Genomic DNA, 50,951 nt, shown 5'->3' with positions numbered 1-50,951 from the left:
GTTCATCTTGCTTTCTCTTCCTCCCTATTTTTCCATCCCCTCCCTCCCACGTGCTCCTAGCCGGCCTCTACTTCTTTACTCACTCACCCGCCCCCCGCTTTCTCTGCCTCTACTACCCACTTAACTCCCCTCCCCATGCCCTGAATAAACTCTATTCTATACTACACCATCCTGTGGCTGGTTCCTCAGGGGAAGGGATGCCTCAGCATGGGCCTGCAGAAGCACCCCCTTCCCCACACCTCACCACACCTCCATAGAACCTACCCCCCCCCCTCTTTTTATAAGCACATTAATGAGGAATTAGCAGAGAGCAGGAGCTGAAGATCTGTGTGGTGGAGACTAAGAAAGCGAGGAGACCCAGCAGGAACAGAGCCTTGCTAAGAGGCAAGAGGGGAACAAGGGGTCTAATAGAGTACACACCAGCCTTTGGGTGACCACTTAATACCCACAACTAGAGGGAACTCCTCCCACCAAAGATGAGGCTATAAGATCCTTGGAGGATGGGGAAAGCTCAGAGGTAAGAGTAGCAGCTAGAGGGGTGTAGGGGTGCCATTTCATCCCAGCTACTGCAAGCTGAGGATGGCTGTGTGCACACACAGGCCATACCTGCGGTGAAACTCAAAGGAGACAGCTAAAGGCCAAAGTCCTCTTCAGGGAGAAATAGGACCATGATGGTAGATATGCCACGAGGAGCCCAGTGCCCCTGGGAAGTGTTGCCAACACCCGGCTCCCAAGTCTTTCAGGGAGTTTCACAGGCCTATCCTCAGTTCTGCAAGCTTCTGTGCTCTTCCACCGCCTCTGGTTCGCCAAGACCCCAATGCTCACCCCTCGCTTGCACACCTCTCACCCTACACCAGGAGGGATGCTCTGACAGCATTTCCACTTTTCCTGCTACCTGACAAGGAGGCCTCAGCAGTCAGAAACCTCTCCCTTCCTCCTGAGTACCAAACGGAGCAGTGTCCCCACACCCACAGCCTCTTCACTTATGCAGTGAACACTGCCAATGGATGTTACTCAGAGCTCTGCAGAGAAGCAATTGGACGCACATCTAGCTGTCCCCTTATATGCTCAGGGAATGGGTCCCCAGGTCCTCTGTGAATGCCTGAAACCACAGACACTGTGTTTGTTCCTAAACATAGCCTTATGATAACACTTAACTCATAAGTTAGACATAGTGAGAGACTAGCAGCAAGTAAAGTAAATTGGAACAAATGTTTAAAATGTTGTGTTTAAAGTTGTGTGAGTGTGGCCGGTTCACCGCTCAGGATACCTGATCACACTGTGTGTGCAGTAATGGGTGTGTAAGATGCACACCATGGATGTGCTAGACAAAGGCCTAAGGGTGTAAAAATGCCATAATGATCACTAGTCTGTGAACTAAAAGCAAATAACAATAATAGTTTAAGATTCTTGCAGACTTATTGTTGGGACTCTGTCAACCCCACCCCTCAGTTACCTGGCATCAGCCAGCTGTGCTCCGCCCCAATGACCTGACACTATAGAAGGGGCTGCTTGCCCCTCCTCTCTTTCTTGCTCCCTTGTCTCCTCCCCCAGCCGTTTTCTGCCCCTAACTTCCCCCCTCTCTCTCCACGTGCTCATGGCCAACCTCTACTCCTTTATTCCTCTTCTTTCTCTCTCTCTCTCTCTCTCTCTCTCTCTCTCTCTCTCTGCCTCTACAATCCTCTTAACTCTCCCATGACCTGAATAAACTCTATTCTGTACTATACCGTCCTGTGGCTGGTCCCTCAGGGGGAAGGGATCCCCAACATGGGTTCCCCAGAGGCACCCTCCTCCTCACCTCCAGGACTTGCTGCACCTCCATGGGCCATAGCCCCCCCCCCCACACACACCTCTTCATCCTTTTCCTAACTTTGGTGCCAAAACACAGGACACCATCTTTTAACAACATTGGTGCCCAGTGTGAGATTAGATTTCCTCACGACCGGATATCTCTTTTTCCTTTCACATATTACATGCCTAAACAGGAGAAGAGATTATAAGAATGTAGTTATCTCCAAAATAAAGTGTAGACTAAATGCAATTGCACTTCTCTTTTTCAATTGGGCAATGCCATTTTTAATTTCATACAACCATTTCATATACAAGAACCCCCCCCCAAAAAAAAGACTTTTAAAGGAAAAGTCCGTGTAATTAAAACAATGCATTCCATTCTGCGTGTGATGGGAAGGGAGGGCAGGTATGGGAGGGCTGTGGGTGAATGAGAACCACTGGGGTACATGATGGAAGATTCCCAAAAAGTAATAAAAATATTATGTTACATAAAAAGGAGACTTTAGCTCTCTGCTTCATGACTGAGAGTGTAAAATTGCTTTAAGCTCCCGTTCCTGTGACTTCTCCACCACAACGGACGACAGGACATCTGTAAGCTGCTAGCAAAGCAAGCCCTTCCTCCCTTACTTCACTTTTGTCAGGGTATTTTACCATAGCTAAGTGACAGCAACAGTCCCTTTGATAATCATGTTACATATTAGGTTACTCGTCTAGAATAAATAAAGCTAGGCCAGTCCCTCATCCTGCCCCCATCCCACCACACACACACACACACACACACACACACACACACACATACTCACACACAGAGTCAGATGCAAATATTTCACTGTGGTTAGATATACAGATTAAAAAAAAAAACAAAACACAGTAGGGGCTAAATAAAAATATATTTGAGCTGAAGAAAGAAATTCTCCAACAGGACAGGAAACAGAGACTAAAGAAAAAATAAACACATTTACTTGTATAAAAATTTGAGAAAACCTCCATATCCAATGGAAAAAACAAATAATAGCTTGGGGAGGGCTAAAGATATGGCTTGGGGATTAAAAGCACTTATCGCTTTTCCTAATTCAAGTTTGGATCACAGAACTCATGTCAAGCACCCGGTAACCACCCAGAAATCCAGCTCCAGGTCCCCTGACACCCTCCGGCACCTCTGTAGGTACACGACACACACCCAAGCACAGTAGACAAGTCGATAAAGATTACAAGTAAGTTTTAAAAGGAAGAAAACTTAGAACACACAAAAGATTACTTTGTTTGCTTATTCAAAAACTCTTAACATTGATGGAAAATCCCAAAGAACTTGTTGAAATAAATGGACATCCAAGAAACAGGAAATGCCTCTTGTCTGTCTGTTTCACTGTCTCTCTATGACCGCGCCTGCGCTGTCAGCAGCTAATCCGGATCAACGGGCGAAGGCCTGAGGATTTGAAAGAAAGACATGACTCGGTCATTCATGGTACATGCTTCATGCCGTTTACTCCCCGAATCCAGCTCAAGATATCAGGTACAAAGGCAGTATGGGAATTCCCCAGCCGTGGGGCAGAAGAAAGCACCCCCTGGGTCGAACCTGTGACCCCCCCGCAGCATAAACAGGAGCAAGGAATGAGCTTGTCACTAGGCCAATTTAAAACCCAAAGCAGGGAGTGTTGTTTTCCTAATGTCTAGGCACACAACAAGCAGGCAGTTCGGCTAACCCCTGGTGGGGGAGGGGCATCGCTCCCAACATCTTGTCTCTGTCTCTCTGTGTGTCTCTGTCTCTGACTCTGTCTCTCTGACTTTCTGTGCTCCCCCCTTCTCTCCCTCCTCTGACTTCTCCTCCCATGAGGCAGGACCTCATTCAAATGTCCTGAACTTGCCCGCCGCACCAGTGGGGGGTGGGGTGTCATCTGAGCAGAGGTTCCGGAAGGACAGTCGAAGTTCTTTCTGCCTTTACAGAACTGGAAGCTCACGGGTAGCAAACCGAGAAGAGACCTCAGGCCGAGGAGGGGCGGGAGGTGAACCAGTCTCCACCTGCCAGCCGCTTTATCAGGGGCACAAGTGAGCCTCTAAATCGGAAGGTGAGTGCTCATGTGAGGTGGCCCTCAAGGATTCTAACACCACATCTCCCACCACGGTTTATTCCTACTGAGACCAGCGACTCAAGGGGTGGCAGCAGACAGCACGCATGCTCAGGACTTCCCACCAAAGTGATGAAGGCTCCCAGCTGTTCAGCCAAGGCCAAGAGGACCTTGGTATCACAGATGGAATCTGTGAGGAAGGGCGGGAGCTTACTTCCGGTCCATTCAATGACAAGGGCCCAAGGCAATGGTGGAGAGCTTCTTGACGCAATTGTGACAAAGCTCAGTGTCCTCATGCAGAATTCATCTCTGAGCATCACAGAGGGCGAGAGCAAATCATTGCCACTGGCAGCTGCCATCTTGGCTCCTTGGCATTTCTTTTTAAAAAGGAGAGAAACAGGATAGCAATATTTTTTTAAAATTATTCATTCGTTTGTAAATACACATAATGTACTAGAAGCATGAAATTCAGAAAGAAGCTGACAGTAAGACAGACGGGAGATTGGTTACTGACTAAGTGTTCATCTTTTCCCTTAAGTCTCTGAGGGAATGTGGAGCTAGCAATGTCTGTGTCTTTGTGTCCCCAAGTCTACCCCACAGGTCAGCTTACATCAGTGTGAGGAACACAGTATTGTATAACATCATACAAAACTGAGCAGAGACAGGGCCCATGAAATCATAAATAGGAAGTGTTTGCTACTGTTCCACCTGGTCATGTTTGGGGTGGGGGAGAGAGTGGGGTATTGACATCCTACGTGAGAAGGAGGTTGAAGGAAACATGGGTAAGATCAGATTTGAGTTGGGTTTTCAGCTGTTTTAAGATCAGTTGTTTGAAGAGTTGGCTTGCAGAAGAAAGGACACTATATCGCATATTGTCTTAGGAATAAGACACAGGAGGCTGTCGTATGGAGGCAAATCCAGAATGAGCAGATACCTGCTAGGTCTTCTGGGTCCCCTCCCCCCATGATCTCTGAACACCACACACTGGATATAGAGATCAAGCAAATTGTGTTTCCAAAGTGTGGCTTCTACTTGGATACATGTGTATGTGTGTATTTATGTATGCATGTATACATGACATATTATTAATAAATTACATATAAAATAATATAAGATATAATATGTATATGTGGTGTTTTGAATATGCTTGGACCAGGTATATGAGTGGCACTAATAGGAGGTATGGCTTTGTTAGAGTAGGTGTGGCCTTGTTGGAAGAAATGTGTCATTGTGAGGGTGGGCTTTGAGACCCTCTTCCTAGCTGTCTGGAATACAGTCTTTTCTCCTGGCTACCTTGGATCAAGATGTAGAACTCTCAGCTCCTTCTCCAACATCAGGTCTTCCTAGATACTGCCATGCTTCCTGCCTTGATGGTAATGGACTGAACCTCTGAATCTGTAAGCCAGCCCCAACTAAATGCTGTCCTTAAAAGAGTCGCCTTGGTCATGGTGTCTCTTCACAGCATTAAAACCCTAAATAAGACAGTATATATTAACTATATATCTATTTAGATGCTGTGACAGATTAAACCATTCTCTCTGATGGGAAGAACTCAGCCACTGGTAATTTTAATATAACTTAACTACATTTCTTAGACAGGAACTTATATCTCTCAGGCTGGCCTCAAACTTGTTATATAGCAAAAGATGATCTTGAAATCTGGATATTCTTGCCTTTGCCTCCTGAGAGCTGGGTTTTAGGCATGTGCCATCACAACTGGATTATATGGTTCTGGGAATTGTACCAAGATTCTCATGCATGCTAGGTAACTGTACTGGCTGGTTCTGTGTCAACTTGACACAAACTGGAGTTATCACAGAGAAAGGAGCCTAAGTTGAGGAAATGCCTCCATGAGATCCAGCTGTAAGGCATTTTCTCAACTAGTGATCAAGGGAGGAGAGCTCAGCCCGTTGCGGGTGGTGCCATCCCTAGGCTGGTAGACCTGGTTCTATAAGGAAGCAGGCTGAGTAAACCAGGGGAGTGACCCAATAAGTAACATCCCTCCATGGCCTCTGCATCAGCTCCTGCTTGGGTTCCAGTTCTGACTTCCTCTGGTGATGAACAGCAATGTGGAAGTATAAGCTGAAAAAACCCTTTCCTCCCCAACTTGCTTCTTGGTCATGATGTTTGTGCAAGAATAGAAACCCTGACTAAGACAGTAAGCCTACCAACTAAGCTATGTCCCTGGACCTCATTGGTAATATTTAGAGTTATCAAGAGATCCCTTTGGTTAACCATTGACAGAAAGCACAGATATGAAGTAATAATTGGGGTCTGAGTGATTGTAGAAGAAATCTTGATTTGAAGCAGATTGTGGGTCAGTTTTTTTCAAGGCTCATAGCTTAACATTTAGAGATAAAGGCTGTGGTAAAGGCTGTGACTGAGAAGTTTCAAAATGAAATTCAGAATGTGTAGCCTGTCTGCAGCATGAGAAAAGCTAAAGATAGTTTAAGGAACAGCATCTTTCTCCAGGCATTTGGTAAGCAATTCAGGATTGAGTAGCCACTGCCCTTCCTCCTGGGAAATCCCAGATGAAGAAGGACCAACAGATGAAGCATTTCTGGACCTCACAGATGCCCAAGAAAAAAAGCTAAGGAAACTTTCTCAATCCTTGGTGGATTCAATTATTTATGATTGTATTATTCATGGTTTTGTCATGCAATTGACTTAAATAGGTACTGCCTAAAGACCAGTTCTTAGTGTGGGTCACCCCCGCTCGTGTCCATCTCTGCTTTGTTTTGTTGGTAAGGGAAGCTGCCTGACTGCATGCTGAGCTCAGAGCTGGCTAATGGCAGGGCTGTGAGGTGTAAAGGAAGGGCACCAAGTAGACACTCAGATGCAAAGACCTTTGGGCAGCCAGAGATGCTGAGCAAAGCTTAAAGAAAAAAAAAAATCACCACAAAGCTCTTTACCTACTTCAGCACTATTCCCCCACGACCACAGAGGAAAGAAGCCAAGCCGAAGCCCTCAGTCACAGCTGCCCCTGTCCTGTGACTCAGCACCTCCCTCCAGGCTAATGTGGAACATTCAGGATAAGGAAGCGGGTGGTCCTATTCTATTCTGCATAGTCAGGTCACTCCTGGCACTAGCAAACTCAAAGCTGGGTTCAGGGATTTCAAGAGCGGCGAGGTCAGAAGGACAAAGCCTGGAAGAGTTTGCAGATGAAGACAAGCAAGGAGCTTCCAGTTCCAGGCCTCCAAGGGAGGCCGGCTGTGTTGGCTTCAACCATAAGATGGACTTCTGGATATATGGGATTTCTTCCTGTGGTTCTGAGGACAGACTTGGGATCAGGGCCAGCCCAGGGGGCTCCAGCAAAGATGGTTTTCTTAAAGAATTAATTGCTTGCAAGGGAGGTAGCCAGTCCTCAGGTTGGGAGCATCCAAAGTAAAAGCAGGAGAACTCTTGGCGGGGAAGATGACAGGTAAGTAGGAAGGGGATCTTGGGTGCCAGTCGGAGCAATTGTTTTCTGCAGTTTTCTAGGATCCTGAAAACCCCGGGCCGGGGAGATGAGGAGTTGGTAAGGCAGAGCATGAGGGTCTGAGCTGGATCCCTGGTACCTGTGCAAGACATGGCCCATACTCATCACCCCAGAGCTGGGAAGGTAAACACAGGATCAGGATCCTATGGATTTTGGGGCAGCTGGTGAGTTCCATGCCAGTGAGAGATCCTGCCTAAGGCACAAACAGTTGATGGCACCTGACGAGTGACACCTGAGGTTGTCCTGTGGTCTCACACATGCAAATGTATGCATTTGCACACACAGGCATGCACATTGACACACACACACATGAATTAAGAGGTGCATTCAAGATTTGTGTCAGTTTGCTCAAATGTCAGTTTGCTCGTGTGCTTGGGAATAGGAGAAAAGTGGCCATGTGTAACCGTGGCAGGGGTATCCTTATCTCCCTCTCCCCGGACCCCCTACTTCTGCCGACTAAAGCACATCTTCCTGCCTGATTTCCAAGTTTCATAGACATTGCTATTGTATCTGGTGCCTACTACACACAATGGGAGGGAGTTGCTGATCAAAAAAAAAAAAAAAAAAAAAAAAAAATTACAAGGACATCAGTGTCCATGGGAAATGTAGCTGTTACTGATAATTCTTTCTTACTTTCTGTTTTTTCTTTATAAAGAAAACAAAGAGAAGTTTCTGGGGCGGGAGGGGGGAGGTGGTTGGCGGTGGAGAAACATCCCTCCCGAGTTTCTGTTGACTCTGTTTTTCTGGTCGGTTATCTTCCCAAACTTGGCATTGAACCAGGTTAGGCCAAAGAAAGCCACAGAGAGGACTCTTGTCAGATTCATCTTTCCCAGACTGAAGAAACTAAGGCCCGAGGGCAGAGTGGTCTGTCCAAAGGCACTGTGTGCCTCAGGGCACAGCTGGGACTGAAGCCAGCCTTAGCCCACTTCTGAGCAAGCCTAGACATTTCCAGTTAAGATCAAATCATCATAGCCTCTGGGCCTTGGGCAAATGGAAATCTGGCCTTATGGCTGTTCCTTTATAGATGTGAAAGGGAAACTCAACCCTTGACCACACATTTCTCCTTCAAGCCAGTTTTTAAGGTCTGCCACCCAAGCTGTGTTGCCTACAATGGTTCCTTACCAGCTTGAGAGGAATGCCAAGTTATTGCTATGGCTCTTGATATATAAATGTTCCAGGTCCCAGAGTGAGAAGCTTGGCTTTTCCCCCAGGAAGTAGCATGGTGAAGACTTCTAGGTTGTTTCTCCTCTCCAGAGATGCCTGTAACAGATGTTCCTGCTCTTAGCAAAAAAACAGCTAGGGAGCGTCTCAGCACCTCTGGACAGACTCAGCTACTTAGTCAGCAGGGCTCCATGGAGATCTTCCACCTTAGGATTCTTGTTCAGAAACCAATGGGAATGCCAAATCTGTGACAAAGTAGTTTTTGTTTAAAAACTTGTATTAGTATATATTAATTATACATAATAAGTTTAATAATGGTATGTATATATAATTTTGGTTTAGTCACCTCCCTCCATTTCTCTCTTTTGTCCTCTTCTTCCTCCCATAATCTCTTCTCTCTCTTCTTCTCGTGAGTTTCTTTAGGGTTGCTCACAAGAGCATGGAGTGAAGGCTTATTTACAGGAACATGGACACCTCACCAATGACTATACCACTGACCAATGTATACTTGGAAGTAGGTGTGCGGTTCCTAGGTCCAGAGCTCACCCTGTTTGACTGGGTCCCAAGTGGATAAGAACCATGCTTAGTCCTCATGCATCTGAGACAAGGGGAGGCCTTCTGTGTTACTGGTGTATGATTCTCATTCTTAACCCCTTTCTGTTTCCCTCACCTGCCTGCCAAGGGACCAGCGTCCCAGTGCAGCATTTTGAGAGCCAAGTACTTCGCGTGTGCTCTTCCCTAGCACAATGCCAGTGACATCTTCAGTGTTTGCTGTTGCTCTCCCATTAAAATAGGAGCAAAGAAAAGGAGTGCAGTAATGGGTTAATGTGAAAGATGAATGTGCAATAGGGTGGGCTTGAACCTGTCTTGGGCTGGGAGCGGGCCAGAGTAGCATGTTGATTTCCCTTCCCTTGAGGCTCTTCTGCTGGGACCTGGCTGTTTGGAAGCTTGCTTGCAGAGAATAGAGCAGCCACCAATCTAGGTAGGGTCCAGCAACCAGCGTGGTCATTTATGATGCCCATGCGCCCCCTGGTGCCCCCCGCTGGGTGTTGCACCTCTCACCCCCCACCTCTAGGCTTCCAGAAAGCTCCTGGTGTATTCCCCGGCATTCTCTGGGCGTGAGTCACGCAGGTTTGCAGCCAGCCCCAAAGGGGGTGTACTTGAGCAGAGCCCTATAAATAGGGCGCTTCCCCAGTGCTCGCCACCCGCGTCACCAGGAGGAGCGCACTGCAGACGGGTGAGACAGATGCACCTTTCCTACCCCAGCACCAAAGCCACACCGGCAGGGATGGGAGGGCGAGGGTAGTAGCCAGGTAGAGAGCTGGCGCAGCCATAGGGAAGCGGGAGGTGGCCCCATCACCAGGCAGCCGAGCACGGGGTAGGGGGTGCACGCTGGATCAGACTCGGGAGTCTCCGTGTTCTTTAACCTGGATCGCAATTTCAAGGTTGTTCAATAGGCCACATTGCAAAGATCTTCCTTTTGCAAAAACGGGGGAAACTGAGGCTTGAAGCCTGTAGTGAGATGCGGGAGGCGCGGGGGCGCTTGTGGCTGAGAGCCGCGAGTAGGTGCGGATCTCTTTAGTGGCTGTTGTCTTAACCAGCGTGAGTCACTGCATTTGGACCGTCCTTCCAGCTCCTGGGACAGTGCATAATAAATAAGATGTTGTGTACGTAAGGACGTGCTGCAGTCATTCAGACCGAGCTGAATGCGTGCATTCAGTTCTTTAGAGAAATGCTCCACCAGCCCTGAGACGTCTGATCCCACCGGATCATTTTATAGATGGTAATCTTAGGTCTGGAGACGATTAGAGGCTCAGCCTCCAAACGTCAAACGTTATATGAATGAGAAACTGAAGCCCTTTGGCTTTTCAGAATTTCTGGACCCAGTTTTTAAAAACCGTGCCGGTGCTGTTTTTTTAAAGGGAGAAGTTAGGAATTCAAGAGTCTGTACAAGTTCCCTAACAGGAAGCTCATGGGAGGACAATTTAGTGATTGACCTTGTGAGAAAAACAAAACAAAATGCACATGGTAGTCAGTGGAATATTAGGCAGCAGCAAATATGTAACTTAAAAAAAAATATTTGTAAATGGGACCTATGAAGGTGTGGTTTATAAAAATGCACTGAAAAAAAAAAATGGAGAAAATATGCCACAAAGGAAGAGGCTGCGTTTTCTTACTAGATAAGGAGGTCCTTGGCCCTGGTGGGGCTGATGCACTCAGGGTAGTTGGCAGCCAGGCAATGATGACAGGAAGTGAGTCAGTGTAAAGGAAAGGCAGCGGGCTGAACAGCATTGTCCTCGGACCAACAGCATCGCTGCACCAGAAAGCATAGGAGACAAGCAGGTTCTGACCCCACTCAGTATCAGCAGCAGGCCTCGGGGGGCTTTATTCTTAGATTTACAGAATATAGGATTGTTTCTTTGAGGTCTGCATCAGGTCCATTTTACAGATAAAAAAACAGAGGCAGGGAGATGTGTGACTTTTGTTGTCAAGGAAAGAATATTAAAACGAGGTCTTGGAGGGCTGCATTCTTCCCCGGGGTGGCCACTGGCTTGCAGTGTGTCTTGGGAAGTCCAGCAGGTGTCTAGGTGTTGGCATTCTCATAGGAGTGCCGAGGCTGAGTGAGGAGTGACCCTCCCTTTCTCATCTGGGAACTTGGTGTCTCTCTAGGCCCCAGGTCTCCTTTGGCAGGCCCCAGGCTCCTTGCAGCTCATCTGGATACTCCCACTCAATGGTCTTCCTTACTGCCTGCTGCCTCTTCTGGGCATAGCACTGTCCTGGGATCAGAAGCCATTTCCAAGGCTGTTAAATGGCGTTTCCAAAAATGGTTACACTTGAGGCCTCTCCCACATACAGATAATTCTGTGGCTTTGTCTCTGATGTGACAAGGCATCTGTCCCTGCCTGGGGCATTTTGAGTCCCAGTGAGTACCTGTGAGATCTGAGATCAAGGTCTTCCTAGTGGGCCATGAACCAGGCTGTCCCAGCCACCCACCCATCCCTGGGATAGTGCCTGTCTCTTCTCTGCTCTGTGTGCATAATTACGCCTCAGTGAAGGCCTTGCCTATTAATGATCTGCCCAGCGTGCTGATGGGTCTGCCTAACTGAGAGCAGGTTTGGAGAGTGAGCCATTTCAGGAAGAGAGAGCGCTCCCCTTTCCCTGTTCCGGTAGCTATAGGAAGTTGGTGAGCCCAGATAAGCCATTCTGGGCAGGGTTGGAGATGCAAGGTGTGTGTGTGTGTGTGTGTGTGTGTGTGTGTGTGTGTTTATGCAACCAATCCAGCTTCTGGGAAAGGATCCATTGTGTAATACTGGGGCTTCGGCCTGTGTCCCCTGGCTCAGGGCAGCCGGCCCAGTGGTGGCAGGGCCACCTTGGCAGAGCATGCTGGTTCAGGCTTAGAGGGAACAGGCATGTGAAAGGGATTTGCTGGAGCCAATGGACTTGTCCTCCTGAAGGGGCTTTCCTGGGGGCTCACTGCTAATTTCCGGCTTTGTCCTTCCCTTTGCTAGTTCTGCCTTCTCTGTGGTCCTAAGCAGCCCCCCTCTTCCAATTTGGCTTTTACCCCACCACCGCCCCAATCCATACTTAGCCTGGCACAAGCCTCACCCAGAGATGGTGAGTTGGATTGAATTTCCTGTGCTGATGGAAGGGTGTGCATATTACCATGGACTCCTGAAAAGCACACTCAGATAGCCTTGGGCGGCCCAGGGCTGTGCTGAGAGTGGGGTGCAGTCTCATGGAAGGGCTAAGCGGGGGATGTTCTTATGGTTCAGAAAAGGCATCTTCAGTATTTGGCATGTTCAATATGCTTTGGAGACAAAGAAGTCTGGACACAGGAAGCTTATCTATCTGCCATGCCTAGGGCACTTATGGGAAGAAAGGGACTCAGCTTAGAGCTTGCCCCCCGCACCCCCCCACACCCCCCCTCCAGATAGCCTGGGTCCTCCCAGGGCTTCACTGCCCTCAGGGTCGTGTGTTCCAATCCCACCCACCTCCCTCTCAGGGAGCTGTAACAGGATGCAGAAAACCTGCACGCTGCCCAACGGCCATCATGGCATTCTGCTCTTCTTCCCAGGACTCCAGACTCCGAGGAGGCCACGCCATGAAGATTCTCCTGCTGTTTGTGGGACTGCTGCTGACCTGGGACAATGGCGTGGTCCTGGGAGAGCAGGAGGTCTCTGACAATGAGCTCCAAGGTAGACTAAGCTGCTGTCCCTCTGCTGTCCCTCTGGTGAATGTGTAGGGCCTGGGCAGGGCCACTCCTCAAAGCTCAGTCCCCGAGTGCTTATTTTCCTACTGAACCCTGGGTCTGTCCGTGTCCTCTGGCCTCTTGGAGTCTCTAAGCTCTAGCTCCTGTCTTGGTGTTTTTGTGGTCAAGTGCCTCCTAGACATTAGCCTCTGTCTCAAGCCTCTCTGTTGGCTACATGTTATTCCCCCACTCTCCCTGGTCCCCTCACCTGGTTCTTTTACTCTTCTCTCAAAGCTGTGCCCGGGCCCTCTGAAACTTAGTCAGTCTCCCCTTTGCGTGACACCCAGAGTTCTTACCAATGTGTCTCCATGCCTGGAGACCTGGCTCAACCGGTCTCCTCTCTGGGAAAGGACAGTGCAATTCAGCATAAGGTAGTCACCTAAGAGCATCCTCTCCCTCCCCATCTTCCAAGGCTTTTCCGGAAACCCTCCTCTCCTAACCTTTTGCTCATAGCTGACCGATTCCACAGGAGTCCTCGTTAAAAAGAATATGGTCTCTTTCTCTGACATGGATATGCACGGCAGAATAGTTGCTGTTGTCACGCTGTTAGCTTTCCATCACCTCATGGGATTGTTGGCTTCAGACACTTAAATTATGTTATTCACTTAGCCCACTTCAAGGGTAGACCACATTACCAATCACGAGCTCTGCTTGGACCATTGACCTCTAGGCTTGCTCATGCGGCTGCATCATTGAAACTCTTGCCCTTGGCTCAGCAGCGCCTCCCCACCCCCACCCCCATCTCTCTGGATGTGTTTGGCAGTGGCATCAGGTAGAACACAGCAGAAGTGTTGGAAATGGCACTTGACAGAGGATAAGTAAGTGGTACCTCGTCGTGACACGATATGTCATTGCCTTCATCACCCGGGGCCGTGTCTTGGCCACGGTCTCCATGGTGAACGCAGCTCTTCATTTATCTTCCTGTCTCCATGGGTGCCTGGTGCCATTTCGTTCATCCTCTGGTTGCCATCACCTGACAGTGTGCATTGTGGCTAAGAAGTACCAAGACCGGGTTAACCCGAGCTTCACAAGCATCCTCAGAATATCCCCCTGGGGCTGTTGGCTCCCAGGGTGGAATGGCAGGGTCAGTCATACATAGTATGGCTGCCCCTTTCTGCACCACTCAGAGTTCACCATGAGCCCTCGATGACACAAAGAGACAGGACTGAGACCATATGGGCTACCACAGGCTTGGGGTGGTAGCGATTGTATCTCAGCTTGACAGCCCCCAACACTCCCATCAGAATTTCTCACCATCCTGCCGGATCCTGGGCTGTTTCTCCAGCCACCCCCCGCCCCCACCTCACTGTACCTTCCTCTCTCTCACAGAACTGTCCAGTCAAGGGAGTAGGTATATTAACAAGGAGATTCAGAACGCCGTCCAGGGAGTAAAGCACTTAAAGACCCTCATAGAAAAAACCAACGCAGAGCGAAAGTCGCTGCTCGACAGTTTGGAGGAAGCCAAGAAGAAGAAAGAGGTAGGGCTAAGCCTAGACTGAGCCCTGGCTCTCCCTGCTGGAGGGGAGGAGGGGACGCGGTGGGCAGGTGCCTGGCTGGGTTGCCATGGTGTCTAGGGCAGTCCTTGCAGGGCTTCGCTAATGCTGGGCTAGGCTGAGGAACCAGGGAAAGCACATTCGCTTGTGGGAGCCTCAGGGCTGAGGTCTTGGATCTGGTTTCTTTGCAAGTCTGGCCCAGGGCCTGAAACCCAGATTCATTTCAATAGGTTTTTCTAACTCTTGCTGTGGGTAGGGCCTGGTGCAGGACTCAGGAGGGGGTCATGGCAGCCACTTCCCACCACTTTTCTGGATTCAAAATGGCTTTTAACATGACCGTGCTTATCTATTGAATCACCTTAAAGTTCATGTAAAAATCCTCGTAATCTATCCTTAGACACCCACACATCCCCCACTCAGCTCTGGGGGGGGGGTGGTGCAGGGGACAGTTTACAAAGCCCTTAGCAGGAGCCAGGCCCTCCAGAGACTGTGCTTGATCCTGCCCGTGATAAGGCTTAATTTATAAATTACAGTGAGGCGTGAGCCGCAACAAGGAAGTTAGAATGTTATACCACACAGAAGGTTATGCAGATGTGATTTCTCCCACTCTCAAAATATCTCAATCCCTCAGCCTCACCAATACTATTTTTAGACTGTGGTTGACCGTGGGTGGCTAAGAACTGATAACGGGGCTGTCCTGTGACCATCTGTTCAGCTTGCCTCTACATTTGAACATCTATGTTGACTCTGGTGCACACCCACATGCGAGCACACACACATACGCAGACCCATCCATCCACTTATTTCCCATGTCTGTATGTAGATGCACACCTTTGCCACAAATGAATGTCTCTCCGGGCAGAGAATTTAAATGTCCTCATTTTGGCCATCCCCAGAGCTAGTGCCTGGGTCAGGGGCATGGTAATGAGTTTAGTGGCCGATTTGACTTCTGGTTGGATAGCTTTGATCTGCACGTTAAGGGCCACAGTTCTAATAGAAAGATAAGACTGGCCTCTTTGGGGAGATGAGAAGAGACAGTCAGAGCAGTAACTTAGAGCAAACAGGGAAAACGTAGGGAATGGCTGGGCCTTGAAGAATGAGATCATGGTGGGGAGAGCAGGACGGGAATGGCAGGACGGATGGGCGAGAGAGAAGCTTGTGGGCTGCGGTAGCGCCTTGTGCACACAGATCAGGGAGAGCAGCTGGGTCTCCGTGCGGTTCACTTGACCTTGTCATCTCCCCGAAGGATGCTCTAGAGGACACCAAGGATTCTGAAATGAAGCTGAAGGCATTCCCGGAAGTGTGTAACGAGACCATGATGGCCCTCTGGGAGGAGTGCAAGCCCTGCCTGAAGCAGACCTGCATGAAGTTCTATGCACGCGTCTGCAGGAGTGGCTCGGGGCTGGTTGGCCGCCAGGTGAGAAAGGGACACGGCCTGGGTTCTGGATGGGGTGTGTGGAGAATCCAAGAAATGGGCTTCACTTCATATGCTGGGTACGGCTGCTCGGCTGCATGCTTTCCTCATGTCATGGTGGTGTCTGACAGGAGTACAGGTGTAGCCAACATCACAGGTATGCCTGGCAGGTAGCATCTCTAACAAGACATCGAACTAGCTGGGTAAAATGGCCTCGTGGTATGGTAGAATCCTCTGCTCAGATAGGAAAAGGGGACTAAGAGTATTTAGTCTATTTATATTCATTCTATCCCTACCTGTGAACGTCACTTGGTTGGGACTCAGTGAAACCCACTGTTTCCTGAAGGCTGAGCAGCTAAGTGGGAGCGGCTGGCTGTCCTCCCTGGCCAAAGATGAAGCTTGGAGCTCGTGTTCCTCCCAAGTTTCACTGTGAGAGGTGGATGCAGGGCCTGGCAGGGTATCCAGGAGGCAGAACAGTGGGAACTTTGCGTGGTCGTGGGGTGATGCAGGTTGGGGGGGGGGCCCAGTGCCTCACTGTACTTCTCTGGGCCCCAGCTAGAGGAGTTTTTGAACCAGAGCTCACCCTTCTACTTCTGGATGAACGGAGACCGCATCGACTCCCTGCTGGAGAGCGACCGGCAGCAGAGCCAAGCCCTCGATGCCATGCAGGACAGCTTTGCTCGGGCATCTGGCATCATAGACACGCTCTTCCAGGACCGGTTCTTCACCCATGAGCCCCAGGACCTCCACTATCTCCCCCACATCGGCTTCCCACACAAGAGGCCTCATTTCTTATATCCCAAGTCCCGCTTGGTCCGCAGCCTCATGCCTTTTCCCCACTACGGGCCTCTGAGCTTCCACAACATGTTCCAGCCATTCTTTGATATGATACACCAGGCTCAACAGGCCATGGATGCTCAGATCCACAGCCCAGCTCTCCAGTTACCGGACATGGATTTCTTAAGAGGTCAGAAAGCAATTGTTGTCTTCCCCAGAAGGAATGGGAATCTTCCCAGATGTCTAAGCTCTTCTAGGGCTCGGCATGTGCTGGTTTTTATGTTCCTAGCAGCCCCTGAGGCTGGTATTTTCTCCATTTGCAGGGTGAAGGAGCTAGGACTGGGGTAAAGGAATGCAGAAGGCAAACTGGGGCCCGGTTCAATTTTGCACTTGTAGAGATTGGAGCCCGTGTTCTTTACAGCCAGCTCAGGGTGTGGAGATTGGAGCCTGAGTTTTGTGCCTTAATGCCATGTCCTACATGGTGTGGTTTGCATTAGAAATGTAAGAAGGCCTGGCGCCCAATTCGCATCTCTTGTAGCTCCATTATCCAAGGATGGTTTATGTTGTCAGGGTACACTCATGCTTTCTGGGGCCTGATGGCCAGTTAGGGAGTACCACTAGCCAAGGAGAATGAAGAACAGCCACGATGCTAGGAGGCTCACAGCTGAGGGGATGTGCGAGATCTCCTCAGACGGAGATGGCGGGAAGGCAGGAAGTACCTGCTGAGAGCCATGGGGATATCCTCAGCGAGCCACAGGGAAATCCCATGTCTGCAAGCAAACAGCTAAGCTGCACCTTGCCCTGACCATGGCACTGAGCAGAGCCGTGGAAGACTGTGGGTGGGCGTCCTTCCAATGTGCTACACGCCTCATCCTGCCCCCCCATCTCCCCTCATGTGTACAGAAGGCGAAGATGACCGCACCGTCTGCAAGGAGATCCGCCACAACTCCACAGGATGCCTGAAGATGAAGGGACAGTGTGAGAAATGCCAAGAGATCCTGTCTGTGGGTGAGTCGGGAGCCGGTCTATGATCTGGCACTGTGGGTCACCAGTGACCCAGTGGTACTGTCCTTCTTCAGAGACTAGCTCTCTGCCTGTGAACTGTGGTCCCTGGGAGGCTCCTCACCCTGGTGTGTATTTTGCTACCCTCACATCTAGAGCCTCATTATTTAGGAGCTGGGGCAGAACCCAGTGCCTCATGCATGCTAGGTGAGTGCTCTGCCTTTGAGCTGCACCAGTTTTACTTAGCATCAAAATCAGATGCAGATTGTTCTCAAACAGAGGAGGTGTATCTAAAGCACCCACCACCACCCTGGTGGCTCATGGCAAACCTGCAGTCCACGGTGGGCATCTCCATGGAATCTGACTGGAGCCACCAGCAATCCACAGTTCATTCCCCCGTGGGTGCACCTGAACATGGCTGAGCATTTAACAGTTTTGGCTTCTACCTGCCGTGTACCAAGAGCAACCCTCCCTCTACCATGACAATCAGAAATATCCTCAGAATGTCCCATGGTGGATAATGTGGTCCTAGGTTGAGAAATACCGTCCTACACTCTTGGTCCTCTCCAGGACTTTTCCTTCTTTGGGTAAGAGTAAGAATGTTCTCAGCTGTTCCACAGCTGTCTGTGCTTCTTCTCTGTGTCTTGACCCATGCAACCCTGTAACTTATTTTAGTATGAATGCTTGCAGCTGCCACCTAGGGCGCAGAAGGCTCTGTCTCTCTGGTCTTGCTTAGTTTTGCTATATGGCCTCTCCTGGGTGTTTTAAAAATAATAGAGGAGGGGGTTTAAAAACTGGCTTTCTGGAAACGTGCACACTCTGTAGGAACCAGTCTCTTGATATCTGCAGTGAACTCATGGACCAGAAGGGAAAATGACAGTTTCCCTATTTTCTGCAGGAGCCTTCCTGGCCAACTGTGGGTAGAGCAGGGCAGGCAAGGACTGACCCCCAGGCACCAAACACCTGTGTTTTGTAGCCTAGGGACCTGTATGTTTCTTCTGCAGCAGCTTGGGTTGCTAAATCTCTCAAATATGTTTAAAAAAAAAGGTTGGAGAATATTCTAGATCCATGATCTCAGGGGAGGAAGAGCTCTCTCACTGAGGAGTTGAAGGTGCTCAATCCTAGTTCCACAGATTGCTTCCCCTATAGATCTGAGCAAGTCTCTGACTTCCAAGAACCTGTCTCGTTACTGGTAAATCAGGGGCGTTGATGCTTAAGTCAAACCAAGCATACTTAGAACACCCGGAGCATCTGATGTGTGCCTGCACACAGTAGGTACACCTAAGTAAATGATGCTCCTTGTCTCTGTGGAGTGTCCAGTGCAATGATAGCTTCCTCCTATTTGGAAATGAGTCCTGGGAGGAGCTAAGGGGATGAGAGAAACTCCAGGTCTGAAAACATGGAGTAGTTGGTATCAGTGCTCCCCAGTAGCCATGTCTACCACCCAAAGAGGATTCAGCCACGGTACCCACGACACAGCTTAGCATAGGCACCACTGTATCTCAAAGTGAGGGAGTAGCGCCTTGATTTCCATGTTAGGGTGGGGAAGACTGTTGTGTGGGAACTGTGAAAACTGGTTTATAAATCTCTAAGAGTTCCTCTGCTTCAGATTCCTGCGTCTGGAGCTGGTTCCCAAGGGCATTTTCATCCCCTTTACCTTTCCTTTCATGCTTCTGCCTCTGCTTCTTTCTTCTCTGGGCAGACTGTTCAAGCAACAATCCCGCCCAGGCTAACCTACGGCAGGAGCTGAACGACTCGCTCCAGGTGGCTGAGATGCTGACCCAGCGTTACAACGAGCTGCTTCATTCCCTGCAGTCCAAGATGCTCAACACCTCATCCCTGCTGGAGCAGCTGAATGACCAGTTCAACTGGGTTTCCCAGCTGGCTAACCTCACCCAGGGCGAAGACCAGTACTACCTGCGGGTCTCCACAGTGAGTTGTAGCCCGGTCATTTGATGAAGCTAAGTCGCATGTGTGATCCAGAGGTGATGTGTGCCTCTTAGAAGTGCCTCGGGACAAAGGCACCACACAGGAGCACCTACGATTTACACCAGCAGGGCCTAGGATAACCTTATGTGTGTTGTAGCACTGAAGCGCCTTTCACTCCCTTGAGGTCAAATATCTAAGTCTCATTTCTAAGATGAGGAAAGAGAGAGAGAGAGGTTCTGTGGCTTGCTAAGAAGAGGGAACTTTGGACAACTTCCCTGGGCCAGGCTGTTACCAGCTGGTCTAAAGCTGCTATCTGTCTAGGTCACGCTGAGTGCCACATGAATTGGCTCACTGTTAGCCAGTGAGAACAGCTTCCTTTATTGCTCGGAGCCTCCCTTGTGCCTTTTCAACCACAGACTGGCTAACATTCGCTCAGAGCAAATGTTGGGGCCATGTGAGTGCCTCTAAGCCAGCATTGAAGAAACTGAGGCAGGGAAGTGGAGATCTTGAGGCCAGGCTGGGCTGTGTAGTGAAGGCCTCTCTCAGAGCAAAACAAGAAAACATTTGAAAATCATTTCAAGTTTCGGGAGTGCTAGTGATTTTCAAACAACATTTATCCCTTCAAATCGAGATAGTGTTGCTCGGAATTCTCTAGACATCTTGAGTGGCAACAGGTACGCTGAAGATCCGTATTTGGTCGCAGGGGCAAAGAGAAGCTCCATCCACATCCTTTGACAAAGGACACCTCTGTAGACATTGTGTAGCGACACCTCTCCTGCCTTCTCCTAGGTGACAACCCATTCTTCTGACTCAGAGGTCCCCTCTCGAGTCACTGAGGTGGTGGTGAAGCTGTTTGACTCTGACCCCATCACAGTGGTGTTACCAGAAGAGATCTCCAAGGATAACCCTAAATTTATGGACATGGTGGCAGAGAAGGCGCTACAGAAGTACCGCAAGACAAACAGGTAAGAGGCAGCCTTTCTGTGACCCAGAGGCTGATAAACAAGTCTTTCTGAGACCCTGGAGGGCTGGAAAAGTCCCCAGGAGTCCAGACAAGGGGCAAAATATGCATTCTGGATGCAGGGCCTATCCCTGAGGCCAGAGCCCACGGGTAAGCTAGGAAAACCCCTGGGAATTTTATTTTCTTCCCTCTGGGAAGTGTTTTTCCTCGTGGTAAGGCTGTGGGTGTTGGTGGCTGCTTCCTGGGGGATGCTGATTCTCTCCTCCACCCTCCTTTATTCTCAGTGCAGAGTGAGACAGAAGCATCGTCGCTTTCGTGTACGTAGGAGTCTCAAGGAGGGAATCTCCCAGCTCTCCGAGGTTTCTGCAGACCCTTAGAGAACTCCACATGTCTCCAGGAGCATAGGGCTCTCCCCCAGAAGCCTCTCCTTCCTCTGGACTCTGTACTCTAACGCCTGCACTTGCTGCTGTCGGGAAGAACTGCTTCCCCCACGCAACTAATCCAATAAAGCCGTCTTGCGATGTGTGCCCCTCGGGCTGTTTTTATACTTTCTTCTCTGGCGGGCCGAGTTATCTTGGGTCTGGGGAGGAAACAAGGAAGTAGCCGGGTCAATTGCTAAAGTACTTGCCACACAAACATGGGTTTTGTAAAGCCAGGAATGGTGGCACCCTCCTGTAACTAAACCTCTGTGTCATCAGAGCAGAGGAAAGAGGGTCCCTGGTTGGTGTTCGGTGAGCCTCAGGTCCCAGTGAGAGATCTTGTTTCAGAACACATAAATATAAGGAGCCCAAAGAATGACACAAGGTCACACATGTAAAAGAAATCTCGAAGCTAACAGCAGAGACTATAGGCGTCTCCATGCACTGGGGAATAGAGTACCCATGATAATTGGGGGGACCTCTGGCTTTGGGAAAGAAATATATTCCAATAAGCCACCGAGGCAAATTCCTGAAGCCAGAAACTTTTCCCATTACAACATGAGTTCTCACAAAGTGGACAGTCTCCCAGAGAATACACTGAAATTGAGGCAGAAAGAGCTACTTGTGGGACTCATGGGTATTAATGTGTAACTGACAATTCCCTGAGGAAACGAGAAAGCCAAATGAAGAGGCAGGTTTTTATTTGTAAGAACGTGGACACCTGGGTCTCCCTCTGGACCATGGCGTCTTCCATCACTGTCTCTTTGTACAATCTTTACCTCTTTATTGGTTGCCTGTGGTTTTTAAGTTCATTCATCCATTGCTCAGTTAGGTTAGCTGCAGTACCAGGTGCTGCCAGCAGGTGACGCTGACCAGACGCAATCTGCATCTTCTCTGGAACACATCTTGTGTGTTATCTGCTGGAGTTGAGAGTCTATTGTGAGTGACACTGTAGAAATGACAGGCCACTTATTTGCTAGTCCTGAAGCTAGTAAATAACAGATTAAGGAACCCAAGGAATTCACTGTGGCCTTCTAGCTGCCAAAGCTCAGAATGAGCTGCTTGCCTCTGAGCTGTTTGCAGTTTCACCTCTGATCCAAATATTCCTGCTGTGTTCCTCACTGACTAGGACATTACTCCATGATGGCCAGGAAGCATCACTGTTTTCACAGTCCTTGCCCCAGGCTGTGACTTACAGTCCAGCAGTTGCTCTGAGCATCTCTGACCCAAGTGGAGGTAGATGGCTTGGAATGGGGTTCCTATAGGTTGGGTACCACAATCTGACTGCCCTCACTTGTGAAGGTACTCAAGGGAACAAAGACTGTGTCATGAGTTGGCACCAGGCACCCTCTGTGACTCCACCTCTGTCTCTAGCTTTTCTGAGTGTCCTAGGGCATGTCACAGGTTGGCGGTGACCGAAGGACCACTTCTTCCTGGCTCACATTCACAAGGTGCCGTGACATCTTTGCCAAAGATGTCACGTGTGCAAGGCCTCAGCGACCAGCAGGTCCTAAAGCCAGAAGGCGTTAGTTTTTTGAAACTTGAAGGCCTTCAATGTTACATGTGACTGCCTTTCTCTGGCCATATAAAGATATCGTGTGTCTATAAACATATGTCAAGAACATGGACCCAACAAAACACATAGGTGGTTCTTTTTTGAAAATTTCTGGAAATGCCTGGGCTTTTCCTAATCCCTAAGAGGCCCTGTCTCATAGAGAAGACGTCAAGGCAAAGCTGACATCTTTAGTGACCTCTGCTCTCCATTGCCTGGTGATGCTATGCCTCTTTGTGGATTCTCATTCCAAGACCCCCTTGGCCTGTGTGATTAGGCTCTTCTGGCTAATCTCCCATTCTTATGATAGACTCTGGGCAAAAGCTTACAAGGGACTGGGGGATGTCATTTGTAAATATGAAGCCCGCTATGGTATGCAGAGTTCAGTGTCTGCTCCCTTCTCCGAGACATTCGAGGTCAGTTATTTGTTGGGGCCATGGCAGACATACATGTTAGGTTCAGATTTTCTCCTGTGTATAGTTTGTCTCCCTCTAGGGCGCAGCTTGAGGCCCAATCCAGAGGTCTGCAAGAGGCTACCCCAGAATGACTAGAGAGATCCCTTCCCCTGAGCTCTGTGTTCCTTCCTTCTGTCAGTGACTTTCGCCAGTCACCTCTACCAGTCTGCCTTCCTGGCAGGTCACAATGTCTTAATTAAGGCTCCCAGGTGACAGCTTACCCACTCTCTAGTTTTGGTTACTTCCTATTGCTGAGACAAAAAGACCCAATAAAGGCAACTGAAGGGACAAAAGAGCTTCTGGCTGGTAGTTCCAGACACAGCCCAGAGAGCTTCGCCTCCTAATAGTCCCACAACCTCCGCCAAGCATCTCCACTACCTGGAGACCAAATGGCCGGGCAGTGAGCCTGTGGGGACATGCCCATTTGGGCCACCAAACAGGTGGCCTGGTCAATTTGTCCAAGTTTGTCCTATCCTGAGCCAGAGACTCCAGAGCACAAGGACCATTTGCTTTCAGCCTCTAAGTGTCCCCTGTATTCAGGTTTGGCAAGAACCTTAGTGAGGAGCAGGTGACTGTGTCCCATGGGAGCCTCAGAGCTCACCTGGCTCCTGTCCTTCTCCTCAAAAGGGCAGCGCCAAGAGAGTCTTCAGGGCAAATGGTGTTTGGTCATCATGACTCCAGTCCAAAGAAAGACTAAGTCACATTCATCAGAAGGCAAAATCCCTAAGGAAACACAGGTATTCTGACAATCTGGATGTGTATTTCCAGAACACCAGGTTGGCCAAGGAATCTAGGAATTGAAGAATTAAGGAACTTGGAGGTTTCAGATCTGTCACTGGACCAAGTCCCTTCCTGCCTGTGTGTCTTCAGTAGACGGCTCTGTTCCTGGAGTTTAAGAATTGAAATGTAGGGCTGGAGAGATGGCTCAGTGGTTAAGAGCACTGACTGCTCTTCCAGAGGTCCTGAGTTCAAATCCCAGTAACCACAGGTGGCTCACAACCATCTGTAATGGGATCTGATGCCCTCTGCTGGTGCATCTGAAGACAGCTACAGTGTACTTACATATAATAGATACATCTTTAAAACAAAGAAAGGAAACGTAAATTATCTAAAATATACATTGTAAAAGGAGCTCCTGTCTCCAGCAGCAGGAGATGCTCTTTCTAGGCTGCTGCTTGGGTGCAGCCTTCTGCTGCAAAAATGACATTTTTGGGGGTGGGGACAGGATGAGTGGGTAAGAAGCAAAGCTGGAGTTCAGTGAGTACAGAAGGGAAGTCTGGGGCTAGAAGTGAGGGAGGACTCGGGGGGATTGCAACATTTGGGGTGTAACTAAATAAAATAATTAGTTTAAAAGAAAGAAGAAAACCCATGCTTGTTTAAGCTTGGGCATGGAGAGGCACACAGCCAAGGGAAGGACAGAAGGACATTTGAGGGGGGGGGAGGGCTTTTCAAGACTGGAGTCACTGGGATTTTGGATAGTCCCTTTTATGAGCAAACATAATGGAATGGGGTCATTTGTGAGTTGAAATGGGGTGGGAGGTTCCATGTGTGGATTTTCCCAGAATAGGGTTCACCTCTTGTCCTTTAACGGGGTTTTCCAGATGTGTTATGGCATCAGATGGACAATGGGAAAGGCAATCTTACAAGCCCAGTGGTGGAAGGCGCCATCTTAGCGAAGCCAAGGACAGTCCGCAGGCATGCTGGTCAGCCATGTTGGTCCCAGCTGTGTTTGGGTGGCCATGTTCTTTACTGACTGAATGATACACATCCTGATATCAGGCAGCTCTGTGGTTTCCTACTTCTTTAAGCAAGTAAGCTTTCTCCCCAAGCCTGTACAGCCTGTCTCATTCCCCTCACTTTGGTTGGAGAGTTTAGAGACATCGCCTTTAAGACATCACTTGGAGGTATTGACAAGTTTCTTTACTTCCCTGGGCCTCAGTTTCTTCTTTTGTGGAAGGTCAGGGGTGGGGTGATTTAGACCTGGAGGTTTCCCATGCCTTGGGACTTAGCTTACTATTATTTTCCCCACTGGAGATTTATGTTAACTTGTGTGTATGTGTACGTGCCTACGGCTTTGGGCATGTAAGTGCAGACAGTCAGAGTCTAGGGGAGAGAGAGCTACAGCTTCAGTGTCTGTGAGCCTTCTGATCCTGCGCTGGGAATCTAACACAGGTCCTCTACAGAGTAATTCATGCTCCTACACTCTGAGCCCTCTCTCCAGCCCCACAGTTACTCCTGTGAGCTGCACCAGTCGACTTCAGAGCGCCCTAGAGACAAACGACCAATGGCCACATCGACAGTAAGGGACTCAACACTGACTCGGGTACTTGTGATTTCACAAGCCTGTCTGCAAGGCAGCCCGAAGGCTGAAACTCTGGCTGGAATTAGTGTGGATTCTCGTGGCCCCAAAGCTTCTCCCAGTGGGCATGTCTGAACTTTTGGCTTGTCAACGTGGCATTGTTCCCTACAAAAGTTCACACACACAAAACAGGCAATCAAGGTATAAAACTAATTTCAAAACGCATCGTATTTTAAGTAAGCATTCTACACGTAAATGTTTGCTACTGATGATATTAATAATAACGTGTCATTGTGGCTTCATTTGCCCTTCCCTAATGTGCAATGATATTGATCATTGAGCGTTCCCTAAATACAACAACATTAAAAGTGTTTTTATGTGTTCATTGGCCTTGTGTATCTGCTGTAGAGAAATATCTACCCAAGTCCTTCGTCCCTTTGCTGATCTGGTAACTCTGTTGGTTAGTACATTTTGTATTTTAGCTTTCTATGAGATAGGGAATTAAAATACTAATTTCTCAAAGGCAGAAAAATATCTTCAGAGTCCTTTAATTCTTACAAAGTACCTGGGACTTCTTGGTTCTCCAAGGAACACTCCAGGAAGGCCACAAATCAAACTGAAATCATATTTGTGGAGAGGAAGGTGAGAGCAATACCCAGGGAAAGTCAGGGACACAGCAAGATCTCATTCCAAAGAATTGTCTCCAAGGTGAAGGGAGAGAAACACACGGATCAGCAACGGGTTAGGAGGATGAGGCGAGTTCCACTCTAAACACCTCCTGAAAGACACACTGCGAGGGTCAGGCCATGCTAGTCAGAAGGCCAGGTGGACATATCTGAAGGATGGCTTTCCCAGGACCAACAGACAGTCTCTGGGCATCTGAAAAACCCTTTAAGGATAAAAGGAAGCAAAGCATGCTCCATGCCACCTCTTGCCAAGGGATCCCTTCTGAAGAGGGATGGAGAATTGCAGTTCCCAGGAATCTCTATACCTGATGGACCAGTAGAACCTAGGAAGATTAAATCCTTAGTCTGGACAGATATGCTGCATCGGAGAGCCCCTTTCTCCCAAAATGATTGTATCGTGTGTGTGTGTGTGTGTGTGTGTGTGTGTGTGTGTGTGTCTCATGGAAATGCAGACAGGAATTTGAGAGAAGCCAAGTCTTGCTGGTGTTATGAAGGTGATAGAAAGAGCAGAGAGGCCCCACCCATAGCCCAGCCCTTCTTTGTGGTCAGGAGGGGAGGGTAGCCCCCACTGTGCCTGTGAGACACTGCTCACTTCCCCAGACCCCCAAAGGCAGCAGCAGTGTGAGGGGTTGGGCGGTTTGTTTTCACTCCTGCTTTAGTAGAAGACCTTCTCCAGGTACGAATTCAAGAACATTCCAGTGGGGTCCAGCTTCTCACGGATGTCACAGAACTTGTGAAAGGCAGGGTACATTTTCTCAAAATCCTTCCTGGTGCAATTGTGGGCCTGTGGAAGCAATCATTGGAGGCAGTGGGCTTTGTCCTCACGGAGCGAAGTCAGGCGAGGCTGCAGGCCTTGATCCTGCATTGACACTGCCCCGCACCCCTTCACACCATCAGATCCCCAGACAAAAAGAAAAGGGTCTGGAAAGTAAAGCTAAAAGGCCTTGGAATGCATCCCAAGATACCATGGAGGGCCCAGCTCTGGTCCCACGCCTACACAGGCCTTCTCATTTCTATTTGTTAAGCGGGCGCGCTGATGTCTACCTTATCCCGCTCGCAAGCTCCACAGGAAAATCTAATAAAGGGAAAGAAGTTTCTAGAAAGATTCCCAAGGGGTCCTTCAGGAGCCAGAGCACAGGAGAGGTATTCATTCACTAGCTAGGAGTCCTCAGAGTAACAGAGAGGAGTTCGCCCTCTTGTGGACACAAGGCACACAGCAGTTGGCTATGGGTGTAGAGGAAATGTCTGAATGTTTACCTTTGCCCAGTGGGGCCTGCCTCCAAACTTCTTCATGATGGTCTCATAGGCCAGCCAGTAATCCAGCCGAGGCACATCCTTACCATAGGGCCTAGAGTAGAGAGGAAGAAGGTGGGTTCCGGCTCTGTCCCAGGATATGCTGCCATTGTCTCAGGTGCCTTCTCTGTGACCTGCCCCTAATCTGACCGGTCAGAAGGACAGCACAACCAGGCCAGGTGCCTGCTTACTGCACATCCCCGAGACTTTGCTCCCTCCTGTATTCACCAGCTGGTACCTGGACATCACTGCGAGTTTAGTCTTGGCCAAAGACTGACCCCAGGGCAATGAAACCGAAACAGTCTCTTGCACACGTCATTACTATACACAGGTTAGCCACCACAGTACCCGACAGATGCAACGTATTGTACAGATGTGCAGCCTGGGAAGAGCAGGGGTGTGCAGAAGGTGTGGCATCAGCATCTGTACAGGTGTGATGTTCACTGTGATAAAATTGCTAATGGTGTGTTTGTCAGAATAATTCCCCACTGCAAGCAAACTCGTGACTGTCACACAATACACACATGCACACTATTCATTCATACAGTATTCATATAATATACACATAACACACAGATCCTCAATATAATACTTATACCCAATACTTAAATACAACACACACAATAGTTGCACATCTAATATTCATTCACACACAATATACATATATAATGTGCACAAAATCTGCACAGCCCTCACACACACTAGTCACATACAATCCTCACACATATCACACATGTATAGTACTTTGGCCAGTACCCTGGACGCCCAAGATGACTTCATTCATGTCTAGAAAGCAAGGCTGTGTAACCTAATGGAGGTTTCCTGTCGGGCTCTTGCCAAGCTACTCAGCCCCAAAGTGACTGTTTTCCAGTGCTGACGTCACTGCTAACATTTCAAACACGTTCAGATGCACCCTCATGAGAACTCTCACTTCTTCATTTGCTGGGCCATGCTGACAGCCGACACATAGTTACACCCTCTATGAACGAGACGACTGGTCTTTCAGAAAAATGTTTGTGGCTCTTTGGGGACCCCTAAAAACTGAATCCAGTTGTCTCTGGCTTTGCAAGAATTTGGGGGCCTTACACATTGGGGAGGAATATCCTAGAAAGATCAAGGTGGACATTTTTATTTTCAAAGGCAGAGAAAGCCTGTGTCTCGTGAAAGCATGAATGAGGACTGGCGGTGGGTTGGGCAGATGAAGGATGCATCTTAGCAAGAGACCAGGAAAGACTAACTCCTTCAGGTGCCTTACGCAGGCTGAGAGAGAAAAGAAGGCCAGCCACAGGCTTGGGTTCAGTCCCTGGGATTGACAAATTCATCTACTCAGGCAGGAACCCAGTATCAGGTATCCACCCCTCTTCTGTCGAAAGCCAGCCTTGGAACCGTGCCAACACAGCATGACTTCCAGGCCAGCAGAGAGCCTCCTGGGACGGGCACCTGAGTGAGGACACATCGCTCATCCCGTTATCTGGTCCTCCCCACTGGTATTAATTCGCCGTCACACTGGAATATGGTGATGGAGCAGAGCCTGTAAGTGGCGTACGTCACGGGACTCTAGAGGAGTCTAAGAATTCAAAGGAGTGAGATGCCATCTCAGGCTAAGGTCTGTGTCATCTCCCAATCGAGAAGGTGGCCTCAGAAAATGGCACTGGGAGACTGGGAAGGAGAGGAATCCATTTGCACACAAGGGGACAGCTGCCTACACCCCACACTCTGCGGCGGGCTTTCTTTCACCTGTACATGATGATGTTCATGTAGCAACTGTCCCTTTGGAAGCAGGGGCTCAGCAGGATCTCATCACCTCGGGTGAAGCGCACCTCCACAGGGTAGTGGGCTACCACGTTGGGGTGGGCCTCCAGCATGGCCTTTAGTTCCAGCAGGGCCTCCTTGGTCTTCTCCCTGCCCTCAGCCCAGGAGAGACTTCAGAGTACGAAGGGATTACCCCAATCCTCCTCCATGGCTTTATATAGGGCTCCCAGCCTCCCGGGACCTGAGCCTGGGATGCTCATGGCACCAGGGACTCCCAGCTCTAGAGGGAACCCATTTTTATAGTAGGTCTGGGGGAAATGCACTATCTTGGGGAGGGTCTTACCTGGGGATGGCCCTACCTGGGGTGGCTCTACCTGGGGGTGGCCCTATCTGGGGAAGGTCTTACCTGGGGATAGGCTCTATCTGGGGAAGGTCTTACCTGGGGATGGCCTCTATCTGGGGCTGGCCCTATCTGGGGTATCCCTACCTGGGGATGGCCCAGTCTTGGACATGCTGCTTGAAGCGACACTCGTAGGTGAAGATCTTGTGACTGAGGTTGCTGCTCTCCTTCTTGCAGTTGAACAGCAGCCAGAAGAAGAAGCGGTTGATCCAGCCCACGAGGAATGGCAGGTAGGTGCTGCAGGTGACAGGGCGGAGGGGTTAGGGCACCCAGTATTTACTGTGTCAGCTTCGTGTAGGTACGGAGTGAGTTCTTTTCAAACCAGGCCCTCATTCCTCATCTCCTACCAACCTTGTTGTAGCCAGGCTGGGCCAGTGAGGTGTTGGTCTAGGTAGGGACAGTCCCCCCCCTTCCCCTATCTCACTTTTCACCTACCAACAGCCCTTAAGACTCTGGGCAATGTCACTCCACACCACACAGTAACAAATGCCCATGTCTCAAGGCCTTGTGGGCTAGCTAGGGCAAGGGTGAGCTGACTTTTAATTTTAGCAGGTACCTTCCAGGTTTCACTCCATAAAAAAAGATGCTATTTACTCTCCTTCTGTGATGGTTTATATAGGCTCTGCCCGGGGAGTGGCACTATTAGAAGGTGTGACCTTTTTGGAGTAGGTGTGGCACTGTGGATGTGCACTTTAAGACCCTCATCCTAGCTGCCTGAAAGCCAGTATTCTGCTAGCAACCTTCAGATGGAGATGTAGAACTCTCAGCTCTGCCTACATCATGCCTGCCTGGATACTGCCAAGTTCCCACCTTGATGACAATGGACTGAATCTCTGAACCTGTAAGCTGGCCCCAATTAAATGCTGCCCTTTATGAGTTGTCTTGGTCATGGTGTCTGTTCACAGCAGTAAAACCCCTAACTAAGATGGCTTCTACATTCTGGAAGCCTTGATTCAATGCTGCCAAGAGTAAGCAGCTAAAAGGGACCAGTGTCCTAGGAAAGGGTCTTGTGTTAGACTCTTGTCCCTAGAATCAGTGCTGGGAGCTCCCTGGGGAACTAAAATAAAAGAGAGTTCAGTGTTTCTTGGGCCAAGACACAGCTACCTCCTAGCTTTTGGCTTTAAAAAGTTTATCTTACCATTGTTTTTAAAATCTACACACACACACACAAATGCACACACATGTACATGAACATACATGCACACACATATACATAGAAACTTGCACAGACATACATGTATGTGCATACATGTGGACACACTAATAACTCAAGAACCTGAAAAAGCTGGGGAGCTATCCCAGTAGGTGAAGGATGACCAGTTGTGCCTCTTGGTTGCAGAGAGTAAACGGCACCAGCAAAGGCAGCCTCAGAGGCCTGGAGACCACGACAGAGAGACCCACCCATCTACCATGGATTCAGCTCCCAGGTCTGGGGCTCTGGACACTGGACCAAGTCAGTCACCAGGACAAAGAAAACCTCAGGGTCCTCCTTAGCGGACTTGGCTCTTAACATCTCCCACTGAAGGCTCGTAGAAATAAGCCTCCATTTTAACGGTGGCTTTCTTGGCCTGGTCCAGGTGTAGAGGAGGGGACAGTTACGGGAGACTGGACACACAAGAGCCAGTGGATAGTTCACTTAAAGGTGCACTGTATGGCATATATGTTATGTCTTAAAGAATGTCTCATTTGCCATTGGTCAGAAGTAACTGTGGGTTTTATCGTTTAGATTGGTAACTTGACTGCTGGGTAGAGTAGAGGGTGAAGGTAGGGGTGAAAGGAGGATGGGGGTAAAGGGTGGAGGGGAAGGGGGTGGGAGTAAAGGGTGGAGGGGAAGGGGGTGGGGAGAGGGAGTAAAGGGTAGAGGGTGGAGGGTAAAGGGTGGAGAGGAAGGGGTGGAGAATGGAGGGCTGTGGACAGAACAGGCTGCAATGGGGCCGAGAGAATGAGAGCAGGAAAGAAATGGATGCAGCTGAGGATGTCCCAGTGGTCAGGCTGGACCTGACTAAATCAGCACAAACCAGCACTCTACCATGCCCCACCTGTTCCTGCAGTCCTCCCCCCCCCACCCCCAGGCAGAGCTTCCCACTAGACAGGAGACTTGGAGCCTCAAGAGTCTGAAGAATGAGAGATGTGTGAAAAGCAAGGGGTGATTGCCCGCCTTACACATGATCCTCAGTTCCTGGAGGGAGGATTCATGTTCCCCCATCTCCTTCCATTGGAAAGCTGACCCAGAACAAAGGATCTGGATGACCAATCAAGGGACTGCATGTCAATGACAATGTTCCCCCCACTTCCAACAGCACGCCACGGAATGCATCTACAGTCTCAGAACCACAGGGACACTCACTGGGACAGTGACAAACAGGCCCGCCTCAGTCCTCAGAGCCATCTAGTCTGTGTCTGTTACTCCTTCATGTCTGACACTTCCTACTCTCAGAGGTACCAGAGATATGGTTTGGGTATGGTATTCCCTTCCAAAGCCCATAAGAGCTTCAGCCCAGGGTCTAGGGAGATGGCTCAGGTATAAAAAGTGCTTTCTGGGTAAGAATGAAAGTCTAAGTTCAACTCTCCGGAACCCATGTAGAAAGAAAAGAAAGCCAGGATAGCAGTGTTTGCCTGGAACCCTGTGCTGAGAAGGTAGAGACAAGAATATCCTGGGGCTTGTTGGCCAGAGAGTCTAGTAAAATCTAGAAGCTCAGCGAGACCCTGTCTTAAAAACAGGAGGAAAACGATGGAGGAAAACAGATGCCTGGTGTTGACAGCACACATACAGGTGCTTGCTCTCACACACACACATACACACATGTGCATGTATACACACATACATACACATTCACACACATGCACACACATGTACACACACATGTATACATATGTACACACATACACACACATGCAAACATACACATGCACACATACGCAGATATATATATATATATATATACATATATATATATATGTATACACATACACACACACACATACACACACACATAGAGGCTTAGTCTTTAGCAGGTGGTACTTGAGGTAGGGCTTGGTTGGAGGAATGAGGTCATTGGCAGTGTGGTTCTGAATGTCTATCTATCTTCAGACGTGTCCTTTCTCCCTGCTCCCTTCCGGCTGTGAGGTGATCAGTTCCTCACTGTTATGGGTCTCTGTGTCCAGCCCACAGCAGAGGCATCAATGACAGTGGACTGGAACCTCTAAACTCATGAGTCAAAATACCCCTTTTTCCCTTTAAAATGACTTTCTCAGTTATTTTGTCACAGCAACATGAAGGAGTCCATCCCCCATCCACCAAACCACCCACCCACCAAATCCCTCATCCACCAAAACAGCCATCCACCGGTTAATCACCCATCCACCAAACCACCCATCCACCAAACCACCCATCCAACCAAACCACCCATCTACCAAACCACCTATCCACTAACCATCCATCCACCAAATCCCCCATCCACCAAACCACCCATCCACCAAATTCCCCATCCACCAACGACCCATCCACTAAATCCCCCATCCAGTTTTCCTACCTCTATTCCTGACTCATGTGGACTCACCCACACCTAGGAACACATTCCCCTTGTCCCTCCCAGTCCACTAGCTCACAGCCCCTGAGCTGCCTTATTAAAAATACTTCTTCAAATTCTTCTAATGATTTCCTTTGCTCTTAGAATGAACCCCAAGCTCTGTAGGGGATTCCGAGATGCAATCAGGGATAGACCCAGGAGACAGACTCAATCTGCAGGTATAAAGGCAGGACTCTTCTGATGGCCCGCATCCTCCACAGCACACAGAAGAAGGGACAGAGGTCCTGTGGCATTCTTACCTGGTCCAGAGCAAGAACTCCAGTAGGTAGAACCCGATGGCATAGTCCCAAAACCAGCTAGATGCAGAGGAGGGGGCCTGGGAGGGGTAATACATTATGAGTTAGATACCAGGTCTCAACTGCCTTCTGACTTATTTATGATAATGTCTGATTAGAAGACATGTCCCAGGAGTGACTTCACGTTAGAGGAGGAGGGAGAAAAGTAAGATGACCCACCAGAACTGTTTGGAATTATCTCTTCATAGTGGAACTAATTTCTACCAAGTGGGTCTGAACTCAGGGCAGCAAGCTTGGCAGTAAATCCCCTTCCCAGGTAAGCTATCTTTCTGGCCTGCATTTATTTTTCACGAGACAAAGATGCCATCTGTCCCTCCTTCTGAGATCCTGTGGTATAGATGTCCTTCGGCCGCCCTTCACACCGCTTCACAGTCATTCTACAGTAGTGTCTCAACCTTCCCAGTGCTGTGACCCTTGAGAACAGTCCCTGAGGTTGTGGTGACCCCCAACCATAAAATTATTTCTGCTGCAACTTCATTACTGTGATGGTGTGGACAATCCCATTTCCCTAGCCTGATGAACAACAAACAGATGTCAGCCACTCTGGGATGGGAAGTGTGTTCAGGCTCTGGATGCAGTAAGGATGGAGACTGTGCGCTAGTAACCGGCAGCCCCCTGCTGCAGCCGGGTGAGGTTGAACCCGCACAGCAGCTACCTTGTTGGTGTGGTCTTGGTAGATGATGCTGACGTTCTCACTGTGGGGAAACCAGAGGAAGCGGAAGTACTCAGACTTCTTCAGGTGGCTGTCCAGGTTGTCGAGGACCTGGCACAAGAGGAAACAAAGTGAGAGAAACGATCTTGACCTTCAACTCAGTTTGACTGAAGAACACCTAGGTCTGCGGGCATGTCTCCAGAGACCATTACATCATGAGGGCTCTGACTGAATCAGAGAGCCAATGGACTCCTCGTGTGAAGGAGTTGTGGGAGGTCAGAGGTCAGGCACAGGTGGAGGAAGCAGGTAACTTGCCCTGGTCCCTCCTCCTATTCCCTTTCCCCCACTTCCTACTCTGTCTGCTGTCTTTTCCCATGATGGGTAGGATGTCCTGAAACTGTGAACTCAAAGAAACCCTTTTTCCTTTAGGGAGAGGCTGTTAGTCACAGGAAAAAGTCAGGAAAGCCTGGAGTCAAGGCTTAGCTGTACCCTGGCTTATTTCCCATAGGAGAAAATACTTAAGTTGCCTTAATACTACCCAATAGCATGGTCCAGGTCTCAAAATGTGCTCGGTGTTAAAAATCACTCACATACTTTTTGACTTCCCCCAAGTAACTTAGAGGAGATGAACAACATCTTATCCCAGCTTAAAGAATTATTAGTGTTGTGGATAAATTGGGGTCAATGTCAGCGGCTAGCGGGATTTTTACAAAGCTCAAATGAGATAATATAACCAGAAAGTACTTAAAATGGTACCAGGCATTGCCCTTCATGAGACCAGAAGGAACCATTAGGAAGACAGCCTTCTCTCATCCGGGTTCACTGGCTGTCTTATATGGAATGTGATGGTCTGACTCATTGAGGGAGTCATGCAAGAAGAACAGCAAAACAGCTTTGGAACTTATGAGGTGTGGTCCACAGTCAGACAACCACCATGGCTGTGCCTTGGAGAGGCAGAACTCTGAGGACTACAAGTTCTGAGGACTTTGTGCTGTTGTGGAGTTTCACTCTGCTTGTTGTCCCCACCCCCGAGTCATCACACCCCTCCTAACCGATGAGTTGTATGAAAACTCTAAGGGGGCTTCCAGCCCCTCCTGGGCAGTGTCACTGGCACCTATGGTAACAGTGACTGATCTTTTTTCCAGCATTGCTGCTGCAGCAGATTAATGATTCAACCACCAACCCCAGGAAGAACTGAGAGATGGAGATGGTTAGGTGTCCATCACCCCTAGAAAGAATGTGGAGATATGGATTGTTAGCAAAGTTAGGTTAAGGTGTGTTTGCTAGTGGCTTTGATGCAGGAAATCTTGGGGAACAATTTGAAATTCAGAGAGTCACACTCTTAATAGTTGAGCTAGGGAATTTTTGAAGTTAGGGGAGCAAGAACAATAGCAGCCTGACCAGCTCTGACAGGCTTCTCTTGCTAAAGATGAGCTGGTGATAAGGCCATAAATAACTTCTTGTACCCATTTTGGCCCTCAGTTTCCTGATATGATTTAATGAAAAAATTGTTACTGGGTAGGTGTGCACCCTGAGGATTTAAAGTAGAACTGACTGATTGGTTTTTACATAAAAGTTTGGATTTGTGATTCTTTCAAGATTTTTAGAAGTTTACTTTTTAAGAGAAATAATAAAATAATTGATCCTTTCTTTGTAACCACAAATTGCAGCCTGCCATTAGGAGAAACTGGCTGAGAGAACTACCTTGCTTGCTAACACTTCGTTTATCTATAACAAGTTGCTTAGTTAAGAATGTACGTGGATTCTTGGAAATAATTTGTTTTTCCATTTGTAACATGTAAAATGTTTTATCCATGTGAGGGAATTGTGAAACGTGTCTTTTTCTTACATTTACTCATTATAATCAGTCAGTAGAAGAAAAATAGAATATAATTACATTATAATTTTTATGCAACTGGAAACATTTTGCTGATATATATAAGCCATGGGAGAAAAAAATAAAGTTATTGGAGCTTTGCTTTATCCATCAAATATGTGTATATATGTATATATGGTTGGTAAAATGGCTGGAGCTTGTTGACTATCGCTTCATCTACCAAGTGTGTGAATGTGGGTGTGCCTGTTCCATTCCCGTCCTTGGATCTAGCGGAGCTGGTCTTTGACACTGATTTGTATGCATCTGTTGATATGGGCATGCATATGTATTTTTGTGGTTCTGTATGATCATGAATGGGTACGTGTACATTTTGCATGCAAGAGTGCATGTGTATGCATACGTGTGCATCAGTATGTATACAGTGCAACATGTGTGGGCTTGTATGCATGTGGGAGTCGGGGAGTCAACCTACAATGAAGCTCTAATAGACCCAAGACTTGTCTGCTATTGATTTCAGCGATACGGAATTAGGTCAAAGGAGGCGGTCCACCCACCCTCCCAGACGTGGGAGCAGGAAGAACCAAACCCTTCATCTGCTGATCAAAAGCTCCAGCTTGAGTATCCGTACGGTGTCGCTGAGCTGAGCAGCAAGGCAAAGGGCTGAACAATGCAGCACCAAGCTCTCCTCCTCGTGGTGGAACACGGTCCTAGCTGCCATCCCTTCCTGGACTATGACGGCCCTTCTCTCCTTTACCAAAGGTCCTCCTTTGCAGCTGTCCTCACAGAGGCCAGCAATGACCTCCTGGGATGGTTATGACCTGGGTATTGACCTTCAGTACCCATTACCTGTTGTTCTGGGAACGCCACACTCCCCTCCCATCGTCATTTCTGCCTAGCTAACCCCAGTCTTCCTTGAGGCCACTCTGTGTTCTCAACACCCAAATGCCCTGTCTTCAAAGGGCCATTTCTTTTACATTTGGGAGTGATGGGCCCTCTTGATAAATTGCCTAGGGAGTTGAGGAGCTCTGCAAGTTTTCCTTAAAATGTGTTTCTATTTAGAGATTAGAACCAGACCTTAGCCTGTGGTGCCTTCCAAGGTAAGGAGGTCCTGGCTTGTCCTTTACAGGACAGGTGGGAGTCAATGCCCCTAAGAGCAGCCAGACCACAGTGTTTTGCCTAAAGCAGCTCTCTACCCAAATCCCTCCACTTCCACACGTCAGTAAGCTCTGAGATGCTTCTGGATTTTACAGCCCACCAGGGTTCTGACCACAGTCTCCCTTGGCCAAGGAAGGTCTGGTGAAGTAAGATCTATGCCCCCGATCCCCACCTGAACAGGGCACCAGAGGTCCGTGGGAACTGTCTGAGGGCTGAGACCCTTTGTCAGGATCTCTATGGAGATCCAAAGGTGAGTACCTCCTTGAGGGTGGAAGGGAAGGATGTCTCCTGAAGATGGAACTGTGGTACACACTGCAGGGTGACAGTGAGGATGATGCCCAGGCAGCCCAGGTGCACCCGTGCAGCCTGGAACACATTTGCATTGCTTGATTCAGAACATTCCAGAACTGCTCCCTCAGCTGTCATCAGGGTCAGGGCCACCACCTGGCCATGGGAGAGGTGTCACACGTTAGAGCCCGTTCATTCATCGCCCCACTTTCTGGCTTGTCCTTAGGACAGAGGCCAGATAACATCTACCCCCAGGGGCACCATGGCCAGCCAGCCACACAGCTTCATGCCAGGTCTACCTAGAGGGCATTCTCAGGATGGGGGTGGTGGTGGTGAGGAATGCCACATCTGGCACCAGCTCTCCATGATCATGTGATGTCACACGGGGACCCTGCTGGCTTGGCTTGTCCTCCCTCATTCTCTGGCCTCATAGTCAAGAAGCAGCTAGTCTCCTCTGCCCGGAGATGCTTCAAGGGCACAGATTCCTCAAGGAAGACGCTTGACAAGGCAAAGTGAGTATACACGTGCCCTGAGATGGGACAGTAGATGGAGGGGGGTTCCAACAGCCTTTTCCAGCCATGCGCAGTCTTCAGTATGGGACCCATCCCCTGACTCCCAGGAAATGCTGGCTGGCCTCATCTAACCAGAAACGTAGGGTTTCCAAGGTGCTCATTTGCAAAGTGATGGGCGTCTCCATGGTCCCCACTTCCAGAAGGGCTCTGTCATGGCTATTGATAACTTCTGTACTCAGCTACCTGCTAATTTAGATGGAAATTGCTTCTGACAAGGGCCGTTGGTGGTTGGTTGCTCAGGGAGAGAGGGCAGCTACAGCTGAACTAATCTCGATTAACAGTGACCAGAGAGCAGAGAGGACGAAGTGACAGAAATGGGACACTGTGGCCAGCTGTGGTGAGGGGGGCGACTCTGTGGTTACAGAAGCCAGGACCCTGATGAAGATTTGGGGCCTTAAAAGATAGCTTGGCTGTGAGGTGCTTCATAGGCAGCTAAAGGCCCGTGAAGGTCGGGCCCTGCATCAACTGCTCAAATGACCCTGACAGACCTCAGCAGGCATATGGATCAAGCACCAAAGCCTGTGTGATTGGCCTCCTGCTGAAGCTGATTTGGAGGCTGCCCACCTCTTTTGCTTCTCCATTTTTTGCCTGAATCTGAAATGTCTCTCCAAGGTCCTTGGTTGGTTGGCAGCTGATGGGCCTGGGGGAAGCCGTTAGCACACGACAAACCTAACCTCATCCCTGATCTATGGGCAGACTATAATCTGATAGAGGTTATGAAAAATAAAGACTTGGGATCTAACTGAAAGAAATATACTTTGAGGGGCATGTTCTGGAAAGACCCCTCACATCTCTGGTCCTTTTCTGGCTGCTGTGTGACTTACCCTTCTTCCGAAACCTCCAGAGCCATGAGTAAAAATATACTTTTCCCTTCTTGAAATGGATTTCCTCACATTTTGTTACAGTGCCAAAAAACCAAACCAAAGCAAACCAAACCAAACCAAAGCAAACCAAAGCAAACCAAAGCAAACCAAAGCAAACCAAAGCAAACCAAAGCAAACCAAACCAAACCACCAGCCAATATAATTGCTATCCACATGGCTGTGACACAGAACACGTCCTTTCCTGCATTTCTAGGCCTGCTCAATGGGGATTCCAAGGGAAAGTGACCAATAAATCCTATGTGCATTTTTATGGGTGGCCACTTTAATTCTATTCCCTGATGACCAGTGTGTAGCAACAGGCATGACCAGCTTGACATCAGTTCTAGACAGTGGAAAGAGCTGGGCTCATGTCTTGGGGGTACTGTTAGGCTGTTTCTACCCCCAGTTACCACTGGGCCCCTTGAGCAAAAAGCTCAGCTTTGAGATGGCAAAAGCCATGAAGGCCTCCGAGTTACCAGCGTCAACCGCCAGTCCCAGGCTGTTCCTGACAAAGGTGCCTCTGAACTGACATATGGCCAGATACCATGTCGTGAGTGCTAACTGGTGACCTCAACTCTGTGTGTTCTCTCCCCGTGGATGGGGCTGAAATTCTCCATTTAACCTGAGGGTTTTGACAGCAATGCACCCAGAAGCTACGGGAATCTACTGGTGTGCGTGTACCCAGGGACTGGGATATAGCTTAAGCTTCAGGCTTTGAGTCTTCAAAGTAGTACTCTTAAACAGTTCTCCAGACTGGATTCTCATCAAATGAAGTTTAAGATTCTCGTTGAAGGGCAGGTAGACTCTTACAGAGTGCCCTTATGCCTTTCCTAGGCTCTGCCTCCCCTGCTACTCTGGGCTAGTCCCATCTCCCATCTGGTTTCTGGTTATAACTTCCGATGGAGTAGCCCCTGCCCTGCCTGCCCCTTGCCTTGCACTGCCTGTGAGGATTTGCAGAGCTGGGGATGATGGTGTCCCTTGGGATGGCTAAAGAACTGGTAAACCTGGGACTCCTTCAGGCCTGATAAGGTTTAGGGAAGGAAGTGGTGTTTCTGGGGGCATCTGTCTGAGGCCTAGATGGAGCTGCACCTACCCTGCATGAACACGGGGGACTCACCTGGGTGGCCAGGATGCCGTGTTTAATGCCAGTGTTATGTGTTCCGGTCCCAATGACGCCACCAACTGTCACATCAGACACTGCTCCCAGACTGGGCTCAGTAGATGGAGCAAGAGGGACATCACAGATCAGTTAGGCTTCTCAGGACAATGGGAGCCAAAGATGACATAAGTACTCCTTGGGACAAAAGGCTCTCTTTCTGTCTGCAGATTTCCCTTCACCTTTGATGGCCCAACCTGTGATCAGCCCAAGTCTCAAGGCCCCTGTTTCCGGATCTCCATGGACCATCAGATTAGCTAGTTGGGACATGGGCCAGTTTGCAGGGAGACCTGTGTGTTTAGTCTTTGAGGTCTCTACAACTTAATAGGCCCCCATTTTGCCTGTTTACAAAAGGCGTCTTCTCCCAGAACAGCCACATGGTTTGGCCAAGACTCCTCTACTCCCAACCCACCAGGACTCATGGTACTGTCCTGGTTCTAAACACACAAACATCCTAGCAAGTCTGTAGATGAGCCTCCCTGAGCTAGAAGGGAAGAAGCAGGGGGTGGGGGAAGAGCAGTCACCTGTCCTACTTGGCCTAGGAGAAAGCTAAGCTCCTTAGACTGGGGTCCAAGGCCAGAGTAAATGAGGTAGAACTTAGGGTCCTCTGAAACCTTTCGACACCCTCAACCTGACACTGACTGAACCTATTTCCTGCTCAGTGCTGGTCCGTGTCTGCATCCACCTGCCCCCCGCTGGAGCTCCTTGAAGGTGGGGTTTTGTTTGTCTTTGCCTTCTCCCGGGATCTGAGCAAGGTCTATTCATGTCAGTCATTCTGATCTTTGGAGAGGTGGGGACAATGATTCCAATAGTGCAGAATTGTGGGGCCTATGCCAGGCAGGCCAAGGCAAATGGAACACCAACACTCGATCCACAGAATTCCAGCTAATTCCAGCTGCAGTGAGATTTCTACACCCAAGTTCAAACATCTAGCAGCACTTTCTCCTGGGTAAAATCCGCAGACACGGGGTCACCTCATTACCCAAACTTGACTGCTGTGTTGATGGCAGTCCCTAGCACTAGGATGGGCAATGGCTGACACATTTGGCTGGAGGGACAAGAAAATCATTGCAGGAAGGGTCACCTTGCTCTTCCACCCCTCCAGAGCTGTTTTTACTTATCTTGGGGTGTTGGGCTCTGTGGTTGTATATTACCAGGTGTAAGCTGAGTCCTTTTGGAAAGACTCAGTCCTTAATTGTCTCAGCCTGGTTCAAGACGATTGCTTAAAACTCTGCTAAGCTTGGATCTGTCTCCCCATTAACAAGGGGCAGGACAAGTAAGGCAACCTGAATAGGACCGGCAGAGGAAGGAGGGAAGGGATGTACCCCAAGAAGAGTGACAGTCTCAATGACAGATCCTTGAGAGTGTAGCACTGGACAAGGAGGGAAGAGGCAGCTCCTTCCCCAGGTGGGGCTGGCAGAGGGACTCTTACTTGGACAGGGCCAGGCCATGTTTGTCCAGCTGTGGGTGCAGGTCAGCCAGGAGGATACCGGCTTCCACTGTCACCTGCTTCTTCTCCTTGTTCACCTGTAAGAGCCAGCACAGGCTGGGATGAGCTAGGCCACAGCTGGACCTTTGCTTCCCAGCCAGCCCTCTCTGGGGTGTGAGCATGGCTAGCTTAGCCTCTGGTCAGGTTGAGGTACTTCTCAATCTAAAGGGGGAACAGTGAGCCCAAGGATACAGGGATGTTGGGGGAGGGGGAGATCCCTTCTGCATCCACCTTTCAAGTGGAGGGATGACAGAAACATGCCTCAGCTCCTTGGGGACAATCTCTGAAAATCAGTTCTTCAATACTGTAAGTGGAACCTGGGCCTTTGCACATGCTGGGCAAACCTCTTAGTCAGGGTTTCCACTCCTTGCACATCATGACCAAGAAGCAAGTTGGGGAGGAAAGGGGTTTATTCAGCTTACACTTCCATATCGCTGTTTATCACCAAAGGAAGTCAGGACTGGAACCCAAGCAGGTCAGGAAGCAGGAGCTGATGCAGAGGCCATGGAGGGATGTTACTTACTGGCTTGCTTCCCCTGGCTTGCTCAGCTTGCTTTCTTATAGAACCCAGGTCTACCAGCCCAGGGATGGCATCACCCACAATGGGCTGGGCCCTCACTCTTGATCACTAGTTGGGAAAATGCCTTACAGCTGGATCTCATGGAGGCATTTCCTCAAGGGAGGTTCCTTTCTCTGTGATAACTCCAGCTTGTGACACACAACTGGCCAGTACACCTCTCACCCGAGCCCTGCCTCTAGCCCTTCAGAATACTCCATGCAATGTCTCTTTTCTCAGGAGAAGGAAATGTGAGTCAGACTCTGCCCAGGAACACTTGTGCTAGGATGGGGACTGGGCTCCACTCATGCTTCTGCACCCCATCCACGCCAGGAGAGTGGAACAGACTGTTGGCACGAGGCCTTGTCATTTGGAGGACAGTCTCTGCCTGCTCTTAACCTGGAGACCTGAGCAAAGCCTAAGAACTGGGGAGGGAAGAGACTTGCCTAAGCCCAACTTTCTGCCTGCTGTCCTCGGTCTGACCTCAGCACAGGGGTCACACCAAGGTCCAAGGTCATGTAAACAGAGAAGCCAGTGGCAGAGCAGAGACCGAAGCCACATCCACCCAAGTACAAAACACTTGCTCATTCAGCCACCTGGGGCACAGAGCTTGGAAAATCAATTGCCGGAGCCCAGTCCCCACTAATTAGCCATCAGAGTTAATTACTGCCAGGACTGATGTTTGCTGATAAGCAGCCTGTCAGTTTGAGGAAACACCCACACAGCAGAGCAACCTAGGTATTGCTAGTTGGCTGCTGTGGGGAGGGGGGAGAACATTCTGTGGAACTCACCTCAGGGGAGCTAGCTCCAGAAGGTAAGGACTGGTATCCGAAGCACACATCTTGGGGTCCCCCAAGTAGGCAAGTGGGTGCTGGCTGAACTGCATGGGTAGGATTCCAATAGGAAGCTAGTAGCATAGCTGAGTCTGGGCCCAGCTTTGCTGTTGTTTGCTGTGTGGCCATGGGCAAGTCACTGCCTGTCTCTGAGCTTCATTTCCCTACTTGTAAGCCTAGCTCAGTGCTACTGTGGGTTCTGCTGGATTGATTAGTCTGCTCTCCGGGAACCTAGTTTCTCCATACCTCTTTAACGAGAAGGAATGGAGATGGGGTGGATATCCTCTATGTGGCCACAGAGGATCATGTAGACTTGACAAGTGACCTGAGCAATCCAAGGGAAGGCTCAGGTGACATGTTCAGGAGGGAGGCCAGGGATCAGGGTATTACCCTGAGGACACAGAACAGGGAGACTCCAAGGACCGGGGCAAAGGTTGGAGATTTCATGCATGGAGTCTGGTACACAGATGGAAACTATTGTGCTTGGGAAGGAGGGGTGTCGGGGGCGCCGGTACCTGGAGAACCCGGTTCATTTTGCCCATGTGGATCATGAAGCCGTCAGTACACGCGATGTCTGAAGGCGAGTGGCCGCCACCCACCACCTTCACTTTCTTCTTCTGCTGCTGGGCCAGGGCCAGCACCTGCCAAGACAATACCAGTAAGGCCCTGCTCAGAGGGGAAGCCAGGGACCCTCAGGGCCTGGAGGAGCCTGCAGAGGCTGCTGGCCATGGTGTGGGGGAGGTTGGGGGAGTACCTCTGGTACCAGAATGAGAGCTGGGCTGTGAGGTGAGGTCAGCGAGGACAGAGACACCATTTAGTCTGCAGCTCTTGCCCCTCCTCCCTCTGTAGCCCCAGGTAGCCTTTCTGTGGCAAGCTTTTGGGGTCTCTTGGCAAGAATTTGACGTTGAGCTAGGACTAGGAAGTATGGCTACTCCAGGCTGGAATTTGACATTGGGCAAGGACAAGGAAGTAATCTCAGGGAGGAAGCTGATTTTAGGCCAGAACAAAGAAGTAGGCTTCAAGGCAAGGGTATGACTTCACCTAGGACAGGAAGTAGGCTCAGATAATCTAGTCATCTTTACAAGCCTTTAGAAACAATGCTTATGGGATGTTGTTTATGGCCTAGCTTGTTCCCTGACTATTCGAGTTCTTGGTCTTGTTGGTTCCCTTAGCCTAGAACTGACCCTATTATTACTTGCATGTAATTAAAATGGTATAAAAGCAGACTGGAAGAATTAAACCTGCCTTTCAGCCCCAGAACTGGGTGAGGGGTCATGCTGTGTCATTGTCTAATCATCTGTTTTTATCCTCGCTCCACCGCTGGAGACCTCCATTGACTGACTGAGCTGGCTTGGTCACCTTTCTATTTGGGTCTGGTGTTTTGAGACAAGGTCTCACTATGTGGCCCAGCCTGTCCTCTAGTTAGTAATCTTCTTGCCTCCCTAATGCTGGAATTACGATCTCAGCCATCATATGGGCTAATTTGAAGGCCCTCCCCTTTTGAGACTCAGTCACGGAGTAACCAAGGCTGGTCTTGAACTCCGGGTCTTCCTGCCTTCTCAGGGCTGGGATTACTAGTGTGTGCAGTGTTAGGGATGGAGCCCAGGGCATTTGAGCATGTTAGGCAAGCACTTTCCTGACTGAGCTATATCTCCAACCTCAGCTTAGAGCTTATAAAACAACAAGCCCCATGGCATTCCTCAACAAAACCTTCCAAAGCCATCCTAGTGACTATGGGTGAGCACCCAAGTGCCTCATCTTGGCTACAAGAACTCTTAATCTGTCCCCATGCTGCAGTAAAGGCTCCTGGAGGTAGAAACCAGGGCAGGCTGCGACCCATGAGGGCTGAATCAGGGAGGTTGTGTCTGGAGATACTTGGCAGAAAAATGTGTGGTTCCATGGTTACCTCAATGAATCCACTTACTTCCCCCTGGTATCAAACACCCCATCCAGGTGCCTCAGGTCACACATTTTACAAGTGTGCCACAAAGCATCCCACTGGCAACTGAAAACTGACTGAGGAATGTTGGGTGCACCGCCCACTCCCTATAGTACATTTTTCACCGAGGCTGAGCAAGACATTGTGTCATGCCACAGTCCTGCTTGGACACACACACACACACACACACACACTTTTAATCTTCCCTGGATTCTGCTGGTTCTCCATGGAAACACTAAGCCTTGACTTGTTATCACCACAAGGTCACATGGGCTGCCAGCACATCCCAGAGTGCTCTTCGAGGAGCACACTCCTGGCTCACTCCTTTATCCCCTAATAACCCCATCTCCATTAAAGCCACTTAGCTTGCCAGCTTCTCACCTACTGCTGGTGCTCTTTTCTTGTCTCTTAGGGTAGAGTCCTCAGTCCCTATGCTCATGGTGTCCTTCCCCAGAAAGTCTGATTCTTCTCAGAAAATCGACTCATATATGATGCAAGTGTGAGTATGTCTGTGTACATATGTGTGTGCACAGGCTTAAGTGGGTGCACGGGCATAAATATGTATCTGTGCACCCGTGCATAGATTTATGTGCATGTATGTATGTGTATGTATATATACATAGGTGTGTACATGGGTGTGCATGTGCATAGGTCTACAGGCATGTATGTTCATGTACCTGCATGTGCACAAGCATGCACAGATATGTGCACAAGTTCGTGGAGTTTGTTGCAGAGGTGGGAGAGGTGAGTGCAGACATGGCTGCCCCTGGCATACGCTGTATAGGCTTGGAGTGGGCATAGAACATTACAGCAGGCTGCTGAGCAGACCTGGAGCTGGGGAAAGCAGGACAAAAGGTTTTGTTTGCATTCACCTAACCAGGCCAGCAGGAAGCCCCACATCTAGCTCCTTTCAGAGCCAGGACTGTGGCTGCAGGCTGAGCGCCCCATGTAGTTTCATGGACACCTACCTCTCTGATCTCCTCCACTGATGTGGGCTGGTAGTACATCTCTGGGCTGCAGCCATAGGTCTTTGCCCAATTTTGGAACTGGACCCCTTTGTGCCCATGGACCTGTACCAGGAAGAAAGCCAGATCTCACTCAGCAGGTGAGCAGTCATTGTAAGTCACAACACCAACTCCACAGCCCATAGTCACAAAGAGGAGAGGACCTGGCCACAGCACAGAGCCCCAGCTCCCTTTGTCTACTATGGTTCTTAGGTCAGGGCCACTAGAAAGATCAAACAGCACCCGCTGCTCTGAACCTGGCAGCCCGCACCCTGCTTCCTAAAGTTAGCTTTGATCACTCCTGGTCAGACTGATGGGAATTCTGCCCATTCTGAGACCAAAGGGATAGATGGGATCAAAGACCTGATAAGATAGGACTCAGGTCAATCCCTGCTCTAGGTACAATATTGATAGCCCAGCAAATAAGCCCAGTAGTGCTGTCTGAGAAAGAGCTGGAGGCAAGGGCTGGGGTCTGACTTCCGCAGCAGGGAAGGGTTTATCTCTTAGGTGTTCCGTGTGGCAGAATCATCTTCTTAGTCTTCAGCCTGATAATCAGAATCGTTTTCCTTGTACACCACTGTACAGCCAGCCACTGTGGGTTTTCTGTGTGTCCTATCTTATTAGATCTTACAATAATGTCATGAAACAGACAGTAAGGCTTCTCTCAACTGCTAAAATTAAGGCTCAGAGCAGTAAGGGTCTTTCCCAAGTTCGCACAGAGGCCCATTGAAGGTGTTAAGAGTTCAGTCCAACCATTCTTTTCTCCCACATACCTCTTCTAACACCCAACTGTTCCCCAAGTTTACTTGGAGGATCCCCTATGGCCGCCCCCGATGGCCCCAGCCTTGCCTGACTTTACCCTTCCACACTTGGCTCTCTCAGGATCCCTCTCATTCCTACCATGATTCCGGTGATCGTGATCGGCCGGAGCAGAGGACTTGACTTGAAGCGTTCCCACAGAAAGTCGAACAAAGCCCTGGGCGGCAGGCGCAGTGGTCAGACAACCTCAGCTCTGGGTTACCTCAGGCAGAATGTTTAGCCACCCATACCAAGGCACTGGGACAAAGGCAGAAAAACTGTGTCAAACAGGCTCCTCCCCCTGCAAGACCCAGGCGATCCCTGTAAACAGTAGCTGGGTCCCGCCCCCTGCCCTCTCTCGGGGAGCACCAAGGAAGCTTGGAAAATGGAGGTTCAAAAGCAGCTGCTGTACTCCTGAAATCCACTGCAAGAGCGCTGACTGAGCCCGGCCTTGGGAGTCCAGGGCCAAAGCTCCGCTTTCAGGCTCAGAACTAGGATAGCTTTGGGACAGTCTGCCTCATGGGCCCTTCAAAGCCCTACTCAGCTTTTGTACTGAACTATCCAAACAACACTCCCCACCACCCCCACCTCCACACTTAAGTATGGTGCTTGTGGGAGGGGACAGCGACAGCTGAGGGACAGTCTAGTGCCGCTCAGTATCAGTAATTGGTATCCTACAAAAGCAGACACTTGGAGGCTGTTCTGGTTAAAAGACTCCTCACTTAGGTCTACAATCTAAAAGCATGTTGGGAACCTGGCACTCCTGTCTTCATTTTGTGTCCCCTTCCCTGACCACATGGAAATAAGTCATTGCCCATATTGTCACCTTGGGTTCTTTTGTTGTGGTTTGCTTGTTTTTCCCAGACAGGGTTTCTCTGTGTAGCCCTGGTAGTCCTGGAACTCGTTTCATAGACCAGGCTGGCCTTGAACTCTGAGATCCGCCTGCCTCTGCCTCCCAAGTGCTGGGACTAACGGTGAGTTCCAGCACGCCTGGCTAACTTGGATTCTAACAATAACAAAACCTCCCAGTACAGACCACCCTCCAAATTAGGGTAATTATCCATGAAGGTGAGGCTATGCCCTCGAGCCCGAAGACTCTAGAGAATGATGTGCTCTTGTGTAGAGAACAAAAAGGCCTTGTGCACACAGATAAGCGGTGTGGAGAAACCGAGGAAGTTAAACACACGGAACAAGCTGCGTGGCTGCTCTTCCTGGAATGTCGGGAATGCTGTCGTTTTACAATCTGGTGATCCTTCGCTGTCTGATGAGACAGGCTCTGCCCTTATTTGTCCAGACTTATTGTTTTTACTTATCCCAGACTCTTTCCTTCTACATCTTGAGAATTGCTTTCAGACCATAAAAATGTATTCTTATGAGTGATGTCACCTGCACATCACAAGGGCCATAAGTGACTTCTATGCTATCTTAGGGCCGGGCCAATCCTGGCTCCCGCAGATGTGTGATGACTTCTGTTAAGATCCCTAGACCATTATCCTGAACCTTGTTTCAGCAAGAAACCATCTTACAGACGGAGCCATGGGTACTTTGCCAAGAACTTCAACGTAAACACGTCTTAAGCTTTGTTGCACGGAGGCAGCTGGGTTAATTGTTATCTGAATACATTTCCCCTGTAAGTCTGCTGTGCTTAAAATATGGCCAAAGCGGAATGATCTGGGCCAGTGCTGGTCCCAATAAACCCAGGGGAGTTTCATTCTGATCCCACCTTGATTGTCATCCCTCCCCCCGCCCCGCCCCCGACTGCTGTAAAGCCTGCAGAAGGATCACCAGAGCCTGGCACCGAAATGTGGGGCCCACAGCCCTTGACCTGACCTTCAGAGGAGGTAAGAAAGATTCAAAGCGTAGCCCATCCAAGATAAAATAAAAATCCCTGTTAGTTATTTTAGAAGCCGGATACAATGATGCTGATGTGTTGGGGGGGGGGGGGTCTGCTATACTTTGTCTTGGTAGGGAGAACCCAAAGGGACACTAGCGGCTCAGGCTTCCCTGAGTCACAGAGCCACCTTGAGGCTCTCACCATCCTGAGTGATCTGCCCTCTAGCCGGCAGCTTTTTTTGGGCGCCAGATGTAATGCAGCAGAGTTCCAAGGAACGACCGGTTGAACTCCACCATCGCAAACATGAGCTGATTTTTCTTTGTTTGTTTGCTTGTTTGATTTTTTTTAATTAAATGTTTTTGTTTTACCTCATAGAGGAGATAACTCAATATAGAAAGTCCCTTCATAGGAACCCCTCCCCCCTTCTCATACAAGACTAGCTAGAGATCTATGGTTACTTCACAGGGGAAAAAAAATTAAAGCAAGCCCAAGTTCTAGTTAAGAAACAATTGCACTCAGGCATAAAGCATTAAGGTGATGGTTTTTAAACGCCCAGGGCTATTAGTGACTCATTATACCGAGTGTGTTCTTTTCTGCTGAGTGTCTCATCAGCGCTTAACCTTGACGGTAAAAGTGAAATTGCAAGTTTTAGGCCACATCACTGGATGTTCTCTTACCTGTTTACCTTGACCTAGGATTTGGCTCTGCTCTTTGAGTTGCTTTTTGGAAACCCTTGGTTAAATTCTACAAGAAATGAAACATTTACAGTGTGTGTGTGTGTGTGTGTGTGTGTGTGTGTGTGTGTGTGTGTGTGTGTGTATGTGTGTGGGCAGTTATCAGTTTATTAAGTAACACAGGTGTTGGAGCGCTAACTCAGAAACAGTCCCTCACTGGTGAAGAGCATATAGAAATTACTGTGCACATAATTAAATGCAGGTGGAGCATTTGCTTCGCACTGGTGATAACTGGCAGGCTGCATTAGTGTATTGCTTGGGATCTATAGATACTAATCCAAAATATCCCCTCCTAAGATTTTTAAAAAATACCCCATGGGTATTGCCTAAAATTACATCTAAAAAATCCTGTAGATTTGGGATTTTTAAATGTAACAGAGATTGCTTATAATGTTTTTATAGATGGCTCTTTAAAAGGACAAAGAGCACATATTCTCTACACAAATTCCACGGGGTACACAGAGATGGTGCCCATGCCAGGCGATACAACTCCGAAGTCTCAGCTTCCTGTATGCAGTCAGTTAGCTTTTATTAGGTGTTTCTCAGCTATTGAATGCCTTAACTGAGTCTGCTGTTTATTTAAGTGTGGGTGGTAGTTTACTGGGTGGATTAAGAAGGATCAGCCTTCCAGTCATGATGGGTCCCCAGTTTGCACATATTCACCCAAAATGGGTATCCTAAGGAAGACTGAGGAGCAACAGTAACTCACCTCACACACCAAATTAGCACATGGAGGAGAGAGGTCACCGAGAATGGAAATTAACCATGCTGTGGAGGACTGTGATCGTAGAGAGGATGGAGCAGAAGGAAACACCTGGAGGGAGGTGCTTAAGGATGGAGTCCAGGGAACACAGAGTTAGAATGGACCGGACAGGACAGGAGTAGTTTTGAGATAGATATGGAGGGGAGACAAGAATGGGAAAAAGGCCTAATGTGCTTCTTTGGCTCAGTTTCCTGGCATTAAACAAACAAACAAAAAACAAACAAATCCAATCATATTGAAACATGAGCATAATGCTAAACTGCTGGTACCTCTGTCTCTAGAAAACAGTAGCCGGAAAAATCTGCCCAGGAGGAAAGCCAAGAACAGCTGGGGCTGTTGTTGGTAAAAGGCAGCACCTGGAGTATTTCTTAGTCCCGAGGAATGCTCGGATTATTATTTCCTCCTCCTCCTCCTCCTCCTCCTCCTCCTCCTCCTCCTCCTCCTCCTTCTTCTCAAGAGATAATGTCAAATCACTAAGATATTTTGGATTAGAATGGATTTTGTATGATAAATCCTAAAGGTTATAAAGGTATAACTCAGCTTAACAAAAATTAACTTAGAGATGTGTGTCTACTACTGTAAAATCCTAGCCTGATAAAAGCTGCTAACTTGTAAATTGTTAAAGATGGTTAAGACATGCAAATTGATGGTCAGTCGCCTTATGAAGGATTGAATTGTTTAATGTGCTCAAAGCTAAGTTTGTAGTCTACTAAGTACAGGTATGAGTCGTTTTAAGACAGGCGTTAGCCTTCTATATTTGTTTCTAAGGTTCCCCAAAAGACAGACTTGGGCCCCCATGACACCAGAGTTTCACACTAACCTAAGGATTTTCAGTCCTTATGATTTCTGTTAAGTGAATTCAGACAAGACCCACAGAACATAGTGCAGAAGACAGGCAGAAATCACATGATGGGCTCTTGGGAAGAGATTGGGCAGTGGCCAAGGATACATTGGAGATAAGGAAAATGCTCTTAATGTGATGGACAGTGGCCAAAGGCACCATTGTGCTGACCATTAGATAAGATTTCTTAGGATTTCCGGGATAGACAACTTTCCTGAGAGAAGGTTTTCTGCCCAACTGATTGACAGGGCCATCTGGACCAAATCTTAAGGGCAGAGGCAATGGTACACCTCTGTTTTTTACCAGGAACCCCTGGAGAGATGGAATGTTTGGAATGTTGTGCTTCCCCTAGAGCCAGAGAGACTCATGGTCGTTTCTTTTTAATCAAAAGCCTGTGGTTTATAGGCTGCTGGTGAGGGAGGGGGATCCTAGGATGGAGAAACAAGTCTAGGTTTTTGCCTTGCTCCTAAAAGCCCATGTTACATCATTTACTCCCCAAACCCAGTCCCTCTAACTTCAAGCCAATTTTGCCCTTCCTCCTCTTCCACGATTTCCCATTCAGCCGGAGTTCAGT

General features: G+C 49.0%; 2 protein-coding genes across 2 annotated transcripts; one reads left to right on the top strand and one right to left on the bottom strand.

Annotated features, from left to right (window-relative positions):
- Positions 1-9,667: 9,667 nt before the first annotated feature.
- On the top strand, positions 9,668-20,848 carry CLU (clusterin). The gene is made up of 9 exons (XM_080926040.1): positions 9,668-9,733; positions 12,572-12,692; positions 14,075-14,223; positions 15,485-15,655; positions 16,208-16,619; positions 17,333-17,437; positions 19,134-19,363; positions 20,150-20,325; positions 20,606-20,848. Exons 2-9 carry the CDS (start codon positions 12,599-12,601, stop codon positions 20,613-20,615), a joined length of 1,347 nt encoding a protein of 448 aa, XP_080782166.1. The 5' UTR covers positions 9,668-9,733; positions 12,572-12,598; the 3' UTR covers positions 20,616-20,848.
- Positions 20,849-26,387: 5,539 nt separating this feature from the next.
- Positions 26,388-45,425, bottom strand: LOC308427958 (L-gulonolactone oxidase; the record flags this gene model as incomplete). Its single annotated transcript, XM_080926252.1, has 11 exons — positions 45,372-45,425; positions 42,980-43,105; positions 41,019-41,113; positions 39,548-39,638; positions 36,966-37,151; positions 33,719-33,826; positions 33,007-33,083; positions 29,265-29,414; positions 28,763-28,927; positions 26,990-27,080; positions 26,388-26,516 (listed from the first exon to the last, which is right to left on the bottom strand). The coding sequence occupies exons 1-11, from the start codon at positions 45,408-45,410 to the stop codon at positions 26,388-26,390; spliced, it is 1,257 nt and encodes a 418-aa protein (XP_080782378.1). The 5' UTR covers positions 45,411-45,425.
- Between the last annotated feature and the right edge of the window lie 5,526 nt (positions 45,426-50,951).

This window comes from Micromys minutus, assembly GCF_963924665.1.
Source record: "Micromys minutus genome assembly, chromosome: 12".
Taxonomy (NCBI): domain Eukaryota; kingdom Metazoa; phylum Chordata; class Mammalia; order Rodentia; family Muridae; genus Micromys; species Micromys minutus.
This window is presented reverse-complemented; position numbering and strand designations above follow the sequence as displayed.

Coding starts and splice junctions, on each gene's coding strand:
- CLU (XM_080926040.1), top strand. CDS start 12,599: ATGAAGATTCTCCTGCTGTTTGTGGGACTGCTGCTGACCTGGGACAAT. Junction 12,693..14,074: donor CTCTGACAATGAGCTCCAAG/GTAGACTAAGCT, acceptor TCTCTCTCACAG/AACTGTCCAGTCAAGGGAGT. Junction 15,656..16,207: donor CGGGGCTGGTTGGCCGCCAG/GTGAGAAAGGGA, acceptor TCTGGGCCCCAG/CTAGAGGAGTTTTTGAACCA.